Source organism: Scophthalmus maximus, unplaced genomic scaffold (genome assembly GCF_022379125.1).
Source record: "Scophthalmus maximus strain ysfricsl-2021 unplaced genomic scaffold, ASM2237912v1 un_3, whole genome shotgun sequence".
In the NCBI taxonomy this organism is placed as follows: domain Eukaryota; kingdom Metazoa; phylum Chordata; class Actinopteri; order Pleuronectiformes; family Scophthalmidae; genus Scophthalmus; species Scophthalmus maximus.
In genome coordinates, this window is record NW_025917012.1 from 27,492 (window position 1) to 99,027 (window position 71,536).

At 46.3% G+C, this 71,536-nt stretch overlaps 3 protein-coding genes, 2 long non-coding RNA genes and 1 pseudogene across 5 annotated transcripts; 1 reads left to right on the forward strand and 5 right to left on the reverse strand.

Annotated features, from left to right (window-relative positions):
- Positions 1-35,903: 35,903 nt before the first annotated feature.
- On the reverse strand, positions 35,904-38,327 carry LOC118292855. Its single transcript, XM_047330431.1, has 6 exons — positions 38,284-38,327; positions 37,980-38,123; positions 37,490-37,586; positions 37,025-37,395; positions 36,625-36,929; positions 35,904-36,535 (listed from the first exon to the last, which is right to left on the reverse strand). Coding segments are annotated over exons 1-6 (963 nt in total). The 3' UTR covers positions 35,904-36,533.
- Positions 38,328-43,685: 5,358 nt separating this feature from the next.
- Positions 43,686-51,403, reverse strand: LOC118292856 (annotated as a pseudogene).
- Positions 51,404-54,216: 2,813 nt separating this feature from the next.
- Positions 54,217-54,747, reverse strand: LOC124849819. Its single transcript, XR_007030391.1, has 3 exons — positions 54,598-54,747; positions 54,419-54,505; positions 54,217-54,328 (listed from the first exon to the last, which is right to left on the reverse strand). It is a non-coding gene; the product is annotated as an uncharacterized LOC124849819 (long non-coding RNA).
- A 3,386-nt stretch (positions 54,748-58,133) lies between these two features.
- Positions 58,134-59,271, reverse strand: LOC124849818. Its single transcript, XM_047330432.1, has 4 exons — positions 59,163-59,271; positions 58,867-59,070; positions 58,469-58,743; positions 58,134-58,353 (listed from the first exon to the last, which is right to left on the reverse strand). Exons 1-4 carry the CDS (start codon positions 59,177-59,179, stop codon positions 58,187-58,189), a joined length of 663 nt encoding a protein of 220 aa, XP_047186388.1. The 5' UTR covers positions 59,180-59,271; the 3' UTR covers positions 58,134-58,186.
- A 5,454-nt stretch (positions 59,272-64,725) lies between these two features.
- LOC118299282 lies at positions 64,726-65,492 on the forward strand. The gene is made up of 3 exons (XR_004789818.1): positions 64,726-64,775; positions 64,998-65,077; positions 65,353-65,492. It is a non-coding gene; the product is annotated as an uncharacterized LOC118299282 (long non-coding RNA).
- Positions 65,493-66,263: 771 nt separating this feature from the next.
- LOC118299269 lies at positions 66,264-70,914 on the reverse strand. Its single transcript, XM_035622855.2, has 5 exons — positions 70,877-70,914; positions 70,610-70,725; positions 70,308-70,439; positions 69,985-70,214; positions 66,264-69,903 (listed from the first exon to the last, which is right to left on the reverse strand). The coding sequence occupies exons 2-5, from the start codon at positions 70,651-70,653 to the stop codon at positions 69,668-69,670; spliced, it is 642 nt and encodes a 213-aa protein (XP_035478748.1). The 5' UTR covers positions 70,654-70,725; positions 70,877-70,914; the 3' UTR covers positions 66,264-69,667.
- Between the last annotated feature and the right edge of the window lie 622 nt (positions 70,915-71,536).

A 71,536-nucleotide genomic window follows, 5' to 3' on the forward strand; every position in this document is an offset into this window, starting at 1 on the left:
TTGGACATAGGTCATAGCGCCACCTACTGGCAACAGGAAGTAACATGTGTCTACACTTTTACGCCCTCTGTCTTATAGGTTGACCACATCATCGTCAAATTTGGTCAGCTAAGTTGGAAGAAGTTGCTAACGTGGTACTATGAAATTTGTGACCATATGTCAAACGCTGTCGCCATGGTGACGCCTTGTTCGCCATAAAATACGAATACATATTTGAGGCACTTATGATGCTTTGTGTCTCACGAAACTTGGCAGACATGTTCAGAGTGGCAAGACAATATGTCCGATATGTGTCTTTTGTCCAATTGTGTCAAAATGGCTCCATAGCGCCCCCTACAAAACTTAAAAGTCAATTATCCCACCTTTAAATTTGACGTAGAAGAACCAAATTCGGTGGGCTCATGTACCTCCCGACGACCTACGAAAAAGCCTCTTGGAGCAATTAGCTCCGCCCAACCGGAAGTCCGCCATTTTGATTTTACCTTGGCGTAAGGGGCGAACGGAAGGCCTCGTACTTTGACGAACTCCTCCTAGGCGGTTATTCGGATCCGCCTCAAACTTGGGCAACGCGTAGAGGAGGCCTTCCGGATCAAACGATATCAAAAGATTTACTCCACATCGAAAGGCGTGGCCGCGGTGAGGCGTGATTCACCATGAACAGGAAGTTGCTCCAAATCAAAGCTACATGGTCTAATCTGATCCAAACTTCTCAGGCGTGATAACAGTTCCACCCTAAACACATCTACATGTCAATATTGGACATAAGTCATAGCGCCACCTAATGGTGATAGGAAGTTTGAAATTCTTCTTTTACGTCCTCTGCCTCGCAGGTTCACTGGAGAAACCTCAAATTTGGTCAGCTTAGTTGTGAGACATGGCTGATATTTTACTGTGAAATTTTTGACCATATGTCAAACGCTGTTGCCATGGTGACGCCCTGTTCGCCATCAAATACGTTACATATTTGAGGCACTTATGATGCTTTGTTTCTCATGAAACTTGGCAGACATGTTCAGAGTGGCAAGACAATATGTCTGATATGTGTCTTTTGTCCAATTGTGTCAAAATGGCTCCATAGCGCCCCCTACAACATTTCAAAGTCAATTCTAACGCCTTTAAATTTGACTTAGAAGAACCAAATTCGGTCGGCTCATGTACCTCCCGACGACCTACCAAAAAGCCTCTTGGAGCAATTAGCTCCGCCCAACCGGAAGTCAGCCATTTTGGATTTTACCTTGGGGTAAGCAGTGAACGAAAGGCGACGCACTTTGACGAACTCCTCCTACGGGACACGGGTAAGGGAATTTTCCACTTCGTGGCTGAGAATGAATGGGCATTTTCCTGCCATTGGTCAAAGGTCATCACAATGGACTTGCGTCCCTGTTAGGGTGTCATATGGCTGTGACTAAGATCACGAATTGGACGCAAAGTGTGCCGAAGCCACTGCGCCTGTCGGTGGCGCTATCACTCCTTTCTGGGCTGGGGGGGGGGGGCCCCGGGTATTGCCGTTGGACACAGGGGCCCCTACCACTTCCCTAACTCGTACACCTGTCCAACTGATGGACCTTTTTGTCCACCTCATTCACTTTGTAAATTTTTGGGTGTCCGCTTCGTGGTACATTTGTCGACATTGCAGAACTTGTCATGGTAGTACAGTACGGTACAGTAAATATGTCCAATCGGAGGAATATTTGTCCACTCAGGGTAAATGGCCCCCTTTTGCCCAAAACTCGCTTGCCGACTCTGGGGCGGGGTACCAGGGGCCCCCGGGGCCCCCGGGGGCCAAAAGTCCAATTAGCCCAGAACTCACTTGCCGACATCGGGGGGGAGAGGCCTGAGGGGGGCCCGGGAGTACCAGGGGCCCCCGGGGGCCAAAAGTCCAATTAGCCCAGAACTCACTTGCCGACATCGGGGGGAGAGGCCTGAGGGGGGCCCGGGAGTACCAGGGGCCCCCGGGGGCCAAAAGTCCAATTAGCCCAGGACTCACTTGCCGACATCGGGGGGAGAGGTCTGAGGGGGGCCCGGGAGTACCAGGGGCCCCCGGGGGCCAAAAGTCCAATTATCCCAGAACTCACTTGCCGACACCGGGGGCTTTGGCACAAGGGGCCCCCGGGGGCCCCCGGGGTAGGTTGCACTTCCACCGAGTGGACATGTTCCCCCCACTGAGGAGGACTGTGCTGGCCGGGTGGAAGAGACCACCTTGCCTTTGTCCAGTTGGAATACCCTGACCTCAGCTCTAAGGTATTTTGAAGTGTACGTACACTTCGCCGCCTATTTTTAGGACCCCCGGGGAGCCGGGCAAGGGGGGGTTGGGGACGTCCACTCCGCGACATGGGCCGCTTCTTGCCACTGGACGGTTTCCGGAGCCCGCTTCCCTAGGGTGGGGAAGAGAAATCGTCGCGTCCCGACCGGCCGTCGCGAGACCCGGCGGACGCGTGGAGAGCGGCTGCCGGCGCGTCCCCGACGGCAAGAGTGCGAGGGCCCGATCATCGCTGCTCGCAGCTTTAATTATTAGGGCCCGAGCACGAGGTGCGCGGACCTGGGGCATTGCATGCACCAGGGCCGCATGCACCGAGGTGCAAGGCCCTATTGTTTCCGTAAGGATTATTAGGGCCCGAGCACGGAGGTGCGCGGACCTGGGGCATTGCATGCACCAGGGCCGCATGCACTGAAGTGCAAGGCCCTATTGTTTCCGTAAGGATTATTATTATTAGGGCCCGAGCACGAGGTGCGCGGACCTGGGGCATTGCATGCACCAGGGCCGCATGCACCGAGGTGCAAGGCCCTATTGTTTCCGTAAGGATTATTATTATTATTCTTATTCAGCATCGTTCACTCATTTTACACCCTGTTCCCATATGCGAAAACGGATGAAAATTGGCACACACGTCAGAAACTGCTCCCGCTACTCAGGCCTAGAGGCCCGGCACTGGGTGTGGCCCAGGGGCTTCACAGCGCCCCCTGGAAAAATCAGCAGGTATAGGAAAAAAAAATTTGGAGTATCCTACATAAATGAAATTTGGGTGGCAGATACATCTTGTCGGACCTGACAAAAAACCTCTTGGCAAAATTTCCTATGACCAACAGGAAGTCGGCCATTTTGTGTCAAAATCCATATTTCACGTGCCATATTTTAATGAACTACTACTACAAATTTCACATGAGCTACTTCAAATTTGTTGTGTGTCATCTAAAGACCCATGGGATGAAACGATATCAAAAGCTTGAGTGTACGTCAGAGGCCCATGCTGTGACGGCGTGGCGAAAATGTGGCGAATTTCGATCCCTCGCCATGAAAATGGAAGTCGCTCGTAATCGAAGGTACATGCTCCGATCGGACCCAAACTTCTCAGGCATGATAACAGTCTCGCCCTGAACAGATTACCATGTCAATATTGGACATAGGTCATAGCGCCACCTACTGGCAACAGGAAGTAACATGTGTCTACACTTTTACGCCCTCTGTCTTATAGGTTGACCACATCATCGTCAAATTTGGTCAGCTAAGTTGTAAGAAGTTGCTAACGTGGTACTATGAAATTTGTGACCATATGTCAAACGCTGTCGCCATGGTGACGCCTTGTTCGCCATAAAATACGAATACATATTTGAGGCACTTATGATGCTTTGTGTCTCACGAAACTTGGCAGACATGTTCAGAGTGGCAAGACAATATGTCCGATATGTGTCTTTTGTCCAATTGTGTCAAAATGGCTCCATAGCGCCCCCTACAAAACTTAAAAGTCAATTATCCCACCTTTAAATTTGACGTAGAAGAACCAAATTCGGTGGGCTCATGTACCTCCCGACGACCTACGAAAAAGCCTCTTGGAGCAATTAGCTCCGCCCAACCGGAAGTCCGCCATTTTGATTTTACCTTGGCGTAAGGGGCGAACGGAAGGCCTCGTACTTTCGCGAACTCCTCCTAGGCGGTTCATCGGATCCACCTCAGACTTGGGCAACGCGTAGAGGAGGCCTTCCGGATCAAACGATATCAAAAGATTTTGTCTAAATCGAAAGGCGTGGCCGCGGTGAAGCGTGATTCGCCATGAACAGGAAGTTGCTCCAAATCAAAGGTACATGGTCTAATCTGATCCAAACTTCTCAGGCATGATAACAGTCCCGCCCTGAAAACATCTTCATGTCAATATTGGACATAAGTCATAGCGCCACCTAATGGTGATAGGAAGTTTGAAATTCTTCTTTTATGTCCTCTGCCTCGCAGGTTCACTGGAGCAACCTCAAATTTGGTCAGCTTAGTTGTGAGACATGGCTGATATGATACTTTGAAAATTTTGACCATGTGTCAAACGCTGTTGCCATGGTGACGCCCTGTTCGCCATCAAATACGTTACATATTTGAGGCACTTATGATAATCTGTTTGTCACGAAACTTGGCAGACATGTTCAGAGTGGCAAGACAATATGTCCGATATGTGTCTTTTGTCCAATTGTGTCAAAATGGCTCCATAGCGCCCCCTACAAAACTTAAAAGTCAATTATCGCACCTTTAAATTTGACGTAGAAGAACTAAATTCGGTCGGCTCATGTACCTCTCGACGACCTACCAAAAAGCCTCTTGGAGCAATTAGCTCCGCCCAACCGGAAGTCAGCCATTTCGGATTTTACCTTGGTGTAAGCAGTGAACGGAAGGTGACGTACTTTGACGAACTCCTCCTAGGCGGTTATTCGGATCCGCCTCAAACTTTAGCAACGCGTAGAGGAGGCCTTCCGGATCAAACGATATCAAAAGATTTACACCACATCGAAAGGCGTGGCCACGGTGAGGCGTGATTCACCATGAACAGGAAGTTGCTCAAAATCAAAGCTACATGGTCTAATCTGATCCAAACTTCTCAGGCGTGATAACAGTCCCACCCTAAACACATCTATATGTCAATATTGGACATAAGTCATAGCGCCACCTAATGGTGATAGGAAGTTTGAAATTCTTCTTTTACGTCCTCTGCCTCGCAGGTTCACTGGAGAAACCTCAAATTTGGTCAGCTTAGTTGTGAGACATGGCTGATATTGTACTGTGAAATTTTTGACCATATGTCAAACGCTGTTGCCATGGTGACGCCCTGTTCGCCATCAAATACGTTACATATTTGAGGCACTTATGATGCTTTGTTTCTCATGAAACTTGGCAGACATGTTCAGAGTGGCAAGACAATATGTCTGATATGTGTCTTTTGTCCAATTGTGTCAAAATGGCTCCATAGCGCCCCCTACAACATTTCAAAGTCAATTCTAACGCCTTTAAATTTGACTTAGAAGAACCAAATTCGGTCGGCTCATGTACCTCCCGACGACCTACCAAAAAGCCTCTTGGAGCAATTAGCTCCGCCCAACCGGAAGTCAGCCATTTTGGATTTTACCTTGGGGTAAGCAGTGAACGAAAGGCGACGCACTTTGACGAACTCCTCCTACAGGACACGGGTAAGGGAATTTTCCACTTCGTGGCTGAGAATGAATGGGCATTTTCCTGCCATTGGTCAAAGGTCGTCACAATGGACTTGCGTCCCTGTTAGGGTGTCATATGGCTGTGACTAAGATCACGAATTGGACGCAAAGTGTGCCAAAGCCACTGCGCCTGTCGGTGGCGCTATCACTCCTTTCTGGGCTGGGGGGGGGGGGCCCCGGGTATTGCCGTTGGACACAGGGGCCCCTACCACTTCCCTAACTCGTACACCTGTCCAACTGATGGACCTTTTTGTCCACTTCATTCACTTTGTAAATTTTTGGGTGTCCGCTTCGTGGTACATTTGTCGACATCGCAGAACTTGTCATGGTAGTACAGTACGGTACAGTAAATATGTCCAATCGGAGGAATATTTGTCCACTCTGGGTAAATGGCCCCCTTTTGCCCAAAACTCGCTTGCCGACTCTGGGGAGGGGTACCAGGGGCCCCCGGGGCCCCCGGGGGCCAAAAGTCCAATTAGCCCAGAACTCACTTGCCGAAATCGGGGGGGAGAGGCCTGAGGGGGGCCCGGGAGTACCAGGGGCCCCCGGGGGCCAAAAGTCCAATTAGCCCAGAACTCACTTGCCGACATCGGGGGGAGAGGCCTGAGGGGGGCCCGGGAGTACCAGGGGCCCCCGGGGGCCAAAAGTCCAATTATCCCAGAACTCACTTGCCGACACCGGGGGCTTTGGCACAAGGGGCCCCCGGGGGCCCCCGGGGGCCAAGAGTCCAATCGGCCCAAAACTCACTTGCCGACTTTGGGAGGAGGGCCCGAGGGGTGCCGGGGGGTAACCCAGGGGTACCAGGGGCCCCGGGGGCCCCTGGGGTAGGTTGCACTTCCACCGAGTGGACATGTTCCCCCCACTGAGGAGGACTGTGCTGGCCGGGTGGAAGAGACCACCTTGCCTTTGTCCAGTTGGAATACCCTGACCTCAGCTCTAAGGTATTTTGAAGTGTACGTACACTTCGCCGCCTATTTTTAGGACCCCCGGGGAGCCGGGCAAGGGGGGGTTGGGGACGTCCACTCCGCGACATGGGCCGCTTCTTGCCACTGGACGGTTTCCGGAGCCCGCTTCCCTAGGGTGGTGAAGAGAAATCGTCGCGTCCCGACCGGCCGTCGCGAGACCCGGCGGACGCGTGGAGAGCGGCTGCCGGCGCGTCCCCGACGGCGAGAGTGCGAGGGCCCGATCATCGCTGCTCGCAGCTTTAATTATTATTATTCTTGTTCAGCATCGTTCACTCATTTTACACCCTGTTCCCATATGCGAAAACGGACGAAAATTAGCACACACGTCAGAAACTGCTCCCGCTACTCAGGCCCAGAGGCCCGGCACTGGGTGTGGCCCAGGGGCTCCACAGCGCCCCCTGGAAAAATCATCAGGTATAGGGAAAAAAATTTCGGCATATCCTACATAAATGAAATTTGGGAGGCAGATACATCTTGTCGGGACTGACAAAAAACCTCTTGGCAAAATTTCCTATGACCAACAGGAAGTCGGCCATTTTGTGTCAAAATCCATATTTCACGTGCCATAATTTAATGAACTACTCCTACAAATTTCACATGAGCAACTTCAAATTTGTCGTGTGTCATCTAAAGACCCATGGGATTAAACGATATTAAAAGCTTGAGTGTACGTCAGAGGCCCATGCTGTGACGGCGTGGCGAAAATGTGGCGAATTTCGATCCCTCGCCATGAAAACGGAAGTCGCTCGTAATCGAAGGTACAAGCTCCGATCGGACCCAAACTTCTCAGGCATGATAACAATCTTGCCCTGAACAGATTGCCATGTCAATATTGGACATAGGGCATAGCGCCACCTACTGGCAACAGGAAGTATAATGTTTTTACACTTTTACGTCCTCTGTCTTATGGGTTGACCACATCAACGTCAAATTTGGTCAGCTAAGTTGTAAGAAGTTGCTGACGTGGTACTATGAAATTTGTGACCATGTGTCAAACGCTGTTGCCATGGTGACGCCTTGTTCGCCATAAAATACGAATACATATTTGAGGCACTTATTATGCTTTGTGTCTCACGAAACTTGGCACACATGTTTAGAGTGGTACGTGGATATGTCCGATATGTGTCTTTTGTCCAATTGTGTCAAAATGGCTCCATAGCGCCCCCTACAACACTTAAAAGTCAATTATACCACCTTTAAATTTGACGTAGAAGAAGCAAATTCGGTGGGCTCATGTACCTCCCGACGACCTACCAAAAAGCCTCTTGGAGCAATTAGCTCCGCCCAACCGGAAGTCCGCCATTTTGATTTTACCTTGGCGTAAGGGGCGAACGGAAGGCGTCGTACTTTCGCGAACTCCTCCTAGGCGGTTCATCGGATCCACCTCAGACTTGGGCAACGCGTAGAGGAGGCCTTCCAGATCAAACGATATCAAAAGATTTTGTCTAAATTGAAAGGCGTGGCCGCGGTGAAGTGTGATTCGCCATGAACAGGAAGTTGCTCCAAATCAAAGGTACATGGTCTAATCTGATCCAAACTTCTCAGGCATGATAACAGTCCCGCCCTGAACACATCTTCATGTCAATATTGGACATAAGTCATAGCGCCACCTAATGGTGATAGTAAGTTTAAAATTGTACTTTTACGTCCTCTGCCTCACAGGTTCACTGGAGCAACCTCAAATTTGGTCAGCTTAGTTGTGAGACATGGCTGATATGATACTGTGAAAATTTTGACCATGTGTCAAATGCTGTTGCCATGGTGACGCCCTGTTCGCCATCAAATACGTTACATATTTGAGGCACTTATGATGCTTTGTATGTCACCAAACTTGGCAGACATGTTCAGAGTGGCAAGTCGATATGTCCGATATGTGTCTTTTGTCCAATTGTGTCAAAATGGCTCCATAGCGCCCCCTACAACATTTCAAAGTCATGGCCCCCGCCTTTAAATTTGACGTAGATGAACGAAATTCGGTCGGCTAATGTATCTTCCTCCGACCTACAAAAAAGCCTCTTGGAGCCATTAGCTCCGCCCAACCGGAAGTCAGCCATTTTAGATTTTATATGACTTAACATGGAAAATCAAAGGTGTCGTACTTTTACCACCTCCTCCTTGGCCGTTAATTGAAACCACCTCAAACTTGGGCGAAGCGTAGATGAGATCTTCCCGATCAAACGACCTATAGGGTTTTATAGTCTACGACGAAAGGTGCGGGCGCAGCGGAGCGCGATTCGCCATGAAACGTGAGCTATATTTTCACTGTGTCGGGGATGCTTCTACAGGCACGAAACACAGCACACATATTACAAACGAGGACAGGTTCGATCGGACATGAGTTTTGAGTTCGGCCGTTGCAAAGCAGCTCCTTAGCGCTCCTTACAATACAAAAAAACCAAGCCACCCGAGCATATGAAATGTCACCAGCGAACGTATCTACAGGCCGAAGTCTGTCGGTGCCACGAACTGAACCCACCAGGAAGACGGCATTTTCAAAGTGAGGACACGGGGAATAGAAATCCGCACGTCCCGACCGGCCGTCGCGAGACTCGGCGGACGCGTGGAGAGCGGCGACCCGCTCGTCCCCGACGGCGAGAGTGCGAGGGCCCGATCATCGCTGCTTGCAGCTTTAATTAGGGCCCGAGCACGAGGTGCGCGGACCTGGGGCATTGCATGCACCAGGGCCGCATGCACCGAGGTGCAAGGCCCTATTGTTTCCGTAAGGATTATTAGGGCCCGAGCACGAGGTGCGCGGACCTGGGGCATTGCATGCACCAGGGCCGCATGCACCGAGGTGCAAGGCCCTATTGTTTCCGTAAGGATTATTAGGGCCCGAGCACCGAGGTGCGCGGACCTGGGGCATTGCATGCACCAGGGCCGCATGCACCAGAGGTGCAAGGCCCTATTGTTTCCGTAAGGATTATTAGGGCCCGAGCACGAGGTGCGCGGACCTGGGGCATTGCATGCACCAGGGCCGCATGCACCGAGGTGCAAGGCCCTATTGTTTCCGTAAGGATTATTATTATTATTCTTATTCAGCATCGTTCACTCATTTTACACCCTGTTCCCATATGCGAAAACGGATGAAAATTGGCACACACGTCAGAAACTGCTCCCGCTACTCAGGCCTAGAGGCCCGGCACTGGGTGTGGCCCAGGGGCTTCACAGCGCCCCCTGGAAAAATCAGCAGGTATAGGAAAAAAAAATTTGGAGTATCCTACATAAATGAAATTTGGGTGGCAGATACATCTTGTCGGACCTGACAAAAAACCTCTTGGCAAAATTTCCTATGACCAACAGGAAGTCGGCCATTTTGTGTCAAAATCCATATTTCACGTGCCATATTTTAATGAACTACTACTACAAATTTCACATGAGCTACTTCAAATTTGTCGTGTGTCATCTAAAGACCCATGGGATGAAACGATATCAAAAGCTTGAGTGTACGTCAGAGGCCCATGCTGTGACGGCGTGGCGAAAATGTGGCGAATTTCGATCCCTCGCCATGAAAATGGAAGTCGCTCGTAATCGAAGGTACATGCTCCGATCGGACCCAAACTTCTCAGGCATGATAACAGTCTCGCCCTGAACAGATTACCATGTCAATATTGGACATAGGTCATAGCGCCACCTACTGGCAACAGGAAGTAACATGTGTCTACACTTTTACGCCCTCTGTCTTATAGGTTGACCACATCATCGTCAAATTTGGTCAGCTAAGTTGTAAGAAGTTGCTAACGTGGTACTATGAAATTTGTGACCATATGTCAAACGCTGTCGCCATGGTGACGCCTTGTTCGCCATAAAATACGAATACATATTTGAGGCACTTATGATGCTTTGTGTCTCACGAAACTTGGCAGACATGTTCAGAGTGGCAAGACAATATGTCCGATATGTGTCTTTTGTCCAATTGTGTCAAAATGGCTCCATAGCGCCCCCTACAAAACTTAAAAGTCAATTATCCCACCTTTAAATTTGACGTAGAAGAACCAAATTCGGTGGGCTCATGTACCTCCCGACGACCTACGAAAAAGCCTCTTGGAGCAATTAGCTCCGCCCAACCGGAAGTCCGCCATTTTGATTTTACCTTGGCGTAAGGGGCGAACGGAAGGCCTCGTACTTTCGCGAACTCCTCCTAGGCGGTTCATGGGATCCGCCTCAAACTTGGGCAACGCGTAGAGGAGGCCTTCCAGATCAAACGATATCAAAAGATTTTGTCTAAATCGAAAGGCGTGGCCGCGGTGAAGCGTGATTCGCCATGAACAGGAAGTTGCTCCAAATCAAAGGTACATGGTCTAATCTGATCCAAACTTCTCAGGCATGATAACAGTCCCGCCCTGAAAACATCTTCATGTCAATATTGGACATAAGTCATAGCGCCACCTAATGGTGATAGGAAGTTTGAAATTCTTCTTTTATGTCCTCTGCCTCGCAGGTTCACTGGAGCAACCTCAAATTTGGTCAGCTTAGTTGTGAGACATGGCTGATATGATACTTTGAAAATTTTGACCATGTGTCAAACGCTGTTGCCATGGTGACGCCCTATTCGCCATCAAATACGTTACATATTTGAGGCACTTATGATAATCTGTTTGTCACGAAACTTGGCAGACATGTTCAGAGTGGCAAGACAATATGTCCGATATGTGTCTTTTGTCCAATTGTGTCAAAATGGCTCCATAGCGCCCCCTACAAAACTTAAAAGTCAATTATCCCACCTTTAAATTTGACGTAGAAGAACTAAATTCGGTCGGCTCATGTACCTCTCGACGACCTACCAAAAAGCCTCTTGGAGCAATTAGCTCCGCCCAACCGGAAGTCAGCCATTTCGGATTTTACCTTGGTGTAAGCAGTGAACGGAAGGTGACGTACTTTGACGAACTCCTCCTAGGCGGTTATTCGGATCCGCCTCAAACTTTAGCAACGCGTAGAGGAGGCCTTCCGGATCAAACGATATCAAAAGATTTACTCCACATCGAAAGGCGTGGCCGCGGTGAGGCGTGATTCACCATGAACAGGAAGTTGCTCCAAATCAAAGCTACATGGTCTAATCTGATCCAAACTTCTCAGGCGTGATAACAGTCCCACCCTAAACACATCTACATGTCAATATTGGACATAAGTCATAGCGCCACCTAATGGTGATAGGAAGTTTGAAATTCTTCTTTTACGTCCTCTGCCTCGCAGGTTCACTGGAGAAACCTCAAATTTGGTCAGCTTAGTTGTGAGACATGGCTGATATTGTACTGTGAAATTTTTGACCATATGTCAAACGTTGTTGCCATGGTGACGCCCTGTTCGCCATCAAATACGTTACATATTTGAGGCACTTATGATGCTTTGTTTCTCATGAAACTTGGCAGACATGTTCAGAGTGGCAAGACAATATGTCTGATATGTGTCTTTTGTCCAATTGTGTCAAAATGGCTCCATAGCGCCCCCTACAACATTTCAAAGTCAATTCTAACGCCTTTAAATTTGACTTAGAAGAACCAAATTCGGTCGGCTCATGTACCTCCCGACGACCTACCAAAAAGCCTCTTGGAGCAATTAGCTCCGCCCAACCGAAAGTCAGCCATTTTGGATTTTACCTTGGGGTAAGCAGTGAACGAAAGGCGACGCACTTTGACGAACTCCTCCTACGGGACACGGGTAAGGGAATTTTCCACTTCGTGGCTGAGAATGAATGGGCATTTTCCTGCCATTGGTCAAAGGTCGTCACAATGGACTTGCGTCCCTGTTAGGGTGTCATATGGCTGTGACTAAGATCACGAATTGGACGCAAAGTGTGCTGAAGCCACTGCGCCTGTCGGTGGCGCTATCACTCCTTTCTGGGCTGGGGGGGGGGGCCCCGGGTATTGCCGTTGGACACAGGGGCCCCTACCACTTCCCTAACTCGTACACCTGTCCAACTGATGGACCTTTTTGTCCACTTCATTCACTTTGTAAATTTTTGGGTGTCCGCTTCGTGGTACATTTGTCGACATCGCAGAACTTGTCATGGTAGTACAGTACGGTACAGTAAATATGTCCAATCGGAGGAATATTTGTCCACTCTGGGTAAATGGCCCCCTTTTGCCCAAAACTCGCTTGCCGACTCTGGGGAGGGGTACCAGGGGCCCCCGGGGCCCCCGGGGGCCAAAAGTCCAATTAGCCCAGAACTCACTTGCCGACATCGGGGGGAGAGGCCTGAGGGGGGCCCGGGAGTACCAGGGGCCCCCGGGGGCCAAAAGTCCAATTAGCCCAGAACTCACTTGCCGACATCGGGGGGAGAGGCCTGAGGGGGGCCCGGGAGTACCAGGGGCCCCCGGGGGCCAAAAGTCCAATTAGCCCAGAACTCACTTGCCGACATCGGGGGGAGAGGCCTGAGGGGGGCCCGGGAGTACCAGGGGCCCCCGGGGGCCAAAAGTCCAATTAGCCCAGAACTCACTTGCCGACACCGGGGGCTTGGGCACAAGGGGCCCCCGGGGGCCCCCGGGGGCCAAGAGTCCAATCGGCCCAAAACTCACTTGCCGACTTTGGGAGGAGGGCCCGAGGGGTGCCGGGGGGTACCCCAGGGGTACCAGGGGCCCCCAGGGGGTACCTGGGGGCCCCTGGGGTAGGTTGCACTTCCACCGAGTGGACATGTTCCCCCCACTGAGGAGGACTGTGCTGGCCGGGTGGAAAAGACCACCTTGCCTTTGTCCAGTTGGAATACCCTGACCTCAGCTCTAAGGTATTTTGAAGTGTACGTACACTTCGCCGCCTATTTTTAGGACCCCCGGGGAGCCGGGCAAGGGGGGGTTGGGGACGTCCACTCCGCGACATGGGCCGCTTCTTGCCACTGGACGGTTTCCGGAGCCCGCTTCCCTAGGGTGGGGAAGAGAAATCGTCGCGTCCCGACCGGCCGTCGCGAGACCCGGCGGACGCGTGGAGAGCGGCTGCCGGCGCGTCCCCGACGGCGAGAGTGCGAGGGCCCGATCATCGCTGCTCGCAGCTTTAATTATTATTATTCTTATTCAGCATCGTTCACTCATTTTACACCCTGTTCCCATATGCGAAAACGGATGAAAATTGGCACACACGTCAGAAACTGCTCCCGCTACTCAGGCCTAGAGGCCCGGCACTGGGTGTGGCCCAGGGGCTTCACAGCGCCCCCTGGAAAAATCAGCAGGTATAGGAAAAAAAAATTTGGAGTATCCTACATAAATGAAATTTGGGAGGCAGATACATCTTGTCGGACCTGACAAAAAACCTCTTGGCAAAATTTCCTATGACCAACAGGAAGTCGGCCATTTTGTGTCAAAATCCATATTTCACGTGCCATATTTTAATGAACTACTACTACAAATTTCACATGAGCTACTTCAAATTTGTCGTGTGTCATCTAAAGACCCATGGGATGAAACGATATCAAAAGCTTGAGTGTACGTCAGAGGCCCATGCTGTGACGGCGTGGCGAAAATGTGGCGAATTTCGATCCCTCGCCATGAAAATGGAAGTCGCTCGTAATCGAAGGTGCATGCTCCGATCGGACCCAAACTTCTCAGGCATGATAACAGTCTCGCCCTGAACAGATTACCATGTCAATATTGGACATAGGTCATAGCGCCACCTACTGGCAACAGGAAGTAACATGTGTCTACACTTTTACGCCCTCTGTCTTATAGGTTGACCACATCATCGTCAAATTTGGTCAGCTAAGTTGTAAGAAGTTGCTAACGTGGTACTATGAAATTTGTGACCATATGTCAAACGCTGTCGCCATGGTGACGCCTTGTTCGCCATAAAATACGAATACATATTTGAGGCACTTATGATGCTTTGTGTCTCACGAAACTTGGCAGACATGTTCAGAGTGGCAAGACAATATGTCCGATATGTGTCTTTTGTCCAATTGTGTCAAAATGGCTCCATAGCGCCCCCTACAAAACTTAAAAGTCAATTATCCCACCTTTAAATTTGACGTAGAAGAACCAAATTCGGTGGGCTCATGTACCTCCCGACGACCTACGAAAAAGCCTCTTGGAGCAATTAGCTCCGCCCAACCGGAAGTCCGCCATTTTGATTTTACCTTGGCGTAAGGGGCGAACGGAAGGCCTCGTACTTTCGCGAACTCCTCCCAGGCGGTTCATGGGATCCGCCTCAAACTTGGGCAACGCGTAGAGGAGGCCTTCCAGATCAAACGATATCAAAAGATTTTGTCTAAATCGAAAGGCGTGGCCGCGGTGAAGCGTGATTCGCCATGAACAGGAAGTTGCTCCAAATCAAAGGTACATGGTCTAATCTGATCCAAACTTCTCAGGCATGATAACAGTCCCGCCCTGAAAACATCTTCATGTCAATATTGGACATAAGTCATAGCGCCACCTAATGGTGATAGGAAGTTTGAAATTCTTCTTTTATGTCCTCTGCCTCGCAGGTTCACTGGAGCAACCTCAAATTTGGTCAGCTTAGTTGTGAGACATGGCTGATATGATACTTTGAAAATTTTGACCATGTGTCAAACGCTGTTGCCATGGTGACGCCCTGTTCGCCATCAAATACGTTACATATTTGAGGCACTTATGATAATCTGTTTGTCACGAAACTTGGCAGACATGTTCAGAGTGGCAAGACAATATGTCCGATATGTGTCTTTTGTCCAATTGTGTCAAAATGGCTCCATAGCGCCCCCTACAAAACTTAAAAGTCAATTATCGCACCTTTAAATTTGACGTAGAAGAACTAAATTCGGTCGGCTCATGTACCTCTCGACGACCTACCAAAAAGCCTCTTGGAGCAATTAGCTCCGCCCAACCGGAAGTCAGCCATTTCGGATTTTACCTTGGTGTAAGCAGTGAACGGAAGGTGACGTACTTTGACGAACTCCTCCTAGGCGGTTGTTCGGATCCGCCTCAAACTTTAGCAACGCGTAGAGGAGGCCTTCCGCATCAAACGATATCAAAAGATTTACTCCACATCGAAAGGCGTGGCCGCGGTGAGGCGTGATTCACCATGAACAGGAAGTTGCTCAAAATCAAAGCTACATGGTCTAATCTGATCCAAACTTCTCAGGCGTGATAACAGTCCCACCCTAAACACATCTATATGTCAATATTGGACATAAGTCATAGCGCCACCTAATGGTGATAGGAAGTTTGAAATTCTTCTTTTACGTCCTCTGCCTCGCAGGTTCACTGGAGAAACCTCAAATTTGGTCAGCTTAGTTGTGAGACATGGCTGATATTGTACTGTGAAATTTTTGACCATATGTCAAACGCTGTTGCCATGGTGACGCCCTGTTCGCCATCAAATACGTTACATATTTGAGGCACTTATGATGCTTTGTTGCTCATGAAACTTGGCAGACATGTTCAGAGTGGCAAGACAATATGTCTGATATGTGTCTTTTGTCCAATTGTGTCAAAATGGCTCCATAGCGCCCCCTACAACATTTCAAAGTCAATTCTAACGCCTTTAAATTTGACTTAGAAGAACCAAATTCGGTCGGCTCATGTACCTCCCGACGACCTACCAAAAAGCCTCTTGGAGCAATTAGCTCCGCCCAACCGGAAGTCAGCCATTTTGGATTTTACCTTGGGGTAAGCAGTGAACGAAAGGCGACGCACTTTGACGAACTCCTCCTACGGGACACGGGTAAGGGAATTTTCCACTTCGTGGCTGAGAATGAATGGGCATTTTCCTGCCATTGGTCAAAGGTCATCACAATGGACTTGCGTCCCTGTTAGGGTGTCATATGGCTGTGACTAAGATCACGAATTGGACGCAAAGTGTGCTGAAGCCACTGCGCCTGTCGGTGGCGCTATCACTCCTTTCTGGGCTGGGGGGGGGGGGGCCCGGGTATTGCCGTTGGACACAGGGGCCCCTACCACTTCCCTAACTCGTACACCTGTCCAACTGATGGACCTTTTTGTCCACTTCATTCACTTTGTAAATTTTTGGGTGTCCGCTTCGTGGTACATTTGTCGACATTGCAGAACTTGTCATGGTAGTACAGTACGGTACGGTAAATATGTCCAATCGGAGGAATATTTGTCCACTCAGGGTAAATGGCCCCCTTTTGCCGAAAACTCGCTTGCCGACTCTGGGGCGGGGTACCAGGGGCCCCCGGGGCCCCCGGGGGCCAAAAGTCCAATTAGCCCAGAACTCACTTGCCGACATCGGGGGGAGAGGCCTGAGGGGGGCCCGGGAGTACCAGGGGCCCCCGGGGGCCAAAAGTCCAATTAGCCCAGAACTCACTTGCCGACATCGGGGGGAGAGGCCTGAGGGGGGCCCGGGAGTACCAGGGGCCCCCGGGGGCCAAAAGTCCAATTAGCCCAGGACTCACTTGCCGACATCGGGGGGAGAGGCCTGAGGGGGGCCCGGGAGTACCAGGGGCCCCCGGGGGCCAAAAGTCCAATTATCCCAGAACTCACTTGCCGACACCGGGGGCTTTGGCACAAGGGGCCCCCGGGGTAGGTTGCACTTCCACCGAGTGGACATGTTCCCCCCACTGAGGAGGACTGTGCTGGCCGGGTGGAAGAGACCACCTTGCCTTTGTCCAGTTGGAATACCCTGACCTCAGCTCTAAGGTATTTTGAAGTGTACGTACACTTCGCCGCCTATTTTTAGGACCCCCGGGGAGCCGGGCAAGGGGGGGTTGGGGACGTCCACTCCGCGACATGGGCCGCTTCTTGCCACTGGACGGTTTCCGGAGCCCGCTTCCCTAGGGTGGGGAAGAGAAATCGTCGCGTCCCGACCGGCCGTCGCGAGACCCGGCGGACGCGTGGAGAGCGGCTGCCGGCGCGTCCCCGACGGCAAGAGTGCGAGGGCCCGATCATCGCTGCTCGCAGCTTTAATTATTATTATTCTTATTCAGCATCGTTCACTCATTTTACACCCTGTTCCCATATGCGAAAACGGATGAAAATTGGCACACACGTCAGAAACTGCTCCCGCTACTCAGGCCTAGAGGCCCGGCACTGGGTGTGGCCCAGGGGCTTCACAGCGCCCCCTGGAAAAATCAGCAGGTATAGGAAAAAAATTTTTGGAGTATCCTACATAAATGAAATTTGGGAGGCAGATACATCTTGTCGGACCTGACAAAAAACCTCTTGGCAAAATTTCCTATGACCAACAGGAAGTCGGCCATTTTGTGTCAAAATCCATATTTCACGTGCCATATTTTAATGAACTACTACTACAAATTTCACATGAGCTACTTCAAATTTGTCGTGTGTCATCTAAAGACCCATGGGATGAAACGATATCAAAAGCTTGAGTGTACGTCAGAGGCCCATGCTGTGACGGCGTGGCGAAAATGTGGCGAATTTCGATCCCTCGCCATGAAAATGGAAGTCGCTCGTAATCGAAGGTACATGCTCCGATCGGACCCAAACTTCTCAGGCATGATAACAGTCTCGCCCTGAACAGATTACCATGTCAATATTGGACATAGGTCATAGCGCCACCTACTGGCAACAGGAAGTAACATGAGTCTACACTTTTACGCCCTCTGTCTTATAGGTTGACCACATCATCGTCAAATTTGGTCAGCTAAGTTGTAAGAAGTTGCTAACGTGGTACTATGAAATTTGTGACCATATGTCAAACGCTGTCGCCATGGTGACGCCTTGTTCGCCATAAAATACGAATACATATTTGAGGCACTTATGATGCTTTGTGTCTCACGAAACTTGGCAGACATGTTCAGAGTGGCAAGACAATATGTCCGATATGTGTCTTTTGTCCAATTGTGTCAAAATGGCTCCATAGCGCCCCCTACAAAACTTAAAAGTCAATTATCCCACCTTTAAATTTGACGTAGAAGAACCAAATTAAGTGGGCTCATGTACCTCCCGACGACCTACGAAAAAGCCTCTTGGAGCAATTAGCTCCGCCCAACCGGAAGTCCGCCATTTTGATTTTACCTTGGCGTAAGGGGCGAACGGAAGGCGTCGTACTTTCGCGAACTCCTCCTAGGCGATTCATCGTATCCGCCTCAAACTTGGGCAACGCGTAGTGGAGGCCTTCCAGATCAAACGATATCAAAAGATTTTGTCTAAATCGAAAGGCGTGGCCGCGGTGAAGCGTGATTCGCCATGAACAGGAAGTTGCTCCAAATCAAAGGTACATGGTCTAATCTGATCCAAACTTCTCAGGCATGATAACAGTCCCGCCCTGAAAACATCTTCATGTCAATATTGGACATAAGTCATAGCGCCACCTAATGGTGATAGGAAGTTTGAAATTCTTCTTTTATGTCCTCTGCCTCGCAGGTTCACTGGAGCAACCTCAAATTTGGTCAGCTTAGTTGTGAGACATGGCTGATATGATACTTTGAAAATTTTGACCATGTGTCAAACGCTGTTGCCATGGTGACGCCCTGTTCGCCATCAAATACGTTACATATTTGAGGCACTTATGATAATCTGTTTGTCACGAAACTTGGCAGACATGTTCAGAGTGGCAAGACAATATGTCCGATATGTGTCTTTTGTCCAATTGTGTCAAAATGGCTCCATAGCGCCCCCTACAAAACTTAAAAGTCAATTATCGCACCTTTAAATTTGACGTAGAAGAACTAAATTCGGTCGGCTCATGTACCTCTCGACGACCTACCAAAAAGCCTCTTGGAGCAATTAGCTCCGCCCAACCGGAAGTCAGCCATTTCGGATTTTACCTTGGTGTAAGCAGTGAACGGAAGGTGACGTACTTTGACGAACTCCTCCTAGGCGGTTCATGGGATCCGCCTCAAACTTTAGCAACGCGTAGAGGAGGCCTTCCGGATCAAACGATATCAAAAGATTTACTCCACATCGAAAGGCGTGGCCGCGGTGAGGCGTGATTCACCATGAACAGGAAGTTGCTCCAAATTAAAGCTACATGGTCTAATCTGATCCAAACTTCTCAGGCGTGATAACAGTCCCACCCTAAACACATCTACATGTCAATATTGGACATAAGTCATAGCGCCACCTAATGGTGATAGGAAGTTTGAAATTCTTCTTTTACGTCCTCTGCCTCGCAGGTTCACTGGAGAAACCTCAAATTTGGTCAGCTTAGTTGTGAGACATGGCTGATATTGTACTGTGAAATTTTTCACCATATGTCAAACGCTGTTGCCATGGTGACGCCCTGTTCGCCATCAAATACGTTACATATTTGAGGCACTTATGATGCTTTGTTTCTCATGAAACTTGGCAGACATGTTCAGAGTGGCAAGACAATATGTCTGATATGTGTCTTTTGTCCAATTGTGTCAAAATGGCTCCATAGCGCCCCCTACAACATTTCAAAGTCAATTCTAACGCCTTTAAATTTGACTTAGAAGAACCAAATTCGGTCGGCTCATGTACCTCCCGACGACCTACCAAAAAGCCTCTCGGAGCAATTAGCTCCGCCCAACCGGAAGTCAGCCATTTTGGATTTTACCTTGGGGTAAGCAGTGAACGAAAGGCGACGCACTTTGACGAACTCCTCCTACGGGACACGGGTAAGGGAATTTTCCACTTCGTGGCTGAGAATGAATGGGCATTTTCCTGCCATTGGTCAAAGGTCGTCACAATGGACTTGCGTCCCTGTTAGGGTGTCATATGGCTGTGACTAAGATCACGAATTGGACGCAAAGTGTGCTGAAGCCACTGCGCCTGTCGGTGGCGCTATCACTCCTTTCTGGGCTGGGGGGGGGGGGCCCCGGGTATTGCCGTTGGACACAGGGGCCCCTACCACTTCCCTAACTCGTACACCTGTCCAACTGATGGACCTTTTTGTCCACTTCATTCACTTTGTAAATTTTTGGGTGTCCGCTTCGTGGTACATTTGTCGACATCGCAGAACTTGTCATGGTAGTACAGTACGGTACAGTAAATATGTCCAATCGGAGGAATATTTGTCCACTCTGGGTAAATGGCCCCCTTTTGCCCAAAACTCGCCTGCCGACTCTGGGGAGGGGTACCAGGGGCCCCCAGGGCCCCCGGGGGCCAAAAGTCCAATTAGCCCAGAACTCACTTGCCGACATCGGGGGGGAGAGGCCTGAGGGGGGCCCGGGAGTACCAGGGGCCCCCGGGGGCCAAAAGTCCAATTAGCCCAGAACTCACTTGCCGACATCGGGGGGAGAGGCCTGAGGGGGGCCCCGGAGTACCAGGGGCCCCCGGGGGCCAAAAGTCCAATTAGCCCAGAACTCACTTGCCGACATCGGGGGGAGAGGCCTGAGGGGGGCCCGGGAGTACCAGGGGCCCCCGGGGGCCAAAAGTCCAATTAGCCCAGAACTCACTTGCCGACACCGGGGGCTTGGGCACAAGGGGCCCCCGGGGGCCAAGAGTCCAATCGGCCCAAAACTCACTTGCCGACTTTGGGAGGAGGGCCCGAGGGGTGCCGGGGGGTACCCCAGGGGTACCAGGGGCCCCCAGGGGGTACCTGGGGGCCCCTGGGGTAGGTTGCACTTCCACCGAGTGGACATGTTCCCCCCACTGAGGAGGACTGTGCTGGCCGGGTGGAAAAGACCACCTTGCCTTTGTCCAGTTGGAATACCCTGACCTCAGCTCTAAGGTATTTTGAAGTGTACGTACACTTCGCCGCCTATTTTTAGGACCCCCGGGGAGCCGGGCAAGGGGGGGTTGGGGACGTCCACTCCGCGACATGGGCCGCTTCTTGCCACTGGACGGTTTCCGGAGCCCGCTTCCCTAGGGTGGGGAAGAGAAATCGTCGCGTCCCGACCGGCCGTCGCGAGACCCGGCGGACGCGTGGAGAGCGGCTGCCGGCGCGTCCCCGACGGCGAGAGTGCGAGGGCCCGATCATCGCTGCTCGCAGCTTTAATTATTATTATTCTTATTCAGCATCGTTCACTCATTTTACACCCTGTTCCCATATGCGAAAACGGATGAAAATTGGCACACACGTCAGAAACTGCTCCCGCTACTCAGGCCTAGAGGCCCGGCACTGGGTGTGGCCCAGGGGCTTCACAGCGCCCCCTGGAAAAATCAGCAGGTATAGGAAAAAAAAATTTGGAGTATCCTACATAAATGAAATTTGGGAGGCAGATACATCTTGTCGGACCTGACAAAAAACCTCTTGGCAAAATTTCCTATGACCAACAGGAAGTCGGCCATTTTGTGTCAAAATCCATATTTCACGTGCCATATTTTAATGAACTACTCCTACAAATTTCACATGAGCAACTTCAAATTTGTCGTGTGTCATCTAAAGACCCATGGGATGAAACGATATCAAAAGCTTGAGTGTACGTCAGAGGCCCATGCTGTGACGGCGTGGCGAAAATGTGGCGAATTTCGATCCCTGGCCATGAAAATGGAAGTCGCTCGTAATCGAAGGTACATGCTCCGATCGGACCCAAACTTCTCAGGCATGATAACAGTCTCGCCCTGAACAGATTACCATGTCAATATTGGACATAGGTCATAGCGCCACCTACTGGCAACAGGAAGTAACATGTGTCTACACTTTTACGCCCTCTGTCTTATAGGTTGACCACATCATCGTCAAATTTGGTCAGCTAAGTTGTAAGAAGTTGCTAACGTGGTACTATGAAATTTGTGACCATATGTCAAACGCTGTCGCCATGGTGACGCCTTGTTCGCCATAAAATACGAATACATATTTGAGGCACTTATGATGTTTTGTGTCTCACGAAACTTGGCAGACATGTTCAGAGTGGCAAGACAATATGTCCGATATGTGTCTTTTGTCCAATTGTGTCAAAATGGCTCCATAGCGCCCCCTACAAAACTTAAAAGTCAATTATCCCACCTTTAAATTTGACGTAGAAGAACCAAATTCGGTGGGCTCATGTACCTCCCGACGACCTACGAAAAAGCCTCTTGGAGCAATTAGCTCCGCCCAACCGGAAGTCCGCCATTTTGATTTTACCTTGGCGTAAGGGGCGAACGGAAGGCCTCGTACTTTCGCGAACTCCTCCTAGGCGGTTCATCGCATCGGCCTCAAACTTGGGCAACGCGTAGAAGAGGCCTTCTGGATCAAACGATATCAAAAGATTTTGTCTAAATCGAAAGGCTTGGCCGCGGTGAAGCGTGATTCGCCATGAACAGGAAGTTGCTCCAAATCAAAGCTACATGGTCTAATCTGATCCAAACTTCTCAGGCGTGATAACAGTCCCACCCTAAACACATCTACATGTCAATATTGGACATAAGTCATAGCGCCACCTAATGGTGATAGGAAGTTTGAAATTCTTCTTTTACGTCCTCTGCCTCGCAGGTTCACTGGAGAAACCTCAAATTTGGTCAGATTAGTTGTGAGACATTGCTGATATTGTACTGTGAAATTTTTGACCATATGTCAAACGCTGTTGCCATGGTGACGCCCTGTTCGCCATCAAATACGTTACATATTTGAGGCACTTATGATGCTTTGTTTCTCATGAAACTTGGCAGACATGTTCAGAGTGGCAAGACAATATGTCTGATATGTGTCTTTTGTCCAATTGTGTCAAAATGGCTCCATAGCGCCCCCTACAACATTTCAAAGTCAATTCTAACGCCTTTAAATTTGACTTAGAAGAACCAAATTCGGTCGGCTCATGTACCTCCCGACGACCTACCAAAAAGCCTCTTGGAGCAATTAGCTCCGCCCAACCGGAAGTCAGCCATTTTGGATTTTACCTTGGGGTAAGCAGTGAACGAAAGGCGACGCACTTTGACGAACTCCTCCTAGGCGGTTATTCGGATCTGCCTCAAACTTTAGCAACGCGTAGAGGAGGCGTCCCTGATCAAACGATATCAAAAGATTTAGTCTACATGGAAAGGCGTGGCCGTGGTGAAGCGTGATTCGCCATGAACAGGAAGTTGCTCCAAATCAAAGGTACATGGTCTGATCTGATCCAAACTTCTCAGGCATGATAACAGTCCCACCCTCAACACATCTACAATATCATAATTGAACACAAGTCATAGCGCCACCTAATGGTAACAGGTCATTAGAAATTTGAATTTTTACTTCCTCTGCCTGGCATGTTCACTGGAGAAACCTCAAATTTGGTCGGCTTAGTTGTGAGACAAGGCCGATATTGTACTGTGAAAGTTTTGACCGTGTGTCAACCGGAGGTCGACCTTTTTGATTTTTCGACCTGAAGTCTGTCGGTGCCACGAACTGAACCCGCAGGGAAACGGAATTTTCAAAGTGAAGACACGGGTAAGGGAATTTTCCACTTCGTGGCTGAGAATGAATGGGCATTTTCCTGCCATTGGTCAAAGGTCGTCACAATGGACTTGCGTCCCTGTTAGGGTGTCATATGGCTGTGACTAAGATCACGAATTGGACGCAAAGTGTGCTGAAGCCACTGCGCCTGTCGGTGGCGCTATCACTCCTTTCTGGGCTGGGGGGGGGGGCCCCGGGTATTGCCGTTGGACACAGGGGCCCCTACCACTTCCCTAACTCGTACACCTGTCCAACTGATGGACCTTTTTGTCCACTTCATTCACTTTGTAAATTTTTGGGTGTCCGCTTCGTGGTACATTTGTCGACATCGCAGAACTTGTCATGGTAGTACAGTACGGTACAGTAAATATGTCCAATCGGAGGAATATTTGTCCACTCTGGGTAAATGGCCCCCTTTTGCCCAAAACTCGCTTGCCGACTCTGGGGCGGGGTACCAGGGGCCCCCGGGGCCCCCGGGGGCCAAAAGTCCAATTAGCCCAGAACTCACTTGCCGACATCGGGGGGAGAGGCCTGAGGGGGGCCCGGGAGTACCAGGGGCCCCCGGGGGCCAAAAGTCCAATTAGCCCAGAACTCACTTGCCGACATCGGGGGGAGAGGCCTGAGGGGGGCCCGGGAGTACCAGGGGCCCCCGGGGGCCAAAAGTCCAATTAGCCCAGAACTCACTTGCCGACATCGGGGGGAGAGGCCTGAGGGGGGCCCGGGAGTACCAGGGGCCCCCGGGGGCCAAAAGTCCAATTAGCCCAGAACTCACTTGCCGACACCGGGGGCTTGGGCACAAGGGGCCTCCGGGGGCCCCCGGGGGCCAAGAGTCCAATCGGCCCAAAACTCACTTGCCGACTTTGGGAGGAGGGCCCGAGGGGTGCCGGGGGGTACCCCAGGGGTACCAGGGGCCCCCAGGGGGTACCTGGGGGCCCCTGGGGTAGGTTGCACTTCCACCGAGTGGACATGTTCCCCCCACTGAGGAGGACTGTGCTGGCCGGGTGGAAAAGACCACCTTGCCTTTGTCCAGTTGGAATACCCTGACCTCAGCTCTAAGGTATTTTGAAGTGTACGTACACTTCGCCGCCTATTTTTAGGACCCCCGGGGAGCCGGGCAAGGGGGGGTTGGGGACGTCCACTCCGCGACATGGGCCGCTTCTTGCCACTGGACGGTTTCCGGAGCCCGCTTCCCTAGGGTGGGGAAGAGAAATCGGCGCGTCCCGACCGGCCGTCGCGAGACCCGGCGGACGCGTGGAGAGCGGCTGCCGGCGCGTCCCCGACGGCAAGAGTGCGAGGGCCCGATCATCGCTGCTCGCAGCTTTAATTATTATTATTATTATTATTCTTGTTCAGACGCGGTCGCTCATTTTGCACCCTGTTCCCATATGCGAAAACGGACGAAAATTGGCACACACGTTAAGAACTGCTCCCGCTACTCAGGCCCAGAGGCCCGGCACTGGGTGTGGCCCAGGGGCTCCACAGCGCCCCCTGGAAAAATCATCAGGTATAGGGAAAAAAATTTCGGTGTATCCTACATAAATGAAATTTGGGGGGCAGATACATCTTGTCGGGACTGACAAAAAACCTCTTGGCAAAATTTCCTATGACCAACAGGAAGTCGGCCATTTTGTGTCAAAATCCATATTTCACGTGCCATAATTTCATGAACTACTCCTACAAATTTCACATGAGCAACTTCAAATTTGTCGTGTGTCATCTAAAGACCCATGGGATGAAACGATATCAAAAGTTTGAGTGTACGTCAGAGCCCCCCGCTGTGACGGCGTGGCGAAAATGTAGCGAATTTCGATCCCTCGCCATGAAAACGGAAGTCGCTCGTAATCGAAGGTACATGCTCCGATCGGACCCAAACTTCTCAGGCATGATAACAATCTTGCCCTGAACAGTTTACCATGTCAATATTGGACAAAGGTCATAGCGCCACCTACTGGCAACAGGAAGTATAATGTTTTTACACTTTTACGTCCTCTGTCTTATAGGTTGACCACATCAACGTCAAATTTGGTCAGCTAAGTTGTAAGAAGTTGCTGACGTGGTACTATGAAATTTGTGACCATGTGTCAAACGCTGTCGCCATGGTGACGCCTTGTTCGCCATAAAATACGAATACATATTTGAGGCACTTATGATGCTTTGTGTCTCACGAAACTTGGCAGACATGTTCAGAGTGGCAAGACAATATGTCCGATATGTGTCTTTTGTCCAATTGTGTCAAAATGGCTCCATAGCGCCCCCTACAACACTTAAAAGTCAATTATCCCACCTTTAAATTTGACGTAGAAGAACCAAATTCGGTGGGCTCATGTACCTCCCGACGAACTACCAAAAAGCCTCTTGGAGCAATTAGCTCCGCCCAACCGGAAGTCAGCCATTTTGGATTTTACCTTGGCGTAGGTGGCGAACGGAAGGCGACGTACTTTGACGAACTCCTCCTAGGCGGTTATTCGGATCCGTCTCAAACTTTAGCAACGCGTAGAGGAGGCCTTCCGGATCAAACGATATCAAAAGATTTACTCCACATCGAAAGGCGTGGCCGCGGTGAAGCGTGATTCGCCATGAACAGGAAGTTGCTCCCAATCAAAGGTACATGGTCTAATCTGATCCAAACTTCTCAGGCATGAAAATAGTCCCGCCCTAAACACATCTACATGTCAATATTGGACATAAGTCATAGCGCCACCTAATGGTAACAGGAAGTATGAAATTCTTCTTTTACGTCCTCTGCCTCGCAGGTTCAATGGAGAGACCTCAAATTTGGTCAGCGTAGTTGTGAGACGTGGCTGATATTGTACTGTGAAATTTTTGACCATGTGTCAAACGCTGTTGCCATGGTGACGCACTGTTCGCCATCAGATACGGATACATGTTTGAGGCACTTGGGATGATTTGTATGTCACCAAACTTGGCAGACATGTTCAGAGTGGCACGTCGAAATGTCCGATATGTGTCTTTTGTCCAATTGTGTCAAAATGGCTCCATAGCGCCCCCTACAACATTTCAAAGTCATGGCCCCCGCCTTTAAATTTGACGTAGATGAACGAAATTCGGTCGGCTAGTGTATCTTCCTCCGACCTACAAAAAAGCCTCTTGGAGCAATTAGCTCCGCCCAACCGGAAGTCAGCCATTTTGGATTTTATATGACTAAACATGGAAAATCAAAGGTTTCGTACTTTTACCACGTCCTCCTTGGCCGTTAATCGAAACCACCTCAAACTTGGGCGACGCGTAGATGAGACCTTCCCGATCAAACTGCCCATAGGGTTTTATAGTCTACGACGAAAGGTGCGGGCACAGCGGAGCGCGATTCGCCACGAAACGTGAGGTGTTTTTTCACTGTGTCGGGGATGCTTCTACCGGCACGAAACACAGCACACGCATTACAAACAGGGACAGGTTCGATCGGATACGAGTTTTGAGTTCGGCCGTTGCAAAGCAGCTCCGTAGCGCTCTTTACAACACAAAAAACCAAGCCACCCGCGCGTACGAAATATCACCAGCGAACGTATCTACAGGCCGAAGTCTGTCGGTGCCACGAACTGAACCCACCAGGAAGACGGCATTTTCAAAGTGAGGACACGGGGAAGAGAAATCCGCGCGTGCCGACCGGCCGTCGCGAGACTCGGCGGACGCGTCGAGAGCGGCTGCCGGCGCGTCCCCGACGGCGAGAGTGCGAGGGCCCGATCATCGCTGCTTGCAGCTTTAATTATTATTATTCTTATTCAGCATCGTTCACTCATTTTACACCCTGTTCCCATATGCGAAAACGGATGAAAATTGGCACACACGTCAGAAACTGCTCCCGCTACTCAGGCCTAGAGGCCCGGCACTGGGTGTGGCCAAGGGGCTTCACAGCGCCCCCTGGAAAAATCAGCAGGTATAGGAAAAAAAAATTTGGAGTATCCTACATAAATGAAATTTGGGTGGCAGATACATCTTGTCGGACCTGACAAAAAACCTCTTGGCAAAATTTCCTATGACCAACAGGAAGTCAGCCATTTTGTGTCAAAATCCATATTTCACGTGCCATATTTTAATGAACTACTACTACAAATTTCACATGAGCTACTTCAAATTTGTCGTGTGTCATCTAAAGACCCATGGGATGAAACGATATCAAAAGCTTGAGTGTACGTCAGAGCCCCCCGCTGTGACGGCGTGGCGAAAATGTGGCGAATTTCGATCCCTCGCCATGAAAACGGAAGTCGCTCGTAATCGAAGGTACATGCTCCGATCGGACCCAAACTTCTCAGGCATGATAACAGTCTCGCCCTGAACAGATTACCATGTCAATATTGGACATAGGTCATAGCGCCACCTACTGGCAACAGGAAGTAACATGTGTCTACACTTTTACGCCCTCTGTCTTATAGGTTGACCACATCATCGTCAAATTTGGTCAGCTAAGTTGTAAGAAGTTGCTAACGTGGTACTATGAAATTTGTGACCATATGTCAAACGCTGTCGCCATGGTGACGCCTTGTTCGCCATAAAATACGAATACATATTTGAGGCACTTAGGATGCTTTGTGTCTCACGAAACTTGGCAGACATGTTCAGAGTGGTAAGTGGATATGTCCGATATGTGTCTTTTGTCCAATTGTGTCAAAATGGCTCCATAGCGCCCCCTACAACACTTAAAAGTCAATTATCCCACCTTTAAATTTGACGTAGAAGAACCAAATTCGGTGGGCTCATGTACCTCCCGACGAACTACCAAAAAGCCTCTTGGAGCAATTAGCTCCGCCCAACCGGAAGTCAGCCATTTTGATTTTACCTTGGCGTAAGGGGCGAACGGAAGGCGTCGTACTTTCGCGAACTCCTCCTAGGCGGTTATTCGGATCCGCCTCAAACTTTAGAAACGCGTAGAGGAGGCCTTCCGGATCAAACGATATCAAAAGATTTTCTCCACATCGAAAGGCGTGGCCGCGGTGAAGCGTGATTCGCCATGAACAGGAAGTTGCTCCAAATCAAACGTACATGCTCTAATCTGATCCAAACTTCTCAGGCATGATAACAGTCCCGCCCTAAACACATCTACATGTCAATATTGGACATAAGTCATAGCGCCACCTAATGGTGATAGGAAGTTTGAAATTCTTCTTTTACGTCCTCTGCCTCGCAGGTTCACTGGAGCAACCTCAAATTTGGTCAGCTTAGTTGCGAGACGTGGTTGATATTGTACTGTGAAAATTTTGACCATGTGTCAAACGCTGTTGCCATGGTGACGCCCTGTTTGCCATCAAATACGGATACATGTTTGAGGCACTTGAGTTGATTTGTGTCTCACGAAACTTGGCAGGCATGTTCAGAGTGGCAAGTCAATATGTCCAATATGTGTCTTTTGTCCAATTGTGTCAAAATGGCTCCATAGCGCCCCCTACAACATTTCAAAGTCACGGCCCCCGCCTTTAAATTTGACGTAGATGAACGAAATTCGGTCGGCTAGTGTATCATCCACCGACCTACAAAAAAGCCTCTTGGAGCCATTAGCTCCGCCCAACCGGAAGTCAGCCATTTTGGATTTTACCTTGGCGTAAGCAGTGAATGGAAGGCGACGCACTTTTACCACTTCCTCCTTGGCGGTTAATCGAATCCACCTCAAACTTGGGCGACGCGTAGATGAGATCTTCCCGATCAAACGACCTATAGGGTTTTATAGTCTACGACGAAAGGTGCGGGCGCAGCGGAGCGCGATTCGCCATGAAACGTGAGCTATTTTTTCACTGTGTCGGGGATGCTTCTAAAGGCACGAAACACAGCACACACATTACAAACGAGGACAGGTTCGATCGGACATGAGTTTTGAGTTCGGCCGTTGCAAAGCAGCTCCTTAGCGCTCCTTACAATACAGAAAAACCAAGCCACCCGAGCGTATGAAATGTCACCAGCGAACGTATCTACAGGCCGAAGTCTGTCGGCGCCACGAACTGAACCCACCAGGAAGACAGCATTTTCAAAGTGAGGACACGGGGAAGAGAAATTCGCGCGTCCCGACCGGCCGTCGCGAGACTCGGCGGACGCGTCGAGAGCGGCGACCCGCTCGTCCCCGACGGCGAGAGTGCGAGGGCCCGATCATCGCTGCTTGCAGCTTTAATTTTTCTTGTCTTCAAAAAGTATTTAACGTAATTAAAACTTTGGCAATTCAAGTTAAAAATGTATACTATACTAATTTACAATGTCTAGCATGTAAAAAATGGTAGCCATAGGCTCATAGAACTTCCAGTCACCGGTTATTCTACAAGTGCTGATATTAAAGTGTCTACCATGTTAACCAAGTTTTTTTATTTTCTTCAGAAAAGTCAAGTCAACTGTCCATCTTGTTCATCGTAAACAAGAAGTCACATTCATCAGGAGATTGCCATTCCAAGAGAAAGGTACGTTATTATCACAATATATTTTGAATATAAACTTCAAACGAAGGGATATCTTTGGTACATCAAACTAAAGGGGGGTTTGAAGTTTTCAGTAACTTTGCAGCTAGTTTATTTCAGAACAAGCTCATTTGTTGACAAATGATGTTTTTAAAAAAGATAAATGATAACTATTATGCAACTAAAACTGTATATGTTACTTTCTTTTCTATCAGCATCCTGCAAAGTGTGGATTGTTGGAGATAGCTATGTACGACGTGGTGTAAGGAGAGCAAGGGAGACGATGGGGACCAATTTTGGAGCGTCTGCACATGTCCAGTGGTTTGGCAAGGGAGGCATGTGTTGGGATGACCCACTACCCTATTTCCGCCAATGCCTTGAAGGAAGAACTGCTCCGGAAGTGCTTGTGATCGACTGCGGGGGCAATGATCTTGGACATTTCAAAAGCGTGCTGCTTCTTAAGGCAATGAAGAGAAACCTGCATGACCTCCACCAGCAGTTTCCAGAAATGAAGATACTGCTGTCATCCATCAATCAGAGGCTCCACTGGAGGTATGGGCCCCCAGCAAAGATGGACAAAGCAAGAAAGTTCATCAACAGTGTGATGGCAACCTTTATGTTGTCTGTTAATGGTAGGACTCTACACCATCCACAAATCGTGTTTGATCATCCTCAGCTCTTCCTTCGTGACAAGGTTCATTTAACTCCTTGGGGAAATTATTTATTTTTACATGTGATAGCCAAGGGCTTGAACAACTCTGTCCTCTAAAGTTGGTGCAACCAGACTAATGTCATCACTGACACTGATGGTGATGTCCCTTTTCCCTTTGAGCATTTTAAAACTACAATAAATGTTCATAAAAACAATTTTTAAAGCTCTCTTGCAATTATTTTGTTACATTAGACACTATTTACAATGAAAACCTTGAACATGAGTCCAATTTGTAGAAAATATAATATATCTTTTCTGTGCGTCTGAGAAGTGAGTAACTTGAAACAGTGTGAATCTGTGCCAGACCTTGACTGTCTGCAGTGTGGGGGAGGGTTACCTGTAGCTGACGATGGCCATTAAGCCTATCCACACAAAATGGAAGGAGGTACAGTGGATGAGATACATCAAGAATGATAACTATAATGACAATTATAAATATATATTTTTCAAATCAAAATATATCTGCAGTTCAAACTCTATATAGTAAAGTGAATGTATGTTTATATAAGCTCTTCACTACAATAATAAGATCAGGGGTTTAAATGTTCTTCTATACACCAACGCTAAAAGAATAATAATAAAATAAAAGCACCCTGGCAGGCTCACACCTTTTTGCATCTGTGACTCAAGTAAGAAGCATTTTAATTTACAGCACACACATAGAGGCTCAACATAAAGGAAGAGAATGAGGGAGCAGTAGTTCAAAAGGTCCCAGGTGTGTGGGATATTTTCTGATATTCACAACAGCAAAAAGCATTTATTAATAACACTATAGCAAGAGGCACACAGATATGCATGCCATCAATACCATTAGTGCAGATTTTTAAACCCATCTGCAAAATGTCCACAAATACAGCTGTCAGCAGCATCTGCACAACCCTTCACCTCAAGAAGAGCAAAGTGAGCGACTGTGTGAGACACACACACTTAAACAGAGAGAGAGAGAGGGAGAGAGAGCGCGTCAGCTGTCACTTTGTCACTCTCAGCGTCGGCATGGTCCGGTAAAATAAATCAAATCTCATCAGTCCAGTCACTTTGCCACCTTTTGGTGCGGGCCATGTCATAATTATCTGACTTACTTGGATATTTCACTCAGAGGGCCAGAGGATCAGCTGGTGTGTGTGTGCGCGGGATATGATCCCTTTTTTCTTTCTCCACTGCGCGGTACATCTTCACGTGTACGCGCTCTCTACACAAGCGGAGGTCGACGTATAGCGTGGGATGACATCGGAATAATATAGAACAGTGCGCACCTTATCTCTCATGTTGCTCACTTAGTTTCATATTAAGACAGGTGCGTCAGAGCCAGTGGATCGTCGTGGACTTGCGGGTCAGACACTTGGCTCCTGCAGGCTGGATGTGGCCCGTGGGCCGTCTAATGGGCTTGGCTGCTGGTCACCTCGCCATGTGGAAGACAGTGAAGGCATTAGGCTGGACTCTAACATTAATTTCCTAACTTTGTAAAATGTTGTTGCTCTGTGTTTGTTGCTGCGCATGCGGCAGACAGGTGTTGTAGCAGCGTCACTAACATAGAATTGAAGTAGCAGATCAGCTCATGGATCGGCCTCATTTATCCAATATCCGATCCAGCTAATTAGTCAATATCGGAGCCGATATCCGATCTTAATATCGGATCGGTGCATCCCTAATCTGAAGATCCCAGAATTCCCTCTGACACAGCATGTGACAGAACCATACCAGATGGCAATATCAATAAAGCATGAAAGTGTCAAAGGATAGAGAGAGGAACGGAAACCCGACTTCGAATCCCTCTGACACTGCTTCAGTCAAAGTCGTGCCAGACCCTAACCCTCGTCTGGCGGAGGAGTAAACAAGAGCTCTGTGGACTATGTAAAAGCACTGGTTGTCGCCATTTGGTGTCGAGGCATAGTTCATCTGTCGGACGATCTCAGCGAACACAGAAATTAGGAAAGGTGGATAGCAGCTTCAATTAAAATAAGAACGCAGCTCTGTGAATAAGAATGAAAATGGGGCAAACAAAGAAATACGAAAAATATTGGGCGTCGGCTGGCTCAGTGAATAGCGCCGCTGCCCCCCTGCCGTGGACCCGGGTTCGAATCCCCCTGACACCGCATGTGGCGTGTGATCATGTCATAGCACCAGATGACCTAACTGTTCGCAGAGATCGTCCGACAGCTGAACTATGCCTCGACACCAAAAGGCGACAACCAGTGCTGGGGCCAATGCTACACAAGACAATTCATCAGTACCTGTCCGTGCTGGTTGGAAGTCATCTTTAACACCCGATAGCAGCAGCCTTTCCTCCTCTTCACCCTCCTCGCCGTGATAAAAATGAGACGAGACGCAACGTTAATGCTGGTCACGTGACGATAAGGATAATTAAATATATAATGCATGGGGACACCTTCCCCGGCTCGGCCCCGACCCCGGTGCACCCCCCAAGTCGCAATATCACCAGGGGACACAGCCACGGCTCTCATTCACACGTTTTTATCCGAAATCCCTCATATGAATTTGGCTACACTGGGGGACATAACGCAGTCCCCGGGACGGGGCTCCATCACAGGAACATGGGGACACCTTCCCCGGCTCGGCCCCGACCCTGGTGCACCCCCCAAATCACATCATGAACTGTATTGTTTTCTTACAAAAAGGATTTTGATAGCGATAACAAACCCTCTAGCACAATGTCCTTGTATACCTTTTTAGATGCCATGTTGAAATACCGAAATAAAGCTTAGACTATGTTCTTTCTAATAAATCACAATTCACTCATCTGGGGAATGTCAGCATCTGCGCTTACATTCCCAAAATGAGTGAGTTGTGAATTGGTAGTTTTAAGGGTCTAACATGATGATAGATATATACATATATGTTTGGACTGCTTGTAGTGTGTAGATGTAATTTCGGCTATAGCAAGCTATTTCACCCTTCTTTCATACATGGCAGAATGGAACCACCACCAGCAGAGTCACTATTCTGGTGAATGTCTATGCTCTTTCTAATAATTCCAGCCATTGGCATTTTTTAGAAAGATGCAAAGTACATGAAACACAGGAGACAGATCTTTGTATTAGCATCACCACACTTTACTATCATAGACACACTTTAATAACAGACATATTAAAAAGGTACAGTGACAATATGTATTGTCATTTTGCAGAGTACATGTACATAGGCAGAAGATGCAGTTAGAATCTAACCAGAAGAGCAAAAAAGCAAAGAAGTGCAATGTAATATGTACAATATAGACAGGTGGTGCAGTATAAACAATATAAGACATACAGTGCAGTGTAGACAGTAGTATACAGTTAACAATGTGAAATTCACTGGTTTTGGAGGTGAAGATCGAGGCAGAGCTGGCCAAGACAATTCAGTTACATTTCACCGGGTCTGGGACATGCAACAGAATGTCTGAAGGCAGATTGCTTGGTTGTTTTCCTTATTGAAAGAATGATTGAGGAGCTGGAGCGTCATCACTTGATTGTGACTGGAGTCCCCCCCCTCTGCCCAATGCCAATGCTCAGGCCGGACCATCCACCAGACAGCCAACTGAGACTGAGGCTGGAGGCCAGGGTGAGCCGTCTGGAGAGTTTGAGCCATCCGACGTGACATCTGACAGCAGCGGCGAGGTGTTTCAATGGTGAGTCTCAGTTTCACAACTTATCTGATGTGTGTTTTTGAGTGTGGCTCACATTAAATCATAATTATGCACTATTATAACAAAAGTCTTATCCCACATTGCAGTGACCGAGATGTGAATTATTCCAACAAGGCCAGGTACACTTGGGGACACTTGCTTGATTAAGTGTAAAGCAGGAGGGTGAATGGGGAAACACGGGTCTCGAAGGAGAGAGGGAGGTGTCAATTGAAATAAGAACGGAGCAAACCGTGACATGCAAGAATATTGGGCGTCGGATAGCTCAGTGAATAGCGCCAGCACCTCATCCCTGCCGTCGATTCGAACTCAGACAGACAGGTCTACCACTGAACTGCTTCATCAAGTGTACAGCAGGAGGGAGAATGGGAAACACGGGTCGCGAAAGAGAGAGAAAGAAAAGTAACCCGACGTCGAATCCCTCTGACACTGCTTCAGTCACAGTCGTGCCAGAGAAGGAAAGACAGACTTCTTCGCTCTGTCAATTGATCAGATGGCAATATCAAAAAGCATGAAAGTGTCGAAGGATAGAGGGAGGAAACGAAACCCGACTTCAAATCCATTTGACACTGCTTCAGGGCGAGATCCCAGGAATCGGGCACAGCATGTGACAGCACCATACCAGATCAGAGCAAGATCCCAGAATTCCCTCTGACACAGCATGTGACAGGGGCTGCACGGTGGTGTAATGGTTAGCACTGTCACCTCAGCAAGAAGGTTCTAGGTTCGAGTCCCGGTTCAAACCAACCAGGGCCTTTCTGTGTGGAGTTTGCATGTTCTCCCCGTATATGCGTGGGTTCTCTCCGGGTTCTCCGGCTTCCTCCCACAGTCCAAAGACATGGACATGCAGAATTGGGTTAGGTAAATTGAAGACTCTAAATTGACCGTAGGTGTGAATGTGAGAGTGAATGGTCGTCCGACTCTGCATGTGGCCCTGCGATAGGCTGGCGACCTGTCCAGGCTGTACCCGACCTGTCCAGGCTGTACCCCGCCTCTTGCCCATGGGATTGGCTCCAGTCCCCCGTGACCCTTAAGTGGGTAGACGATGGATGGAGGGACAGTATGTGACAGCACCATACCAGATGGCAATATCAATAAAGCATGAAAGTGTTTAGAGAGGGATAGCAGCTTCAATTAAAATAAGAATGCAGCTCTGTGAATAAAAATAAAAATGGGGCAAACAAAGATATGAAAAAAAATATTGGGCGTCGGCTGGCTCAGTGAATAGCGCCGCTGCCCCCCTGCCGTGGACCCGGGCTCGAATCCCCCTGACACCGCATGTGACGTGTGACCACGTCATAGCACCAGATGACCGAACTAACTGTTCGCAGAGATCGTCCGACAGATGAACTATGCCTCGACACCAAAAGGCGACGACCAGTGCTGGGGCCAATGCTACACAAGACAATTCATCAGTAGCTGCCCGTGCTGTTTAGAAGTCATCTTTAACACCCGATAGCAGAAGCCTTTCCTCCTCTTCACCCTCCTCGCCGTGATAAAAATGAGACGAGACGCAACGTAAATGCTGGTCATGTGACGATAACGTTAATTAAATATATAATGCATTATTGTAAACGAATAAATACGTGACTAAATGTGGTTTACAAAATAAAAAATATGCTAAAATGTCTCTTCATTTTCGTTGACCAAAACAAGACGTAATGTTATAACGTTATTTCGTCTTGTTAATCGCGACGTCACTTATCCGAAATCGCTCATCTGGGGGGACATAATGCGGTCCCGTGGACGGGGGCTCCGTCACAGGAGCTTGGCCCCGACCCCGGTGCACTCCCCAAGTCGTAAAATCATCCGGGGGACACAGCCACGGCTCTCATTCACACATTTTTATCCAAAATCCCTCATCTGAATTCGGCTACACAGGGGGACATGATGCGGTCCCGGGGACGGGGGCTCCGTCACAGGAACATGGAGACACCTTCCCCGGCTCAGCCCCGACCCTGGTGCACCCCCCAAGTAAATCCCTCATCTGAATTTGGCTACACTGAATTCAGATGAAGATCGAGGCAGAGCTGGCCAAGACAATTCAGTTACATTTCACCAGGTCTGGGACATGCAACAGAATGTCTGAAGGCTGATGCCTGGCAGACTACGGGAGTCCTCCTCACAAGAAGTCGTTGGCTACCAGTTTTACCGGCCCATGCCTGCTTAGCAACACATTCTTCGAGCCGGTTATGTGTTGGCTGACGCCAAGTGAAGTTTCCTTTAAAAAAAAAAAAAGGTGTGTTAGTCATGAAGACGATAATTTACAACTTTGAATCATAATGTTAAATATGGAAAGAAAATACTCACAGTGGACACATTCTTGTCGCAGTTTCAACTGCCTCTTCTCCCAACGCTCATAAAACTTTCGCCAACAAGACACACCCTTTAGAAGTTCCCGTTTTGGTTTTGGCCCATCAATTGTCACGGGATATTTCGTAAGTAGGATTTGAAATGACGCCTGAATTTCCTTTTCCGATTCTGACGAAGATCTGACAGCAGTAGCAGAACCGGCAGTGCTACAGGTACTACGGCTGGTACTCTCCCCAGAAGACTCAAAGCTGGTACCCTCCCCAGAAGGTTCCGGGATGGCATCCTCCCCAGAAGAATCAGAACTACAAATATAAGAAAAAGATTATAAGTCATTTGCCTAAATATAGATGATGGTGTGCTTGACTGTGTTTGTATTAATTGTGCAAAAAATGCTCACCTTGAGACACCACCCATGTCCTTCATAATCTCAGCAGCCGTCACAGCATGTCCACTCGTCTTAACGCGGTAATGCTTCTCCGCTGTTGCGCTGGAATGGGTCAGGTAATCGGCCACCATTGATTTTTCAGAATCTGTCAGGCTCTTAGCTGCCGTCTCAAAGACTCTGCGTGCCATCTGGCTGGTCACTGACGGGAGGTTGTGCCTTGTGTGCAACCGGTGCAGGTCCTTGGAGGCACTGTGGATCTGCCTCCCTGCGGTGGAAAGGAAGAATCTTTCTTCTCCATCCATCTCGTCCTCCACATCCCTCTTGCGTTTCCTGGTGGGTCTCAGGAGCTGTGGCCGCACCAGTCTGTAGTACACATCCAACCACTGTTGGCAGAGGAGAAAAGGGAATTGAGATTACTTTCTGCTTTAACAGAAATTATGTTCTGACAGGTTCTGACAGGAAATGTGATGAACTTACATGCTCCTTCTCCTCTGACAGGGTAAACACGGCCACTTGCTGTGCTGCTGTCTTGTGCTCCTTTACCCCAATTATGGAATGCGAATCACATTTTCTCCTGAGGATAACACATTAATTAGTAGAGTTAATGACAAATATATCAGGGGGAAATTTACCACTGCAGACCAACATAACACAGAAACACTCACAGTCATGTGCTCCACCACGCCCGGTCGTTGGAGTTTGTAGATGTACTACAGCCTCGAGGTAGTACACCACAAATATGTTCTGGACAGACTCCAGGGTGTCAGAACTACTGTCAGACAGTTTACCTATAACTGCCAAGAATTCCTTCTTGGCAGCCTCCAGTACAACCAAGCAGTTTTTTGTTGACAACACGTCAATCAACATGCTGTGCCTACGAGAAAAAAATATCAAATTTATTAACAAATCATATTACAGCAGGCAGAGAGAGGACTACCAGTTCTTCACCATTTATATGGGTACAAACCTCTTTTGGGTGATCTCTTTCTTTGAGTGCTTGGCAAGGATGTGCTGCAAAGAATCATTGAAGGCAATGAAGTACTGGCACTCTTTATGGAGTGGCAAATCCTCATTTCTCAGGTTGGTTTGGACAGTGAGGAAAACCGAGAATCTGTCAGAGGAAGTAAGAGGATTTAAGTATGTGCATGTACTAACAACCGCTCATGCTGCTGAGTAAGGTTCAGAAAACAAAATACAGAAGCTTGGCTGAAAGGGTACTTTACTAACAAGTTACTACACTGTTGACATCATAATAAAAAACTGCTACCAACCGTTTCAAGCTCTTGAGGTAATTCTGCTGTGTTCTCTTTTTCATTTTTGCCTCAGAGAGGTCACGGAGGTACTGTCCGATATTCTCTCTGTCATTGACAAACTGCAGGGATGGGGCCTGTAGAGATACCAAGCAACATTTTCATACTGAAAATAAAAGAGATCATGTTAAATTACCTTCTAGTCATAACTGTTTTATTTCAGACATGACCTCTCAGGAATTCTGTGAACTCTGATTGAACAAGAAGTATTGCGGAAGCCACCAACCTTTGGATTGGATTTGCATCTGCCATAATTTAATAACTGCATAACTAAAAGCCCTGCCATTCTTCAGGAGGTCCACAACGTCCAACTTGGCCTTTTCAACCACGGCTTCGATGGCTGCTTCAGTCCTGTTCTTCAAGCATGCCCTCCGCAGATGGCATGACAGGGTCTCTTGTGTTTTAAGACAAAATGGGCAAAGCAGATAGTGCCTGTATGTAGGTTTCCTGGAAAAAGAAAAAAAAGGCATTAAGGATAATGTGGTTAATATAGGAATAATAATAGGTTAATTAATAATAGGTTGAATAAATAAGATGCATGTAATGTACAAACTAAAAAAGACACAATTGGTCTAACTCAAAAGCTAGGGTTAGGGTTAGCCCGCACTTTGCTGCGTGACGATGGTTTGGTTCCTCCCAGAGCCAATGTGGCCCCGGACTCCCGGGCAGCCGGTCGTGGGCTGAGCCGACGGCCTCCGACGGCCCGGCCCGGGCTGCGGTGCTCCGTGACTGGGCGTGCGGCGATGGCCAGAGCTCGTACTTTGCCGGTTTTCTTTTTCTCTCTCACCGGCCCCCGACTCCCGGGCAGCAGGTCGTGGGCTGAGCCGATGGCCCCTGGGGGGGCCTCCCGTGAGCTCCGGGGGGCGGCCAAAAGATACATCATTTGCCTAAATATAGACTATGGCGTGCTTGATTGTGTTTGTATTAATTGTGCAAAAAATGCTCACCTAACTAATTGGAAATAATTAAATTATTGACTTAGTCTCTGGAGCCGTATCTTTTGACTTTCATTCACAACTCACTCATTTGGGGAATGTAAGTGCAGATGCTGACATTCCCCAGATAAGTGAGATATATTCCTACATTTTACTATATACACATAAATGACATTAGAAATTAGCTGTTTTCTAGGTCATGAACAGCTTACTCACGAGTGGTGTGGAGGAGGCGGAGGTGCTGATGGTGGTGCTGATGGTGGGGTGACATGTATGAAAGAAGGGTGGAATATAGCTTATTACAGCTTAAATCACATCTACAGACTACAAGCATTCCAAACATATATGTATATATCTATCATCATGTTAGACCCTTAAAACTACCAACTCACAACTCACTCATTTGGGGAATGTAAGCGCAGATGCTGACATTCCCCAGATAAGTGAGCTGTGATTTATTTAATCACAATACCCCCTGCCTGATTAAAAGCAAGGGCCCCCAGACAGACAGTAGCCTCCACTGGGCAAGACCCAGGGTTCGACTCCTTCCTCCAACACTTGCTTCATTAAGTGTAAAGCAGAAGGATAGAGGAGGATGGAAAACCCGGTAAGCAGATAAGCTTTGTGAAAGGCCGGGGCCAATGCTACACAAGACAGTTCACCAGTAGCTGCCCGTGCTGGTTGGAAGTTATCTTCAACACCCGATAGCAGCAGCCTTTCCTCCTCTTCACCCTCCCCGCCTCTTCAAAAGAAGAGAAGAAAACTAAACTGAACTGAACTGCAACTAAGCTCCCACTACAGTCACAGTAGTTCCATGGCTGATGGAAACAACAACACATGGAGGTCCAGTCCAACCTGTGTGACAAAATAAGAACAAAGGCTGTCCTCCTGCCGTGGACAAGGGTTCAACTCCCAACAAGTCCACTTGAATGTCCTCCCCGCTCCCTCCCCTTTTAGAGAACGAAAACGGCATTGAGAAAACAAACACCTGGTCGTCGGCCGGCTCAGTGAATCCTTCCTTCATTTAGAGTACAGCAGAAGGAGGGAGAAAACGAAACCCGACTTCGAATCCCTCTGTCTTCAGTCACAGTCGTGCCAGAGAAGGAGAGACAGACTTCTTCGCTCTGTCAATTGAAATAACTTGCTTACGAAAAAATGTGCATATTAAATATGGTGTGTCCGGCTCTCTTGGCAACGTTTTGACCGACTTGGATCTCATCAGGCCAGCGGGACACACAAACAATTCATAGGATTGGGATGAATTCATGGGATTGATCCCCAAACCAATTAAATCAGCCCAAACTTAGGGTCAGCACATAACAGTAACAGTAAAGCAAAATTATCCCAAATATGAAGGAAAAAAAATTAACTCATAGGATTGTTGGATCAGTACAAGAGCAGTCTCATTTGATTCAGGGGCTCTCACCGGACGTGTGGACATCCATTTTATGTGTGTTTGCTTCAAACGGCTGGAATTGTGAACCGTACCATATAAAAAAAACTAGCCTTGACCTTTGACCTCTGCCATTTGCAGCATGTTAAAAAATACTCCGAGGGTGTTGGTGAGATCCCACAAGCGATGTCCTATCCAATTTATGTGACATTTCAACGTTTTTTGCCTTCTTTTTGCTGTGTTCTGGCCGGCCTTTTTAATCAGCTCTACAGCTGAGCCAAGCCTGAGATGATCATCTAAATGTCTTAACAATTCATAAAAAATCCCAGGCCATGGACCTTTGATTTGCTACAGCTATAATTCAAATTAAAGGCTACATTCAGACCTTTACACTGATACCAAATAGGTTGTTTCAAAAGAACCTGGCTCTTCATATTCTGACATGTAGTGTGATATTTACTGGGTGTTTGACATCCCCTTGTACATTAAGCCTGAAATGGCCTTCATTTGTAGGCCTGTATTAATGCCAGCCTTACACCAATCCCAGCATTAAATTACATTCATTACATCACAGCATGTGAGCACCACATTAAAGCTCAAGATTTGCAGTTTCCAATGGATGTCAGCACGTGTCTCATTTCATTCTTTTATTTGCCATTTATTGATGGAATATTGAAGATTTTCCACAGCAGTTTATGCTTAAGTGATTTTCTGGTACTCTTGGATTTAAAAAAATCCACATAATAAGCTTGATTACAGTATGATTGTAAGTTTGCAACAAAGCCGTAAACATTGCACTGCTCATGATTGCTGCAGCAGGTAGACAGTTCCTATATGGGTTGCGATGACGGACGCTATGAAATCATATTTACAGGCCACGGCCAGGACACTATTGCAACTAAAAAAGATTTAAAGCTCTCGGCCTAGCCGTGTAATTAAGACTTCAACCTTAATAAAGATTTACATTCAAACGCATATAACAAAAGTGTGATTGAAGTTACATGAAATGTATTTTCACAAAATACACACAAGGTAAATAAATTTGGCACAGCGCACAGGACTGAATAAATATTTCAAGGATACGGAAAGGAGTGAGGGTGCAAAATATTGTGTAAACATTGATATGTACACACGAATAAATATGTTCGATGAAAAAATGTGAACACTTACCTGATCTATTGATGACATGATTGCTGTTTCCAGTTAAGCGTCTGACACGTCTTTTCCGCCTGAGCTGGTGTTGAACATAGAATCGTCTGATGGACATTTCGGAGCATCTCGGGACACCTAACTGCTGCAACGCGGTGGAAATCTCGGCATGAGTTTTGCCTTACTCATAAAGCTGCCTAATTATGTTAGAATATTCCGAACATTCCTCCAGTCCGGCCATGACTTTTTTGCAGGCCCACTGAAAACATCCTGGTCACAGGTCACTGAAAACGTCCTGGTCACAGGTCACTTCCGGGTCACGCAACTTGTGTCAAATGAAAATACCAAAATTGTAATCCATTTTTTCCATTCTTCATTTGAGCACAAAAACAGGAAAGTGAGTAAGTCATTTTTATTTTTTTTTTATTTTTTGTTTTTATTTTGAAAAACAAATGAACCAATGATACACGGATTCACCGGGGTCAGGGCCAAGCCGGGGAAGGCGTCCCCATGTTCCTGGGATGGAGCCCCCGTCCGCAGTATGTCCCCCTGTCTGGCCGAATTCAGATGAGGGATTTTGGATAAAAGCGTGTGAATGAGAGCCGTGGCTGTGTCCCCCCGCTGATTTTGTGACTTGGGGGGTGCACTGTTAGTCTAACCCGGGTCCACGCCGGCGCTATTCACTGAGCTATCCGACGCCCAATATTTTCACACGTTGCGGTTTGCTAAGTTCACAACATTTTATTTTAAACAAAAGTACAAAAACAAACATCAGATATTTACAGTACTTGCATGGCAACAGCCACTTTCTTTGGTCATTCTTCCAATTTGATGGTTTTACACAAGGTAGGCAATAGACAGCAGCTTGGAGGTCTGAGATCATAACATACTGAATCTATTATTAAATCAGGTGCTGAGAAACCGTCTGGTTACTCACAACTTAATTAGATTTTGTCAAGTCTGCAAGCAATTCACTGGTTTAAATCTAAGATATGAATTATGTGACAAATACAGAATTTGCCTACCAGGATTTTGAATCTTGTTCAATAGAAATAGTAAAAAGAAAATTCAAACCAGATATTTCACAATGATATCCTGGTCTTGATGCATTTTCAGATTTAGTAAATGCTCTTCACAAGACCAAAGGTGTGACATGTACAGCTGAGCGCATTCCATCGTATTCTACACTAATTTGAAAAACATGAACCCTAGTGCACGTCAGAAACTGAAGGTACTAATACAGGCAAATTTTCAAAAGAAGGCAAACATATCATAACTGCCACTTTGACACAAACATCCTGTCCACTCCGGGTCCTCAAGTCTAAAATTATGCAGGAGCTAATAAACAAGCATACCTTAACACTGAAGTAGCACAAATTAAGAATTAATTTACAACCTTGATGGATAAACGAAAACATCCATTCATTACAACAGGCTCAAGGACATTTTCTTGGGAAAATATGAACATTTTACATTTAAAAAAAAAAATCTGTGCAGCCAAACTCAAGCCAAAACAATGAGTTAAATTATGCTTATACATTCTGTCAATAATCTACCTGGTTGTGTAATGAGGCAAACATGGTGAATGTATAATAGATTGAAAAACAAAAAACAACAACAGACAGGCAAATATGAACTGAATTTGTGCCATTCTTCTCTCCTGGTTACACACAATCAAATAAGAAAAATCATGTAACACCAAAGAACTCACATCACCTTCTTGCTGCAATGCAACATGTAAATCATATTACCATCTATCTACTAATGCTGAGTATAACAAAATATACTATGTCTATGTCTCTTTGGGGCCAAAGAGGCAAACGTAGACTAATGCAGGCCTACATGATCGCAGCAAAGGCAACTGGCCTAGAAGTAATTTTGCTTGCATCAACTAAACCAAAAAGATTTCCCAAAATCCATTCTAACAAACATGAATCCTAATAGCAGACGGGTTTACACATGTATCAGTAGTGCAGACAAGTTATGTATATCACATAGAGTATCCATTCATTTTTCTTTCTTTTTTAGGAATGAAGGGGTGAGAGGTCAAGGGGCTCGGGTGGTGTTTGGATATGGTGTTTAGTGATATTCTCCCTGAAACCAAATCCAAAATGTCTTCATCCAAACTTACAGGGTTTTTTTTTCTTTTCTTCCAAAGACAGAGGCGAAGAGAAATGTTCAAAGCTTCCATGTTCTGACTTTAACAAGGATGTTTGCTCTTTCTTTACACCTCAGCTTTCTGGATGTTCTCCTCCACTTTCTCCTCCAGCTTTTTCTCCTCCTCAGAGGAGCCATCCTCCTTCTCACCAGTCTTCCAGTTGCCCTGTTTGGATTTCTTCATGTAAACCCAATAAGCGAGGCCTATAACAAGAGTGGCGACGAGGAGACCGACCACAACTCCAACTACCAACTCAGTTTAGTCACTATCCTCCGACTGGTCTTGTTTATCTATTCTCACCTCCACAAATAAGGTTGACACATTTATAGATCTGGTATCGGTGCCAAACTCATTGATCACTGTACAAGAGACAGTTAGATTCGCAGAGGGCACAACTCTGATCTTGTGCGTGATCTTTCCGTTGATGAAGGCACTCTCCTCAGGCGAGGTGCCATTGACGCTCCAGGATACAGCTGGCTTCACAAATCAAGACTTTGTGTTGGCCATTTTCATCACAGGAGCATCTTTAACAAGCAGCTCAAAAGAAGCTTTTCGGCTGAGGTTCCCCATCGTCACTTTGCACTCATAGCGGCCAGAGTCGGAGTAGGTCAGCTTGGCGAACTTGGGCTCTTTGTCCAGTTTAACATTATCCTTTGTCCAGGGGACCACTGATTCTCCTGAAGCATCTGGAGAGTTAGATTCAAGGCCTCATCAGCGCTCTTGAGGATATTCCCAGAGGGGCTTAAATTGATGTCTAGGTAGTTCACTGTGATGTCCTTGGATGCTTCCAACGTGGGGTTGTCAATGAGTGAGCATTTGTATTCACCGGTGGTGTCACGTGAGACATCGGTGTTGGCGTATGTGTCTGCGTTTTCCAGTTTGACCAGGTCTCCCTTCAGGTGGAAGTTAAAGCTGATAGGAGCTGGGTTACCATCTGCAACACACTTCAGGGTCACATTGTCTCCTTCCACGAGAGGGTCCGTCTAGTGGTTAGGATTCGGCGCTCTCACCGCCGCGGCCTGGGTTCGATTCCCGGTCAGGGAACCATATGTGGCAGATCCTTATCTGTGGGGTTTAATGGTTCGTCGATCTGTTGGTAATGCCTCTGGGCTCCAGTAGGGGGATCGCCCGCCTCTTCCTCATTGAATACAGATGAGTGAAGGAGAGAGCTGCGTGTGTTTTCCTCATCCTTCTCCCATTACTATTCCCCCTTTTTAAGGTAATTACCAGTTGCAAAGGACTGTAAACTTATGAACACATGTTGATAGTACTTTTCCTTATGTTATTCTGGTTTTAAATGAATGGAAAATACTTTTTTATGGACTTATGTTGTTTTGTTTTTTGCTAAGTCGTGTTAGCGTGTAAGCTAGCAGTAGGATAGCTTGTAGCTACGCCGTAGAGTCTGAATGTTCACATTGATGTTTAAGCTTGTTAGTGTTTCATATGTAATAATATGTTTGTGCCTAGTTCATGTCATAACGATGAACATTAATAAGTCCCCAAGGTAAAAATACATTTCATCATTCAAATGTCACATGATAACTTAGCTAAAAAAAAGAGAATTAAAATGTCATGAGATAGCTTCTTAAAAGTATCATTTACATGTCATGTGGTGTTTATTTAGTTAAATCAATAATTTAGATAATTGAAAATATGTTAAGACACTCGCGATATCTGTGGTCCTGAAACTGAGTGTGCATATTTATACATGTGTTTGATGTTTGTATGCATTGTTTAAAATAATAGATTGAATACAGACGAGTGAAGGAGAGAGCTGCGTGTGTGTTTTCCTCATCCTTCTCCCATTACTATTCCCCCTTTTTAAGGGCACAACACTATCACATGTAAAAATAAATCATTTCCCCAAGGAGTTAAATGAATCTTGTCACGAAGGAAGAGCTGAGGATGATCAAACACGATTTGTGGATGGTGTAGAGTCCTCCCATTAACAGACAAAATTACTCACAAACCCCCGGCTGAGCGCCGCTGTGTTGGAGTTTACCCCGGTGGACAAAAGGGTCGCCTTCCTACACCTTCGGGTAGTTGGGGGGGGGGAACTCTGACTGTTGTTTGTGCATATGCACCAAACAGGAGTTCAGAGTATTCGGCCTTCTTGGAGACCCTGAATGGAGTCCTGCATAGGACCCCAGTAGGGGACTCCGTTGTTCTGCTGGGAGACTTCAACGCCCACGTAGGCAATGATGGAGACACCTGGAGAGGCGTGATTGGGAAGAACGGCCACCCTGATCGAAACCCAAGTGGTTGTTTGTTATTAGACTTCTGTGCTAGCCATGGTTTGTCTATAATGAACATCATGTTCGAACATAAGGATGCTCATAAGTGTGCATGTTACCAGAGCACCCTAGGCCAAAGGTCGATGATCGATTTTGTGATCGTTTCATCTGATCGGAGGCTGCATGTTTTGGACACTCGGGTGAAGAGAGGGGCGGAGCTGTCAACTGATCACCATCTGGTGCAAGGTACTCCAAGGTGCTGGAAAGGAGGGTTCGGCCAAGAGTCGAACCTCAGATTGAAGAGGAACAATGTGGATTCCGTCCTGGACGTGGAACAACGGACCAGCTCTTTACCCTTGCAAGGATCCTGGAGGGGGCCTGGGAGTATGCCCATCCAGTCTACACGTGTTTTGTGGATTTGGAGAAGGCGTACCGGGTCCCCCGGGAGATACTGTGGGAGGTGCAGAGGGAGTATGGGGTGAGGGGGTCACTTCTTGGGGCCATCCAATCCCTGTATACTCAAAGCAATAGCTGTGTCCGGGTTCTCGGCAGTAAGTCGGATTCGTTCCCGGTGGGGGTTGGTCTCCGCCAGGGGTGCGCTTTGTCACCAATCCTGTTTGTGATATTCATGGACAGGATATCGAGGCGTAGTCGTGGTGGGGTGGGGTTGCAGCTCGGTGGCCTGGGGATCTCATCACTGCTTTTTGCAGATGATCCGGTCCTGATGGCACCATCGGTCTGTGATCTTCAGCACTCACTGGATCAGTTCGCAGCCGAGTGTGGAGCGGTTGGGATGAGAATCAGCACCTCAAAATCTGAGGCCATGGTTCTCAGCAGGAAACCGGTGGATTGTCTACTCCGAGTAGGGAATGACCCCTTACCTCAAGTAAAGGAGTTTAAGTACCTCGGGGTCTTGTTTGCGAGTGAGGGGACAATGGAGTGTGAGATTGGCCGGAGAATTGGAGCAGCGGGGGCGGTATTGCACTCGCTTTGCCGCACCGTTGTGACAAAAAGGGAGCTGAGCCGGAAGGCAAAGCTCTCAATCTACCGGTCAATCTTTGTTCCTACCCTCACCTATGGTCATGAAGGATGGGTCGTGACCGAAAAAACGAGACCGCGAGTACAAGCGGCCGAAATGGGTTTCCTTAGAAAGGTGGCTGGTGTCTCCCTTAGAGATAGGGTGAGAAGCTCAGTCATCCGTGAGGAACTCGGAGTAGAGCCGCTGCTCCTTTGCGTAGAAAGGAGCCAGTTGAGGTGGTTCGGGCATCTGGTAAGGATGCCCCCTGGGCGCCTCCCCTGGGAGGTGTTCCAGGCACGTCCAGCTGGGAAGAGACCTCGGGGTAGACCCAGGACTAGGTGGAGAGATTATATCTCCACATTGGCCTGGGAACGCCTCGGGATCCCCCAGTCAGACCTGGTTAATGTGGCCCGGGAAAGGGAAGTTTGGGGCCCCCTACTGAAGCTGCTGCCCCCGCGACCCGACCACGGATAAGCGGTTGAAGATGAGATGAGAACACACTGTTGATGAACTTTCTTGCTATGTCCATCTTTGCTGGGGGCCCATACCTCCAGTGGAGCCTCTGATTGATGGATGACAGCCGTATCTTCATTTCTGGAAACTGCTGGCGGAGGTCATGCTGGTCTCTCTTCATTGCCTTAAGAAGCAGCACGCTTTTGAAATGTCCAAGATCATTTCCCCCACAGTGGATCACAAGCACTTCCGGAGCAAATCTTCCTTCAAGGCATTGGCGGAAATGGGGTAGTAGGTCATCCCAACACATGCCTCCCTTGCCAAACCACTGGACATGTGCAGACGCTCCAAGATTGGTCCCCATCGTCTCCCTTGCTCTCCTTTCACCACCTCGTACATAGCTATCTCCAACAATCCACACTTTGCAGGATGCTGATAGAAAAGAAAGTAACATATACAGTTTTAGTTATATTTCTCAATCTACAGCTTTTGAACTCTACTGTTCCTGTGTTTTGCTTATCATTCAGAAGTTGCATAATAGTTATCATTTATCTTTTTTAAAAAACATGATTTGTCAACAAATGAGCTTGTTCTGAAATAAACTAGCTGCAAAGTTACTGAAAACTTCAAACCCCCCTTTAGTTTGATGTACCAAATATATCCCCCTTTGTTTGAAGTTTTAATTCAAAATATATTGTGATAATAACATACCTTTCTCTTGGAGTGTCAATCTCCTGATGAATGTTACTTCTTATTTACGATGCAGAAGATGGACAGGTGACTTGACTTTTCTGAAGAAAATAAAAACATGGTAGACACTTTAATATCAGCACTTGTAGAATAACCGGTGACTGGAAGTTCTATGAGCCTATGGCTACCAATTTTTTACATGCTAGACATTGTAAATTAGTATTGTATACATTTCTAACTTAAATTGTCAAAGTTTTAATTAAGTTAAATACTATTTTAAGAGAAGAAAAATTATTTACCATGTGTAACTTACCTCATCTTGTAGAAACTATGTCAGTGCAAGGGGAAGCACCTCCAGGTTCTGTAACGGGTCGGAAGGGGACACAAATGCAGCACACTTAGGCAGGCGGACAGTTCAAGGCAAACACCGTGGAACAAACTTGGTTCGTGGGAGAGAACGGAGTGCCCGGGGAGGACACGCCGTGGGAGCCGGCAGGTGACGGTACCACAGGCAGGGGAGCAGGCAGAGTCCGTTGTCGGGGGCGGAAGGCTGGGTCGAACACCGGGGCAGAGACAGAGCAGACAGGTCGGGGGCAGGCGGGGTCGATACCGGGGAAACCGTCCGTGGAAATGCTGGAGAGACTAGTACGGATGACATAGAACAATCTGGCGATGAGTGCATGGTGGAGAGAAGTATATATACCGGACTGATGAGTGCTCTGCTGCAGCTGCGGTGAACAGGTGAGTGGAGTTGAGCTGATGAGGAGGGAGTGGCCAGCAGGAGGAGGGAGGTGCAGGAGAGCAGGCAGGAATAGAGAAGGAGGGGGAGATCATGACAGGTTCCTAAAAACTCCTGTGAAATGTCTGTGAGGAGCCCAGAATATATTCATTTCTGACCAGCTATTTGGACAGTGATTGGTCCTTTGGGTGGAGCAGGAATTGTTAACCACTCCCCCTGATACTCTATGCAAATGTTCTCAAAAACCTACTTCCAAAAGAGAATGGGATATGGAATAATTCCTAATCTAATCATGTCTGTATAGACAATGAATTTAGATATGATATTCATCAACGTTATGTGCCAAACATTGTTTTGAACTCAATGCTATTAAACAAAAAAGAAGATTTAAAAAAGAGTCCCCTGTTTGTCTTCAGAAAATGACACAAGTCCCCTTTTATATGGTTTGACATGACGCTCACACTCCTGTATACATTAGGACCAAAAAATATGACATCGCTGTAAATAACCTTTTACAATTTTTGATCAGTTTTGTTTGGTAAAGAAGGATAAGAGCTAGAGATAGATAGATAGATAGATAGATAGATAGATAGATAGATAGATAGATTGATAGATAGGTACTTTATTGATCTCCAAGGGGAAATTCAAGGCAACTAAAGGAAAGTGTTAAACTGGTTTTTCACCTGAAACTAACAGTTGGTCATTCCTTTGTCTTGCAGAAGTACTGTAAATGGCCAACTGCTGTTTTTTGCATAATGGCCGGTACATTGTCATGTCAGAACATGTTTCAACTGGTTTAATTCAAAACAAATTTTTAAAAAACTAAATAATTAGATTAAATGATCCAGAAAATCACTTAAGCATAAACTGCTGTGGCAAATCTTCAATATTCCATCAATAAATGGCAAATAAAAGAATGAAATGAGACACGTGCTGACATCCATTGGAAACTGCAAATCTTGAGCTTTAATGTGGTGCTCACATGCTGTGATGTAATGAATGTAATTTAATGCTGGGATTGGTGTAAGGCTGGCATTAATACAGGCCTACAAAAGAAGGCCATTTCAGGCTTAATGTACAAGGGGATGTCAAACACCCAGTAAATATCACACTACATGTCAGAATATGAAGAGCCAACAACCTATTTGGTTGAAAACAACCCATTTGGTATCAGTGTATGTGGCCTTTAATTTGAAGTATAACTAGCAAATCAGCGGTCCGTGGCCTGGGAATTTTTATGAATTTTTAAGACATTTAGATGATCATCTCAGGCTTGGCTCAGCTATAGAGCTGATTAAAAAGGCCGGCCAGAACACAGCAAAAAGAAGGCAAAAACCGTTGAAATGTCACATAAATTGGATAGGACATCACTTGTGGGATCTCACCAACACCCTCGGAGTATTTTTCTAACCTGCTGCAAATGGCAGAGGTCAAAGGTCAAGGCTAGTTTTTTTTTAAATGATACGGTTCACAATTCCAGCGGTTCGAAAGCAAACACACATAAAATGGATGTCCACACGTCCGGTGAGAGCCCCCGAATCAAATGAAACTGCTTTTGGACTGATCCAACAATTCTATGAGTTACATACTGACAAATTAAATATCTACTCACGTGACTATAGCAAACAAAATTAGATTAAATATTTATATAAAATAACTAAAATAAAATGTGAAAAAATAAATGAATACAAATATAAAACTGTCAAAAGAAAACTCTGCATACTTTACAAGGTCACTTGGAATATGATAAAAATATACCTTTTTTTCAATCTTTTAAAAACTTTTTACACTTAAAGAATGAAACAGATTAATTTTGTTTGTGCCCTCTTCCTCTTCATCTCTTCCATCCACTGGTCAAGGGACATGTTAGCATTTTGGGGACAGTAAATGTACCCATAATATTGACCATGGCCATTGTCTTTGTTCCGGGGCTGGTGGCACTGACTGCATTTATTTTTGTCTGTTGTCCGATTGTATGGCCTACGGACAGGTGATGGGGTGGGAAGGAGGCCATCAGGGGCAATGGATTTGGCTGCAGGTACTTGTGGGGCCAAAAACCCAATTGGGCCCATAGCAGGGCTGGGGTCGATGACTAAATGGAAGCAGGCAGAGGTAGGCGGAGGTGCTGGCTGAGGGAACAACTGCCTCGGGGGCTGGCAATCTCGGGCAGAAAGCCTTCGGGGCATGGGGGTGATAGGCTGGAGCAGCAGACTTCCTCTTGACCACTGCCTGTCCTGCTGTACTTGGTGGCAAGTGGTACTGATGTTGAGGGCCTGGCTGTAGGGGTGCAACAGCGGGGCGTACCTGTACATGTGGGAGAGGGGCACGAGCAACTGGAATTGCAGGAGGCAAGTTGACCCCTTGCAGCAGAATGTTACTGTCCTGCCTCTTCAGTCGCTTATTGTGCCACTGAATGAGAGTGGCACAATAAGTTGCAGTTGTTTGATTAACATCAAACAACTGCAGAGTAGTGCCCTGCATGACTGCACAGTTATGCCGTTACTGCACCGGATGTGCACCGGATGTGCATCCTTTGTACACCCCGATGCCAGTCGCCGCATGAAATGGTATATGTCCAGTTTCACAACCAGGTCTGGCCATCCACCAAATCTTTGCTGCAATTTAGTCTGCCCTCTGCCCTCCAGACAACAGTCACAGTCTACATAAAGTAGCTGAGGAGGGGTCACACCAGCATTGCTGTACCTGCGGATGAGGTCAGCTACCATAATGTCCAGAGCGGGACCCTCCTGAGCAGTCAGGACACTGATGAGGATTTGGCCCACCTCGTTGCTCACAGATGTAAGCCACAAGGCGGTCCCCTTGGCAAGGCCCGACAGCTTCTTAGTGATCTGTAATCACACATAAAGGTCAGTTGGTGATTAAATACATTGGAAATGTGTAATGCTTGTATAATAGTACTATGTTTCTTTGTTTTTAAATAAAGCATTCAATTCATATTTCACAAATGTACTTCTAATGTAATAATTGTAATGTACAGTGTATTCTACTGCATTGTAGAATACTACAGCATTCACAGTTAAAAATATGTACTTTTTTCGTGGAGTCCATTTTCAGGATACTGCCAAAGGTAGATGTTATGCTGGCCTTGATGTGTTCAAGCCTGCTCAGGATGTCTCTGCCATTAACAGCCAGCATCCACCTGTGAGATGGTATGGCTACTGGCTCAGGCGGCTCCTGGAACTGGACAGGGAGCAGGCATGGCCGGGCAGCAAAGTCCGAGCATGCACCAAGGTACCGGCAGAGTGCTTAAGCCACTCCTCGCTGTGGTTTTCCCTCAGCTGCTTGACCAAGCGGGAGGAACTGTTACCAAGGGTCCTCTGTCTCAGAAATCGTATGACACGCATGTCACAAGCATATCTGCGTTAAACAAAGGGAAAGATACAAACAATAAAATCAGCTCATTTGCAGTGTGTTTCAATGACAAAAAAAAGAGACATAAAATGAATAATCTCAGTTACTCACCTTTGAGTAAGGATTATTTGGAACTCAAGCCTGTGGGCCAAGTCCAGCTGGTCCAAAATGGTTTTGCTGGTGGAAATGTAGCTGGTTTTGCAACCAACTGCGCTGCACCAGAGAGTCTCTGTTATCAACAGGTAATACCTGTCAATATCCAGAACCTGGCGGGCTCTCTTGTGGGCTCCATAGCCTGTGAGATGTTTACCACACACAGGACAGGTAAGCCTGACCTTCCAAAGGTGGTATGGCATCCACAAAAGAAGCCGGTGACTGAAAAATCGCTCTGGAGTGGGGATCTGGTGATAAATCAATGCTGGCTCTGGTGGATCATACCAGAGTTTGAGGTCAGAGCGCAGCCGCTGGTGCTTCCACAAAGCTGCTGAAATCCATTTCTGATCTTGAAGAGGAATGGTCTTCAGGAGTTTAGCAGGGAGCCAGCCAGGTGCTGAACCAGCATCAGCCTCCACATTTCCGGCCAACGGAAGAGGGTCAGGAGCAGGATGGGTTGAGGGACCGGCAATAGATGTAGAAGCAACGGCAGGTGCTGAGGTCACAGGGGGGAGAGGAGCAGAGGAGGAACCAGTGGAGGTGGTAGCTGACACTTCCTGATTTGTAAATTAAAATTAAAAAAGGGTTAAATATTATCATTGTTTCAAGTTTAATAAAAGTGGGAGTGAAGACAACAAGTTAATTGAAGTGTTTCTCTCAACTCTAGTAGCGGCTGATGGAACCGAGGAAGTGGAGGCCATCGAAGACACAGGAGAAGGAGGAAGAGACAGAGGGGAAACAGTCTGAACGTATCTCCTGGGACTGTGGCCAGGTGAAGGGGTCCTCCTCCCTGTGGCGCATGAAACAGTGCTGGACACGGCCGAGGACAACGAAGCGCTACTTGTGGGCTGAGAGAATGAGAGCACAGTTAACAACATTATAAATACAAAATTGTTATTCCCAAAATAGTTATTACAGTAATTAAAACAAGATCATTTCTTGTTTAACAAATGAAAACGCAAAAAACAAGGAGAGGATGCAGGACATCTTGCAAACCCAGAGGAGGCACGTTAAGTGCATCCAGGATGAACCAGGTGTACTCCTGTATGCTCAGACTGGCACCACCACCAAGGAGGGCATCGTCCTGCCACATGACAGGTGTGCTAGAGGGTCCACATCGCTCGAGTCCTTCCACCTGCATCTCAACAGGTTCATTCCAGGTTAGTATGAAAAAAATATGATTATTATTATTATGTTGTAAACAGTGACAAAACACATCATATAGTTATGTCTCATACTGCTTCTGTCTTAAGGAATGAGTGCCAACGGCCTGAATTTCCAGCTGTACCTTCTGGAAGGCCTTAAGGGATGGAACCAGGATCGTCATGCCTCCTGCTTTGCTGAGCTCCTCAGGAGACCTTGTTCACTGTGTCATAAGCTGTCACTCTCCTTACATTACCTTGTTCACATGCTTCCTAGCCAAATCAAGGTTTGGCGTTAAATTGGCCCCATGAGACTCACCGAACCGCGGTTTCGTAAACTGATGAGAAGAAAAAATAACGAGAAGTGGATCCTTTTAAAATTAAGGTATTCAAATACATTACAAATATAAGTATCAGTATCAGTTCTTCCGCATTACTTACCGATGCCAAAGTCAAAGCGGGCTTACGCACTGTCGGACCAGGTGTTGAAGAGGAGGATCCTGACACTGGTGGCGTTGAGAGTCTTGGTTGTGGTGTCACTGAGGGAGAGGCAGGTACCGAGCTGGAGGGCTACAGGTTCCAAGAAATGACCATGAAATTTTACTATACAGAATACAACACACACCAACACATCATAATGTTTTGTATGTCATCTGATACCTTCTTTGTATGGAAGCCACAGCTGCATGTCTGTGTCCCTCCAAACAGAGACATTTGTCCCCTCCGCTGCATCGGGCATTTCTCAATCTGTAATATTGTTTGACAGTGAGCTGAGCTGCAGGATTATGGCATTGCTTTAAGTTTAATTATTGTACACATATCACTTTCTTCAAGTATACCTTCAGATACAGATCATGCCACTTTTTCTGACGTGGTGCCGGCCTGTTTCCTGCATCAGAGGGCCAGACCCCAACAGCAGCGAACCGTCGCAGGCGGGACATCCACTCCTCATCACCCATAGCCCTGTGCTTTTTGTCTTTTGAAGCCATCTGACCATAAAAAAAAATATTTATTTTGTAAATTAGGTAATTTTGACACATTTGTGCTCCATGTATAATATGTTATTATGCCATGACAAAACATACAAGTTTAGAAAACTTTATAATAAATCATTAATTGATAAAAACCACGAAAAGAAAATGATTTATAGCAGTACGAGAAAAGCTATCTTACTGAACCTCTTAAATAACAGTATAGGAGCCATTTTCACCAAGATTTAATCTATCAAACTACAGTGACAGCAAGTAATGACAGTCACTTTTATCTCAATACTGCAAAACTGTAACCGACGCTGATAAAGACTGTAATGGCCACTACAGTTATGAATGAATTGATAAATTGGTGAATTTAAAAATTCGTAATTCACAACGTATTTAAACTTTTATTTTAAACTCCTGTTAAAGTCGTTTTTTGTGTGTAATACATATGTTCCAGCTAGCTACGTCACTCTCGACCCGATAAAATGAAACAACTTCGCTGACATCTTACCTTTCGATGATATTCGAGTGTCGTGTCGTTCGGATTCGAAGAGGTAATCGACAACTTCGAATTTCGAGCGCTTCTGTGACTCCCGTAGCGGGGCCACGGTGATTGGCTGTCAGAAGATGGAGAGTGGACACACCGATTGGCTGACGAAAACATGTGACGTAGTTCAACAGCGGCGAAAGATGGAGATAGACCTCAGCGATTTGCCGTCTAAAAAATGGAAATAACGAGCCGAGATTGGACCGCTCCGGAAAGATGGAGATAGACGTCAGTTATTGGCTGTTGAAAAGATGGAAATGCCGAGACGTGATTCGACAGGGTTATACAGACTATCCCTCGTCGGGCACCGCTATCCGACGCCCAATTGAATTTCTAAGTTCACAAGATTTTATTTTAAACAAAAGTACAAAAACAAACATCAAATATTTACAGTACTTGCATGGCAACGTCCACTTTCTTTGGTCATTTTTTTGTTTTGTTTTAGACAAGGTAGGCAACAGACAGCAGCTTGGAGGTCTGAGATCATAACATGCTGAATCTATTATTAAATCAGGTGCTGAGAAACCGTCTGGTTACTCACAACTTAATTAGATTTTGTCAAGTCTGCAAGCAATTCACCGGGGTTTAAATCTAAGATATGAATTATGTGACAAATACTGAATTTGCCTACCAGGATTTTGAATCTTGTTCAATAGAAATAGCAAAAAGAAAATTCATACCAGATATTTCACAATGATATCCTGGTCTTGATGCATTTTCAGATTTAGTAAATGCTCTTCACAAGACCAAAGGTGTGACATGTACAGCTGAGCGCATTCCATCGTATTCTACACTAATTTGAAAAACATGTACACCTAGTGCATGTCACAAACTGAAGGTACTACTACAGGTAGATTTTCAAAAGAAGGTTAACATATCATAACTGCCACTTTGACACAAACATCCTGTCCACTCTGTGTCCTCAAGTCTAAAATTATGCAGGAGCTAATAAACAACCATACTACAACACTGAAGTATCACAAATTAAGAATTAATTTACAACCTTGATGGATAAACGAAAACATCCATCCATTACAACAGGCTCAAGGACATTTTCTTGGGAAAATATGAACATTTTACATTTTTAAAAAAAAATCTGTGCAGCCAAACTCAAGCCAGTACAATGAGTTAAATTATGCTTATACATTCTGTCAATAATCTACCTGGTTGTGTAATGAGGCAAACAGGCAATTATTAAAAAACGGAATTATGAAAAGATCTAGCCAGCATCGTCGACACACCCCACACCCCTCACCCGCTCCAAGTCACTCACTTCTCACAAGGCAGCGCCCTCCACAATTATCTAATTTGCTTGAAAACATTGGTCCACTCAGAAGTGACATTTTCAACTGGCCAAATGATACTTTTAGATTTTTGTCATTACACGAGGAACAATTAAATACAAAACACAGCTATCACATCATGAACTGTATTGTTTTCTTACAAAAAGGATTTTAATAGAGATAACAAACCCTCCTGCACACTGTCCTTTTATACCTTTTTAGTTGAAATACCAAAATAAAGCTTAGACTATGCTCTTTCCAATACTTCCAGCAATTCACTTATCTGGGTAATGTCCACATCTGCGCTTACATTTCCCAAATGAGTGAGTTGTGAGTTGATAGTTTTAAGGGTCTAACATGATGATAGATATATGTTTGGAATGCTTGTATTCTGTAGATGTGATTTCAGCTATAATAAGCGATATTTCACCCTTCTTTCATGGTATAATGTCAGCATCTGTGCTGACTCCCCAAATGAGTTATTTGTGAATTAAAGTTTAGGGAGTGGGAGGTGACATCCAGGTCAAGTGTGTGTCTGACCTCTGTTAGTTATTTTATATATGATTCAATTCCAACATGGTACACATCAAAATAAAGGTTACATGAAACACAGGAGACAGATCTTTGTATTAGCATCACCACACTTTACTATCATAGACACACTTTAATAACAGACATATTCAAAAGGTACAGTGACAGACAGGTGGTGCAGTATGAACAATATAAGACATACAGTGCAGTGTAGACAGTAGTATACAGTTAAGAATGTGAAATTCACTGGTTTTGTAGGTGGAGATCGAGGCATAGCTGGCCAAGACAATTCAGTTATATTTCACCGGGTCTAGGACATCCAACAGAATGTCTGAAGGAAGATGCAGGGCTGGCTACTTTTTAGAGAGGTAATAATAGTAATAGTAATAGTAATAATAATAATAATGACAGTAATGTCAGGCTTGGATCCTGCAGCTCACGGGTCAGGGATACACTAGGAGAGAGAGAACACAGAGTTAGCGACATGTAATGTAAATACGTGGAGGGAAGGAGTGAGGGAGGGAGTGAGGGAGTGAGAGAGGTTGAGAGCGAGAGTGATGCTCATGGTATAAGTTCCCCCAGCAGGGTTACCGCGAGAGTTGGACCGTGATAACCTGTGCTCCATTTATGCGAGCTACAAGATACCAGTGGACACCTATATAGTGAATTATTTGGGTGGGACCGTGATAACTTGTGCTCCGTTTATGCGAGCTACAAGATACCAGTGGACACCTATGTAGTGAATCATTTGGGTTGGACCGTGATAACTTGTGCTCCGTTTATGCGAGCTACAAGATACCAGTGGACACCAGAATGTCTGAAGGCCGAAAGTCTGCATCCCATGGTGGCAATCACAGGTGTTCGAGTGGGCTTCAATGCACATTAACTCTCCTTTTTTATTTTTGAAAAAGAAGACATATCCAGTCTCCCTGTCAGTGGTGCTCTGGTGTATTTTCTGGCCCTCACTGAATGTGACAATAGTTCCATGGTAGTCACAGAGCACCTCGCCAGCCTCAAATATGCGGGTCATAATGATTCCTCTGCCCTTGCCTTCAAAGTCACTTATGTGAAGTCCTCTCCACTTCTGTGTTCACACCAATTTCTGTATCTGTTTGCTGTCTGTGGTACAGTCCTCAGATCCAGATGGTGCCCAGTTCTTAAGAACTTCATCGCTGAGGCCGGCAGTCATCTTCCATCCCTGCCTTTTAATCCATGCTTCGAGTCGCTCTTTTGTTGGCTTACGCCGACTGAAGTTTGCTGTCAAAATAAATAACAAAAGTTCTGTTAGTCATGAATACAATAATGGAAATCTTTGAATCGTGCAATCATTTTTACTTGAAAATAATGTGAAATATGGTCAGAAAATACTCACAGCAGGTATGTGCTTCACGCATTTCCAACTGCTTCCTCCCCCAATAAGTGTGAAGCTTCCGCTGAAACTCTTGAGACACATTCCTACGTTGTTTCACTTCCGGCCTTTTCCCATTCAGTGAAAGAGGGTAAGTTTGCAGGAGGGTTTCAAATGCCTTGAAGAATTTGACCTTCTCATTGTGAGAGGGGAGCCTCGGCAGACGTATCACTGGCTGTTTGATGGGTGATGAATATGGGAAAGCACCATGCCTGGTACCTTCCCCAGAAGGCTCAGCACTACATAAAACAATAAATGAATGAGATTATAAGAAAAACATAAGACTTTCAGTGTGCCTAAATATAGATTATGGTGTGCATGATTATGTTTGCATTGTGTCGGCAAATATAAAACATGCTCACCTTGAGACTTTACTCATGTTGCTCAACAGCTGAGAGGTCTTCACGATGATATCACACTGCTTCATGCGGTAATGCTTCTCGGCTGTTGCGCTGGAATGGGTCAGGTAATCGGCCACCAATGACTTTTGTGCTTCTGTCAAGCGCTGAGCTGCCGTCTCAAATGTTCTCTGCGCCATCTGGCTGGTCACTGACGGGAGGTTGTATCTAAAATGCAAGTTTGAACAGGATGTTAGAAATTTATCAAGACATCTCACCTGAGACAGCGATGAGCAGAAAATGGAAAATGATTCAATTACTTTGAGTGCAGCCTCATCAGGTCATTTGATGGGTTGTAAATTGCCCCCCCCCCTGAGGAGGAGACAAAGAACCTGCCCTCTGCATTACACTCATCCTCCACATCCCTCTTTCGTTTCCTGTTGGATTCAAGGAGCTGTGGACGTACCAGTCCGTAGTATGTACCAAACCACTGTTGGCAGAGGAGAAAGGGGAATTAAGATGAATTTCTGCTGTTGAACACGTTCTGACAGGTTCTCACAGGAAATGTGATCTCACTGTGATGAACTTACACGCTCCTCCTCCTCTGACAAGGCAAACACGGCCACTTGATGTGCTGCCGTCTTGTGCTCCTTTACCCCAATGACGTAATGTTGCCGTTCTTCTTTCCTGGCAACTCACTCACCGACCTGTAGAAAATGAGGATATCCCAACGATTAGTAAATGTAATGGCTAAACAATTTATCGACACAGACCAAAAGAGCACAGTAAAACTCATAGTCATGTGCTCCACCACGCCTGGTCGTTGGAGGTGTTTCAGGATGATGATGGCCTCGAGATAGTACACCACAAAGATTGACTCGGCAGGCTCCAGGGTGTCAGAACAACCGTCAGACAGTTTACCCATAATTGCCAAAAAGTCCTGCTTGGCAGCCTCCAGAACAGCCCGACAGTCATGTGGTGTTAATTGATGTTTTTCAATCAACGTGTCATGCCTATGAGAAAAAAACATCAACTGTATTAACAAATCATATTACAGCAGGCAGAGAGAAGAGTACCAGTTCTGTAGTGTAATCCATTTACATGGGTACAAACACTTAAACTTACCTCTTTTGGGTGATCTCTTTGCCCACTAGCTTGGAGGTGACTTTCTGCAGAGAACCAATGAAGTCAATAAAGTGCTTGCACTCTGTATGGAGTGCCTCATCCTCATGCCTCAGGTTGGTTTGTACAGTGTGGAAATGCAGGAATCTGTTAGAGGAAGTACAGGGATTTAAGTATGTACATGTAATAACAACCATTTACATCTATTGTCTACACTGTTAACATCATAATAAAAAAAACTGCTGCCAACCTTTTCAAGCTCTTGAGGTAATTCTGCTGAGTCTGTTTTTTCAATTTTGCCTCAGAGAGGTCACGTAGGTACTGTCGGAGCTTCTCTCTGTTATTCACAAACTGCAGGGATGGTCTCTCAGGGTTGACATAGGTACCGAGATACATTTTCAACCTGAAAATAAAATAAACAATGTTAAATTACCTTCTAATCATGACTGTTGCTTCTTGCTTTATCTTTTATTAACTTTCTAATTAACGTTTCTAATAAACACAGTGTGTAATGATGGTCCTCACCTCCTGTTTGAAACTTTCATTGAGGAGATCTATCTTGAGGTGTTTGGCAAAGGCCCTCAGCAGTGGATGGTCCAGAGAATGCTTCTTATAAAGGCCCTTCTCAAGCATGTGCTGCCTGGCCTTGTTGGAATAATTCACATCTCGGTCACTGCAATGTGGGATAAGACTTTTGTTATAATAGTGCATAACTAGGATTTAATGTGAGCCACACTCAAAAACACACATCATCGGATAAGTTGTGATACTGACACTCACCATTGAAACACCTCGCCACTGCTGTCAGATGTCACGTCGGATGGCTCAAACTCTCCAGACGGCTCACCCTGGTCTCCAGCCTCAGTCTCAGTTGGCTGTCTGGTGGATGGTCCGGCCTCAGCATTGGCATTGGGCAGAGGGGGGGGGACTCCAGTCACAATCAAGTGATGACGCTCCAGCTCCTCAATCATTCTTTCAATAGGGAAAACAAGATATTTGAAAAATGGTTAATGAATTAAAGTGTGTGAAACTAAACTCAAAGAAATAGTAAAAGGGGATTGTGATGAAAGCAGAAACATAGTTTTGAGTTTGGAAGCATCTATCAACCAGAACAAAAGGAGGGCCATTAACCAAAACAAAGCATGTGGCCCATTGGGGGATGGGACATGCGCAGTGACATGAGCTCTCACGGGAATTCTGTGAACTCTGATTGAACAAGAAGTATTGTGGAAGCCACCAACCTCTGGATTGGATTTGCATCCGCCATAATTCCAGTAAGGACTACATAACTAAAAGCCCTGCCATTCTGCAGGAGGTCCAAAACGTCCAGCTTGGCCTTTTCAACCACGGCTTCAATGGCTGCTTCAGTGCACTTTTTCATGCAGACTCTGCGCAGGTGGCATGACAGGGTGTCTTGGGTTCTAAGACACAATGGGCAAAGCAGATAGTGTCTGTGTGCAGGTTTCCTGGAAAAAGAGAAAAAAAGGCATTAAGGATAATGTGGTTGATATAGGAATACTAATAGGTTCATTCATAATAGATTGATTAAATAAGGTGCATGAAATGGACAAACTAAAAAAAACACAATTGGTCTAACTCAAAAGCTGGGGTTAGAGGTTAGCTGGCACTTTGCCGCGTGACAACGGTTTGGTTTCTCCCAGAGCCAATGTGGCCCCGGACTCCCAGGCAGCGGGTCGTGGGCCGAGCCGATGGCATCCGGGGGGCCTCCGGGGGGCTACCAGGGCCGGGGCCCGGGCTGCGGTGCTCCGTGGCTGCGCGTGTGCGGTGGTGGTCGGAGCTCGCACTTTGCCGGTTCTTTGTTTTTTTTTCCTCCCCTCGGCCACGACCCCCGGGCAGCGGGTCGTGGGCCGAGCCGATGGCCTTCCATGAGCTCCGGGGGCGGCCAGGGCCGGGGCCCTGGCTGCGGTGCTCCGTGGCTGCGCGTGTGCGGTGGTGTCGGAACTCGCACTTTGCCGCGTGACAATCATATACTCTGAACATTGCAAAAGCAAAACCATCTGCACCTATTTACAATCCAGTATCTAAGCAAGTAATAATGTTCCTTACCTTGGAGCCATTTCCCAGGAATGAGTAAAGCAAACTCTGGACGGAAATAAAAACAAACAAGGTAAAACTCTGGAACTCTGAGCAAAAGGCTCAAAGGCAAAAAACTAACTAAGACTTGGAATAATAAAAGCTTTTTAGAAGCAATGAAAACTGATTTTTGTAGAAGAATAGAAGGTAGGATTTCCCCAGTAAATTATTCTGAAAATTGCTGTTGTCACTTGTCTGTAGATCTCTGGCACAGTCTCCAGCGGGTCAGTCTCAGGTTCAGTGAAGAGAGTGGCCTGCTTTTATATGTACCAACCATATAAGAACATAGAGGGGACCTAGGAGAAGACTGCAGGTGAACAAAAGATGTGTTGATGGGCGGGGATAACCGGTGGGTGGGGCTATTTACAGGTTGTCCAGAGTTTGCTTTACTCATAACCCTAACCTGGTCAAATGTAACTGAATTGTCTTGGCCAGCTCTGCCTCAATCTCCAAAACCAGTGAATTTCACATTCTTAACTGTATACTACTGTCTACACTGCACTGTATGTCTTATATTGTTCATACTGCACCACCTGTCTATATTGTATATATCACATTGCACTTCTGTGCTTTCATTGCTCCTCTGGTTAGATTTTAAGTGCACCTTCTGCCTATGTACATGTACTCTGCAAAATGACAATACATATTGTCACTGTACCTTTTGAATATGTCTGTTATTAAAGTGTGTCTATGATAGTAAAGTGTGGTGATGCTAATACAAAGATCTGTCTCCTGTGTTTCATGTAACCTTTATGTCATATCATGTTAGACCCTTAAAACTATCAACTCACAACTCACTCATTTGGGAAATGTAAGCGCAGATGCGGACATTACCCAGATAAGTGAATTGCTGGAAGTATTGGAAAGAGCATAGTCTAAGCTTTATTTTGGTATTTCAACTAAAAAGGTATAAAAGGACAGTGTGCAGGAGGGTTTGTTATCTCTATTAAAATCCTTTTTGTAAGAAAGCAATACAGTTCATGATGTGATAGCTGTGTTTTGTATTTAATTTTTCCTCGTGTAATGACAAAAATCTAAAAGTATCATTTGGCCAGTTGAAAATGTCACTTCTGAGTGAACCAATGTTTTCAAGCAAATTAGATAATTGTGGAGGGCGCTGCCTTGTGAGAAGTGAGTGACTTGGAGCGGGTGAGGGGTGTGGGGTGTGTCGACGATGCTGGCTAGATCTTTTCATAATTCCGGCCATTATGCAAAAAACAGCAGTTGGCCAGAAATCAGTGATTGTCCATTTACAGTACTTCTGCAAGACAAAGGAATGACCAACTGTTAGTTTCAGGTGAAAAAACAGTTTAACACTTTCCTTTAGTTGCCTGAATTTCCCCTTGGAGATCAATAAAGTATCCAAGCCTGTATATAAAGGTATAAAAGTACAGTGTGCAGGAGGGTTTGTTATCTCTTATAAAATAATATTTGTAAGAAAACAATACAGTTCCTGATGTGAAATGCTTTCTTGCCTTTTTAGGCACATACTATAACTATGTTAAGGCCACTGTACCTTTTGAATATGTCTGTTATTAAAGTGTGTCTATGATAGTAAAGTGTGGTGATGCTAATACTAAGATCTGTCTCCTGTGTTTCATGTAACCTTTATTTTGATGTGTACCATGTTGGAATTAAATCATATATAAAATAACTAACAGAGGTCAGACACACACTTGACCTGGATGTCACCTCCCACTCCCTAAACTTTAATTCACAAATAACTCATTTGGGGAGTCAGCACAGATGCTGACATTATACCATGAAAGAAGGGTGAAATATCGCTTATTATAGCTGAAATCACATCTACAGAATACAAGCATTCCAAACATATATCTATCATCATGTTAGACCCTTAAAACTATCAACTCACAACTCACTCATTTGGGAAATGTAAGCGCAGATGCGGACATTACCCAGATAAGTGAATTGCTGGAAGTATTGGAAAGAGCATAGTCTAAGCTTTATTTTGGTATTTCAACTAAAAAGGTATAAAAGTACAGTGTGCAGGAGGGTTTGTTATCTCTATTAAAATCCTTTTTGTAAGAAAACAATACAGTTCATGATGTGATAAGGTTCCTTTTGCTTTTTAGGCAGATACTATAACTATATTAAGTAGCTGTGTTTTGTATTTAATTGTTCCTCGTGTAATAACAAAAATCTAAAAGTATCATTTGGCCAGTTGAAAATGTCACTTCTGAGTTCTATCTATCTATATCTAGCTCTTATCCTCCTTTACCAAACAAAAACTGATTAAAAATTGTAAAAGCTTATTTACAGCGATCTCATATTTTTTGGTCCTAATGTATACAGGAGTGTGAGTGTCATGTCAAACCATATAAAAGGCGACTTGTGTCATTTTCTGAAGACAAACAGGGGACTCTTTTTTAAATCTTCTTTTTTGTTTAATAGCATTGAGTTCAAAACAATGTTTGGCACATAACGTTGATGAATATCATATCTAAATTCATTGTCTATACAGACATGATTAGATTAGGAATTTTCCCATATCCCATTCTCTTTTGGAAGTAGGTTTTTGAGAACATTTGCATTACAGTATCAGGTGGAGTGGTTAACAATTCCTGCTCCACCCAAAGGACCAATCACTGTCCAAATAGCTGATCAGAAATGAATATATTCTGGGCTCCTCACAGACATTTCACAGGAGTTTTTAGGAACCTGGAGGTGCTTCCCCTGGCAACAGCATACAAGATGAGGTAAATTACACATGGTAAATTATTTTTCTTGACTTAAAAAAGTATTTAACGTAGTTAAAACTTTGACAATTCAAGTTAAAAATGTATACTATGCTAATTTACAATGTCTAGCATGTAAAAAATGGTAGCCATAGGGTCATAGAACTCCAGCCACCGGTTATTCTACAAGTGCTGATATTAAAGTGTCTACCATGTTAACCAAGTTTTTTTTATTTTCTTCAGTAAAGTCAAGTCAACTGTCCATCTTGTGCATCGTAAAGAAGAAGTAACATTCATCAGGAGATTGACACTCCGAGAGAAAGGTACGTTATTATCACAATATATTTTGAATATAAACTTCAAACAAACGGTGATATCTTTGGTACATCAAACTAAGGAGGGTTTGAAGTTTTCAGTAACTTGCAGCTAGTTTATTTCAGAACAAGCTCATTTGTTAACAAATTCTGTTTTAAAAAAAAGATAAATAATAACTATTATGCAACTTCTGAATGATAAGTAAAACAGGAACAATAAAGTTCAAAAGCTGTAGATTGAGAACTAAAACTAAAACTGTATATGTTACTTTCTTTTCCATCAGCATCCTGCAAAGTGTGGATTGTTGGAGATAGCTATGTACGACGTGGTGAAAGGAGAGCAAGGGAGACGATGGGGACCAACCTTGGAGCGTCTGCACGTGTCCAGTGGTTTGGCAAGGGAGGCATGTGTTGGGATGACCTACTACCCTATTTCCGCCAATGCCTTAAAGGAAACTCCTCCGGAAGTGCTTGTGATCCACTGCGGGGGCAATGATCTTGGACATTTCAAAAGCGTGCTGCTTCTTGAGGCAATGAAGAGAGACCTGCATGACCTCCACCAGCAGTTTCCAGAAATGAAGATACTGCTGTCATCCATCAATCAGAGGCTCCACTGGAGGTATGGGCCGCCAGCAAAGATGGACAAAGCAAGGAAGTTCATCAACAGTGTGATGGCAACCTTTATGTTGTCTGTTAATGGGAGGACTCTACATCATCCACAAATCGTGTTTGATCATCCTCAGCTCTTCCTTCGTGACAAGGTTCATTTAACTCCTTGGGGAAATGATCTATTTTTAAATGTGATAGCCCAGGGCTTGAACGGCTCTGTCCTCTAAAGTTGGTGCTACCATGATCTGTAAAGTTGGTGTAACCAGACTAATGTAATCACTGACAATCAAGTGCTTTGCTCATTGTGGGATTTGTTGAGTTTTCCCTGTAATATTGTAATATTGACCTCACTATGTAAAGTGCCTTGAGACAATGTATGTTGTGATATGGCGCTATACAAATAAAATTGAATTGAAATTGAATTGAATTTCCTCCCTCTCTCCTTCGAAACTTTCATGCTTTATTGATATTGCCATCTGGTATGGTGCTGTCACATGCTGTGTCAGAGTATGGTGCGGTCACATGATGGTGATGTCCCTTTTCCCTTTGAGCATATTAAAACTACAATAAATATTCATAAAAACAATTTTTAAAGCTCTCTTGCAATTTTATTGTTACATTAGACACTATTTACAATGAAAACATTCAACATGAGTCCAATTTGTAGAAAATATAATAAATCTTTCTTGTGCTTCTGAGAAGTGAGTAACTTGAAACAGTGTGAATCTGTGCCAGACCTTGACTGTCTGCAGTGTGGGGGAGGGTTACCTGTAGCTGACGATGGCCATTAAGCCTATCCACACAAAATGGAAGGAGGTACAGTGGATGAGATACAATGGATAATGTGCCGTCCACATCAAGAATGATAACTATAATGACAATTATAAATATATATTTTTCAAATTAAAATATATCTGCAGTTCAAACTCTATATAGTAAAGTTAATGTATGTTTATATAAGCTCTTCACTACAATATTAAGATCAGGGGTTTAAATGTTCTTCTATACACCAACGCTAAAAAAAAATAAAAAAATAAAACCACCCTGGCAGGCTCACACCTTTTTGCATCTGTGACTCAAGTAAGAAGTAAATTTTAATTTACAGCACACACATAGAGGCTCAACATAAAGGAAGAGAATGAGGGAGCAGTAGTTCAAAAGGTCCCAGGTGTGTGGGATATATTCTGATATTCACAACAGCAAAAAGCATTTATTAATAACACTATAGCAAGAGGCACACAGATATGCATGCCATCAATACCATTAGTGCAGATTTTTAAACCCATCTGCAAAATGTCCACAAATACAGCTGTCAGCAGCATCTGTACAACCCTTCACCTCAAGAAGAGCAAAGTGAGCGACTGTGTGAGACACACACACTTAAACAGAGAGAGAGAGAGGGAGAGAGAGCGCGTCAGCTGTCACTTTGTCACTCTCAGCGTCGGCATGGTCCGGTAAAATAAATCAAATCTCATCAGTCCAGTCACTTTGCCACCTTTTGGTGCGGGCCATGTCATAATTATCTGACTTACTTGGATATTTCAAGCTGGTGTGTGTGCGTGGGATATGATCCTTTTTTTCTTTCTCCACGTGCGGTACGTCTTCACGTGTACGCGCTCTCTACACAAGCGGAGGTCGACGTATAAATATCGATCCTGCTAATTAGTCAATATCAGAGCCGATCCCGATCCTAATATCGGATCGGTGCATCCCTAATCTGAAGATCCCAGAATTCCCTCTGACACAGCATGGGACAGCACCATACCAGATGGCAATATCAATAAAGCATGAGAGTGCCCTACGAATTTTTTTTCACAGAAAAAGCACAACCTGGGCAAGGCCAACAAGGACATGACCTGGGCATCGGCTGGCTCAGTAAATAGCGCCGGCGTGGATCCGGGTTCGACTCCTTCCTGCAACACTTGCTTCATTAAGTGTACAGCAGGAGGGTTGAATGGGAAACACGGGTCTCGAAGGAGAGAGGGAGGTGTCAATTGAAATAAGAACGAAGAAAACCGTTCATCCGGGCCGTTGATTCAAACTCAGACAGACAGGTCTACCACTGAACTGCTTCATCAAGTGTACAGCAGGAGGGTGAATGGGAAAGACGGTCTGACACTGCTTCAGTCACGGTCGTGCCAGAGAAGGAAAGAGCGAGATCCCAAAAGTCGGAGACAGCATGTGACAGCACCACACCAGATGGCAATATCAATAAAGCATGAAAGTGCCATACAAATATATTTTACAGAAAAAGCACAACCTGGACAAGGTCAACAAAGATATGACCTGGGCATCGGCTGGCTCAGTGAATAGCGCCGGCGTGGACCCGGGTTTGACTCCTTCCTGCAACACTTGCTTCATTAAGTGTGAAGCAGAAAGAGAGAGGGAGCAATCGAAACCTGACTTCGAATCTCCGTCGCTGCATCAGTCACAGTCGTGCCAGAGAAGGAGCGACCGACTTCTTCGCTCTGTCAATTGAAATAAGAACTGAGCAAACCGCGACATGCAAGACTATTGGGCAACGAATAGCTCAGTGAGTAGCGCCGGCGCCCCCGCTGCCGTGGAACCGGGCTCGAATTCCCCTGACACTCCTTCAGTCAAAGTCGTGACAGAGCCAGAAGAGACCCGGGTCAGCACCATACCAGATGGCAATATCAATAAAGCCTGAAAGTGCCATACAAATATTTTTTACAGAAAAAGCACAACCTGGACAAGGCGAATAAAGACATGACCTGGGCGTCGGCTGGCTCAGTGAATAGCGCCGGCGTGGATCCGGGTTCGACTCCTTCCTGCAACACTTGCTTCATTAAGTGTACAGCAGGAGGGTTGAATGGGAAACACGGGTCTCGAAGGAGAGAGGGAGGAAAAGAAACCCGGCTTTGAATCCCTCTGACATTGCTTCAGTCACGGTCGTGCCAGAGAAGGAAAGAGCGAGATCCCAGAATTCTCTCTGACACAGCATGTGACAGCACCATAACAGATCAGTGCAAGATCCCGGAATTCGATAAGAACGGAGCAAACAAGGACATGCAAGAATATTGGGCGTCGGCTGGCTCAGTGAATAGAGTCGCCCCCCCCACCGCTTTAATTGAAATAAGAACGCAGCTCACTGAATAAAAATAAAAATGGGGCAAACAAAGACATGCAAAAGTATTGGGCGTCGGCTGGCTCAGTGAATAGCGCCGGCATGGACCCGGGTTCGACTCCTTCCTGCAACACTTGCTTCATTAAGTGTAAACCAGAAGGAGAGAGGAGGATGGAAAACCTGGGTTCAGGAGGAAAAGCAACCCAGCTTCGAATCCCTCTGACACTATTCAGTCACAGTGTCTTCCTAGCTCTGTCAACTAAAATAGAACAGAGTAAACCACCAGTAAAATAGCTCAGTGATTGGCGCCTCATCCCTGCCGTCGATTCGAACTCAGACAGAACTCGGTTGTGGAGCCTGCCACGAGCCCTGCATATATAATTAAATAAATCAGACTGTAAATGTGATTTAAGCTATAATAAGCTATATTCCACCCTCACCACCTCTGCCTCCTACACACTAGTGTTGCTTTCATCAACGAAAATTATGACTAAATATTGTCTTCAACAAACCCACGTGATAAAAATGAGATGAGATGCAACGCAAATGCAGGTCATATGAAGATAACTATAATTAAATAAATAATGCATCATTGTAAACAAATAAAAACGTGACTAAATGTGGTTGACAAAATAAAAAATATGCTAAAACGTCTCTTCATTTTCGTTGACCAAAATGAGACGAAATGTTATAACGTTATTTCGTCTCGTTAAGTCGCGATGTCACTTAACCGAAATCCCTCATCTGGGGGGACATTATGCGGTCCCGGGGACGGGGGCTCCCTCACAGGAACATGGGGACACCTTCCCCGGCTGTGCACCGACCCCGGTGCACCCCCCAGGTAAATTTGGCTACAGGGATGAATTCAGATGAAGATCGAGGCAGAGCTGGCCAAGACAATTCAGTTACATTTCACCAGGTCTGGGACATGCGACAGAATGTCTGAAGGCTGATGCCTGGCAGACTACGGGAGTCCTCCTCACAAGTGTCTGAATCTGTTTGCAGTCCATGATGTTATCCTCGGATCCAGAGGGTGTCCACCTCTCAAGAAGTCGTTGGCTACCAGTTTTACCCGCCCACGCCTGCTTTGCAACACATTCTTCGAGCCGCTTATGTGTTGGCTGACGCCAAGGGAAGTGTGCTGTCAAAAAAATAAGTTGTGTTAGTCATGAAGACAATAATTTACAACTTTGAATTATAAATATGGAAAGAAAATACTCACAGCGCACACATTCTTGTCGCAGTTTCAACTGCCTCTTCTCCCAACGCTCATAAACCTTTCGCCAACAAGACAGGTCATTGGAGGCACTGTGGATCTGCCTCCCTGCGGTGGAGAGGAAGAATCGTTCTTCTCCATCCATCTCGTCCTTCCAGGGTTCCTTCTTGGACGCCTCCAGTACAGCCAAGCAGTTTTTTGTCGACAACAGATTTTTGTCAATCAACATGCTATGCCTATGAGAAAAAAATATCAAATTTATTAACAAGTCATATTACAGCAGGCAGAGAGAGGACTACCAGTTCTTGACCATTTATATGGGTACAAACCTCTTTTGGGTGATCTCTTTCTTTGAGTGCTTGGCAAGGATGCGCTGCAAAGAACCAATGAAGGCAATGAAGTGCTGGCACTCTTTATCCTGATTTCTCAGGTTGGTTTGGACACTGTGGAAAACCAGGAATCTGTCAGAGGAAGTAAGAGGATTTAAGTATGTACATGTTCTAACAACCACTAATGCTGCTGAGTAAGGTTCAGACCCAAATGCGCAACAAAATACAGAAGCTTGGCTGAAAGGGTAATTTACTAACAAGTTACTACACTGTTGACATCATAATAAAAAACTGCTACCAACCGTTTCAAGCTCTTGAGGTAATTCTGCTGTGTTGTCTTTTTCATTTTTGCCTCAGAGAGGTCACGGAGGTACTGTCGGATATTCTCTCTGTCATTGACAAACTGCAGGGATGGTGCCTGTAGAGATACCGAGCAACATTTTCAACCTGAAAATAAAAGAGATCATGTTAAATTACCTTCTAGACATGACTGTTTTGCTTCAGACATGACCTCTCACAGGAATTCTGGGAACTCTGATTGAACAAGAAGTATTGTGGAAGCCACCAACCTTTGGATTGGATTTGCATCCGCCATAATTTGAGTAATGACTGCATAACTAAAAGCCCTGCCATTCTTCAGGAGGTCCACAACATCCAACTTGGCCTTTTCAACCACGGCTTCAATGGCTGCTTCAGTCCTGTTCTTCAAGCATGCCCTCCGCAGATGGCATGACAGGGTCTCTTGTGTTTTAAGACACAATGGGCAAAGCAGATAGTGTCTGTATGCAGGTTTCCTGGAAAATGAGAAAAAAAGGCATTAAGGATAATGTGGTTAATATAGGAATAATAATAGGTTAATTAATAATAGGTTGATTAAATAAGGTGCATCAAAGGTACATTCGATGAAGCAGTGGAGGTGTAGACCTGTCTGTCTGATGGATTTCACCCTCCTGCTGTACACTTGATGAAGCAGTGGAGGTGTAGACCTGTCTGTCTGATGGATTTCACCCTCCTGCTGTACACTTGATGAAGCAGTGGAGGTGTAGACCTGTCTGTCTGATGGATTTCACCCTCCTGCTGTACACTTGATGAAGCAGTGCAGGTGTAGACCTGTCTGTCTGATGGATTTCACCCTCCTGCTGTACACTTGATGAAGCAGTGGAGGTGTAGACCTGTCTGTCTGTCTGAGGTTTCTTAGTGTCCTTTATTTTCATGTTCAGCCGTGAGCC

What these genes read in the sequence shown, in the direction of transcription:
- LOC118292855 (XM_047330431.1), bottom strand. Translation starts at nt 38,327, where the DNA reads ATGAAAAAGAGAACACAGCAGAATTACCTCAAGAGCTTGAAACG. An exon ending in TACCTCAAGAGCTTGAAACG is followed by an intron (nt 38,124 to 38,283) that starts GTTGGTAGCAGT and finishes TTCCTCTGACAG; the next exon opens with ATTCTCGGTTTTCCTCACTG. An exon ending in TGTCAGAGGAGAAGGAGCAT is followed by an intron (nt 37,396 to 37,489) that starts GTAAGTTCATCA and finishes CTCTGCCAACAG; the next exon opens with TGGTTGGATGTGTACTACAG.
- LOC124849818 (XM_047330432.1), bottom strand. An exon ending in AACATGAGTAAAGTCTCAAG is followed by an intron (nt 58,744 to 58,866) that starts GTGAGCATGTTT and finishes TGTTTTATGTAG; the next exon opens with TGCTGAGCCTTCTGGGGAAG. An exon ending in GCGTGAAGCACATACCTGCT is followed by an intron (nt 58,354 to 58,468) that starts GTGAGTATTTTC and finishes TTATTTTGACAG; the next exon opens with CAAACTTCAGTCGGCGTAAG.
- LOC118299269 (XM_035622855.2), bottom strand. Translation starts at nt 70,653, where the DNA reads ATGAAAAAGACAACACAGCAGAATTACCTCAAGAGCTTGAAACG. An exon ending in TACCTCAAGAGCTTGAAACG is followed by an intron (nt 70,440 to 70,609) that starts GTTGGTAGCAGT and finishes TTCCTCTGACAG; the next exon opens with ATTCCTGGTTTTCCACAGTG. An exon ending in GCGACAAGAATGTGTGCGCT is followed by an intron (nt 69,904 to 69,984) that starts GTGAGTATTTTC and finishes TTTTTTTGACAG; the next exon opens with CACACTTCCCTTGGCGTCAG.